This window comes from Bombina bombina, chromosome 5 (assembly GCF_027579735.1).
Source record: "Bombina bombina isolate aBomBom1 chromosome 5, aBomBom1.pri, whole genome shotgun sequence".
In the NCBI taxonomy this organism is placed as follows: domain Eukaryota; kingdom Metazoa; phylum Chordata; class Amphibia; order Anura; family Bombinatoridae; genus Bombina; species Bombina bombina.
In genome coordinates, this window is record NC_069503.1 from 313488610 (window position 1) to 313560698 (window position 72089).

Sequence of the window (72089 nt, forward strand, 5' to 3'; positions counted from 1 at the left end):
ATTTTACAGGTAAGTATTTATTTTTAAATCGGAATTATTTAGTTATTAATAGTAGGTTTTATTTAGATTTATTTTAATTAAATTTAAGTTAGGATGTGTTAGGGTTAGGGTTAGACTTAGATTTAGGGGTTAAAATATATAATATATTGGCGGCAACGTTGGGGTCGGCAGATTAGGGGTTAGTACATTTAGGTAGGTGGTGGCCATGTTAGGGACGGCAGATTATGGGTTAATCATATTTAACTAATGTTTGTGAGGCGTGAGTGAGGAGGTTTAGGTGGTTTAGTGGTGTTAGTGTACTTTTTAGCACTTTAGTTATGAGTTTTATGCTACAGCTTTGTAGTGTAAAACTCATAACTATTGACTTTAAAATGCAGTACGAATCTTGACGTGATAGGGTGTACCGCTCACTTTTTGGCCTCCCAGGACAAGCTCGTAATACCGGCGCTATGGAAGTCCCATTGAAAATAGACTATACGCAAATTGCGTAAGTTGATTTGCGGTAAGGCCAAAAAAGTGTGCGGTGCCCCTAAATCTGCAAGACTCGTAATACCAGCGGTAGTAAAAAAGCAGCGTTATAAGGCTTAACGCTGCTTTTTTACTCATAACGCAAGACTCGTAATCTAGCCGTATATTACTTATTAATTTTATACTTCGAATTGGTGAATGTAATTTGGCTATCAGGATATGAAGAATAGGGGTTCCATTCATTTTCTTAAAGGCTTACTGCTACTAAGTAGTTTCTTCATTACCTTTTCTGTGGCAGATATGGCAAATCCGTACAATAAAAAAAAATTATACGGCAGATATTTCATAACAGTGACTAGTATCCTAGGCCTAGATTTGGAGTTTGGCGGTAGATGGGCTGTTTGAGCTGAAAAAAAACCTAACACCTGCAAAAAAGCAGCGTTCAGCTCCTAACGCAGGCCCATTGTTTCCTATGGGGAAACACTTCCTATGTCTGCACCTAACACCCTAACATGTACCCCGAGTCTAAACACCCCTAGCCTTACACTTATTAACCCCTAATCTGCCGCCCCCGCTATCGCTGACCCCTGCATTATATTATTAACCCCTAATCTTCCGCTCCGTAAACCGCCGCCACCTACGTTATCCTTATGTACCCCTAATCTGCTGCCCCTAACACCGCCGACCCCTATATTATATTTATTAACCCCTAATCTGCCCCCCTCAACGTCGCCGACACCTGCCTACACTTATTAACCCCTAATCTACCAGGCAAAAGAGCTGATTTTCTTGGGGCATGCCCCGCAAAGGGCCCTGTTCAGGGCTGGTAAGGTAAAAGAGCTTTTAAATTTATTAATTTAGAATAGGGTAGGGCATTTTTTATTTTTGGGGGGGCTTTGTTATTTTATTAGGGGGCTTAGAGTAGGTGTAATTAGTTTAAAATTGTTGTAATATTTTTCTTATGTTTGTAAATATTTTTTTATTTTTTGTAACTTAGTTCTTTTTTATTTTTTGTACTTTAGTTAGTTTATGTAATTGTAGTTATTTGTAGAAATTGTATTTAATTTATTTATTGATAGTGTAGTGTTAGGTTTTATTGTAGGTAATTGTAGGTATTTTATTTAATTAATTTATTGATAGGGTAGTGTTAGGTTTAATTATAACTTAGGTTAGGATTTATTTTACAGGTAATTTTGTTATTATTTTAACTATTTTAGCTATTAAATAGTTCTTAACTATTTAATAGCTATTGTACCTGGTTAAAATAATTACAAAGTTGCCTGTAAAATAAATATTAATCCTAAAATAGCTACAATATAATTATTATTTATATTGTAGCTATATTAGGATTTATTTTACAGGTAAGTATTTATCTTTAAATAGGAATAATTTATTTAATAAGAGTTAATTAATTTCGTTAGATGTAAATTATATTTAAGTTATGGGGGTGTTAGTGTTAGGGTTAGACTTAGCTTTAGGGGTTAATCCATTTATTATAGTAGCGGTGAGCTCCGTTCGTCAGATTAGGGGTTAATGTTTGAAGTTAGGTGTCGGCGATGTTAGGGAGGGCAGATTAGGGGTTAATACTATTTATGATAGGGTTAGTGAGGCGGATTAGGGGTTAATAACTTTATTATAGTAGCGCTCAGGTCCGGTCGGCAGATTAGGGGTTAATAAGTGTAGGCAGGTGGAGGCGACGTTGAGGGGGGCAGATTAGGGGTTAATAAATATAATATAGGGGTCGGCGGTGTTAGGGGCAGCAGATTAGGGGTACATAAGGATAACGTAGGTGGCGGCGCTTTGCGGTCGGCAGATTAGGGGTTAATTATTGTAAGTAGCTGGCGGCGACGTTGAGGGGGGCAGGTTAGGGGTTAATAAATATAATACAGGGGTCGGCTGTGTTAGGGGCAGCAGATTAGGGGTACATAAGTATAACGTAGGTGGCGGTCTGCAGATTAGGGGTTAAAAAAGTTTAATCGAGTTGCGGCGATGTGGGGGGACCTCAGTTTAGGGGTACATAGGTAGTTTATGGGTGTTAGTGTACTTTAGGGTACAGTAGTTAAGAGCTTTATGAACCGGCGTTAGCCCAGAAAGCTCTTAACTCCTGCTTTTTTCCTGCGGCTGGAGTTTTGTCGTTAGATGTCTAACGCTCACTTCAGAAACGACTCTATATACCGGCGTTAGGAAGATCCCATTGAAAAGATAGGATACGCAATTGACGTAAGGGGATCTGCGGTATGGAAAAGTCGCGGCTGAAAAGTGAGCGTTAGACCCTTTAATCACTGACTCCAAATACCGGCGGTAGCCTAAAACCAGCGTTAGGAGCCTCTAACGCTGGTTTTCACGGCTAACGCCAAACTCCAAATCTAGGCCCTAGTGAGGTATTAGCAAGCATCAACAAACAATCAGTGTTAGAGTCCACCTATCATCTGATCTTTTTTTCAGTTTCCTGTAATTTGGCCCACATGTGAAAAATCTATTATGTTTTTTTTTTTTGTTTTTATTTATTGAGGTAAAATTGGAGTACATATATGCATGTAGAGAAGGATCCAGTCAGTCCCAATGGGTTAAGGGGGGGGGGGGGAGGCAGCTTAATTACAAGTACAAAATATGAATAAAGACAGAGAGTAATGAACATTGAACATCAAACAACTTTCTTAGTACATAAACAATAAAACATTCGTAAGGGGCATGTGCCTTAGATACCTCGTTTTACAGCTGAACTGTGTTCAAAGGGGTTTAACGTAATTAAAATGGTTCTGTGCTGCACGTCTATACCTAGCAAGTTTGCTTATAAATTTTGCATGAGCTATTTTAACCTGATATGTATTAGATACCTTGAAAGATATGGAGCATTACACAAGTTAGGGTCAGGTAGAAGAATAGGAAAAACCCAAATGGGTCTCACTGTGTCTAACTGCATACATGTAAATTACTGAGTTGCAAACAGGCAGGCGGAGAGTGAGGGAGGGGAAAACAAAAGAAGAAGAAAGGAGCAAGTGAAGAGAGTGATGTAAGGAAGAAGGGAAGGAAGAGTAGGCTCCTCCAGTTAAGCCATTCTGCTCTACAGGTGTGGGGCGGAAAAATCCCGTGGCCCAGATCTATATGGATCATCATCGATCTTATGCTAATTCTTGTCTATGGAGCCATAGATCCCAAATCCTCCAGTAGGAGTCTGGTTTGTTCAGGTGCCAGAAGAAACCTCGCTCCATAGAGGCAAATGTCTCCAGGGTTTTCTTAAAAGTAGTAATAGGTGGGGGTTCTGGCTGTCTCCAATAGCTAGCAATCGAGACCTTGGTTGCCGCAAATATGAAAATGGCTAGTTGTTTCAGTTTTTGTGGGAAAGATATGAAGGAGAGCAATTTTAGTTTTTTTCAGGAGTACTATTCCAGCAGATCTGCATAACTGGAACACCTCCTCCCATAGTCTATCGAGCCTCGGGCACGCCCACCAAATGTGGAGGTTGTTTCCCACCTGTCCGCAATTTCTCCAACACAAAGGAGAATGAGTCAAGGACATTTGTGCTAATCTTAAGGGAGTGTAGTGCCATCTAAGTGAGATTTTAACCTGCAGTTCTACTGAGTTAGCGCAAATTAAATGTATTCTTAGTAAGTGAGAGAGCACTTGCCCAGATCTTGTCAGAGATTGTACATTTTAGGTCTTGAGCCCAAGCCTTCAACTGCCAGACGTCTCCAGATACTACATCCTTCATGATCAGACTATAGTGTACAGAAAGGGGACAAATCTGCCATCTCCCTCCCAAATAGAGCGTTGCCTCAGGTTTGAGGTTGGGAAGCCCCGACTAATGAGGAACTTATGCAATCTGAGGTGTTCAAATTGAAACCAAGGTGGCAAGAGGTCGCGCCTATCCGGGAATGGATCTGCTAGCTGCAATGTATTCTGTAGGTATAGGTCAGAAAAGTGAGAAAGATCCCACTTCCTCCATTGTGTAGCATGAGAGTTCGGGAGACCACGCAACAAACCGAAAATTAGAAAAAAGAGTAGATTGGAGACGGGTGAGGAGCTATCTCAGTGTAGTGTCTGATAGACTTCCAAATGTCAAGGTTCTGTCTAATGATAGAATTTTGGATATTTAAGTTTTTGACTTGGTAGTCCAAAAGCCAGGGTAGGTCCTCCAGGGAAATCCCTGATGGAAGGGAGAACTGTTCCAGTTTTTTCCAACCTTGGGGGCTATAAAAAGAACCCCAATAAGAAATATGGGTGAGGCGAGCCGCCTCGTAGTAGATGGAAAGGTTAGGGAGGGACACACCTCCCAAATGGAAAGGTTTTTGTAGTGTTTTCTTAGAAACTCTAGGTTTCTTCCCCTGCCACACAAATCTCATGATTAGGGCATTGAGTCTCTCCAGGTAATCTTTGGGCAGGTTTGTCGGTAGGCATCTAAAGTAGTAAAGGATTTTTGGGAGAATTGTCATCTTAACTGATGCAATGCGTCCCAGCCAGGAGACCTCTCGGAAGGTCTAAGAATTCAGTAAACTTCTAATCTCCTGCAGGAGTTTATCATAGTTCCTCTCTCTTACTATGTCAGGTCCCAGTTGAACTCCCAGACGGGTAATGGTCTCAGACGCCCAATTAAATTGGTACGATTCTCGAAGGATTTCCCACTCGAATTGTGGAATATGAATGGGTAGGGCTTCTGTTTTGGAGAAGTTAATCTTGTAAAAGCTCAGAGAGCTGAATTGTGGAATAAGATCAAATAGTGCTGGGAGCGAACCCAAGGGATATGTTAAAAAGAGGGTAATATCGTCTGCGAATAATGCTATTTTTTCTCCCCCTTCCCTTCCAAGATCTCCAGCATGGCTCAATGGAACACCCCGTATTAGAAGCGACTGTCTAATGGCTTGGGCTAGAGGTTCAATTGCCAATGCAAATATTATGGTTGATAGTGGGCAGCCTTGTCTAGTCCCATTAGTGATGGGGAAAACCGAAGAGCAAAAACCTAGCCCCTTAACTTTAGCACACAGGGAGCTGTACAAGGCTTGGATGGCTTTAACAATTTTACTAGGGAACCCAAACTGTAGTAACACTTCCCACAGATATTCCCATCTGACCCTGTCAAATGCTTTCTCTGCATCAAGAGACCTCTAGTCTATTAGCCTCAGAGAAGATGTTTAGTATCCTCCCAGTATTTTCCGGGCCCTCTCTGCCCAATTTAAACCCCACCTGATCAAGGTTGATCAGGTCAGGAGTAAGGAGGCATAGCCTATTAGCCCAAATTTTGGAATAGAGTTTCACAAAAATATTTAAGAGTGAAATGGGACAGTAGCTGCCGCATTGAGATGGATCGTTGTTGGGTTTTAGTATGGTGAGTATCATGGCCTCTAATAACTCGCTTCTAAAAGTACCGCTGTCTCTAGCTTCTGAAAAGGCCCTGAGCAGGAGTGGTGTGAGAGCTTTCCAAAAAGTCTTGTAAAACATGGCCGGAAAACCATCTGGTCCTGGGGTTTTGCCATTTTTTATTTTTTTTTTATTCCCATCTTGATAAAAACTTTTTTATAATAACACTATGTAATAAAAAATATTACAAAAATGGGGGCGGAGCCTGACCAAGCAGGGAAATGGGTGCAAGTCATTGAAGCTCCAGGCTTAGATACCCTTCCTTTGTCCAAATATAGCTTTAAAAAGAGCCTATCAACCTACTAACAGACAGGTCACCCTTCGCAGACATACAGCACCTATCTGGGTGAGAATCCCACACCGGGCACGAGTAATAGACACGAAGGTCTAATATACATAGGAGGTGGCCCAAACATTAGTGAAAGAATCGATACAAGAACAGGCACAGCTCATCCTGAACGCCGGAACACCCGTAAAGCTCCAGGGTCATAAGAGGTGGCATCGACTCTGCATACGGAGAAGACTAATTGAGCAAGTCATGGCAGAAGTGCAATTTATCCTTTCCGGTCCCTCCCGATGCCATTACAGCCCACGTGGCTTGTGATGAGATGCGCCTCTGAGTGTGGAGCAAGGAAACAAGGTATTACTGCACTGATAATCAAAGGGGGATTGAAATATATAAACTGAAGGGCCTATACTTTGCAAAATAATAAAGAGCTGCTGGAATGCACTGCGTGGTTGCTGGAGGGGCTTAAGTGGGTAACCATTTCAGAATGATCTGCTGCTAGGCCTCAATAACGATAAATGAACAGAGCTTGCATGTAATACTGCTATAACTGCTGCATTATATAAGACCCTCACAGGGACACTAACAGAGATTAGACTTTACACCTCTGGCAGTATCTGGCTCACCCTCTCCTAATCTACCCACTTGAGTCATAGATACAGCAGCACAATACTACAATGGCTGAGAAGTCAAAATCAAAGGGAGAGAGAGCTACAACAAATCAGGCTCCATTAACAGCTTCTGTCAGCAGTTTCTTCCAGAGCTCAGCAGGTAATCACAAGAACTCTAACAGCCTAACCTTGCAGGCTAACAACTCTTCAATTTTGCCCACTAACATTACTGATATCTCTATGGATTATGCTTCACAGCTTCACATTGTAAACCTGCCCACAAAGGCAGATTTTGATGCTCTCAAAGATATTATTACGTCAAATCTAGCTAACATGAAGAGAGACATAAATGAAATAGGGCAGAGGATTGAATGTGTAGAAGAGTCACAAGATACAATTAGCACTCTGTTCGATAATATCACCACACAAACAAATGTTCAGTATACTCAGATAGAGTCCCTACAAGACAAAGTTGAAGAGTTAGACAACAGGGGGCGCCGTAATAACGTGAGGTTCAGAGGGGTCCCCGAGTCAGTGTCACAACCTGATATTTCAAGTTATCTACAGGGCCTTTTTAAATTCCTATTGAAAGATCAACAGACTCCAGATATGGAGATGGATAGAGCCCACAGGGCCTTAAGACCCCCCTCCACCAAATGCGCCTTCCAGAGATATAATTTTAAGATTTCTACGTTATACTGACAAGGATAAGGTATGGCAAGCAGCACGCTCAACAACCAACATCCAATACTTAGATCATAACCTACAGATTTACTTGGACTTTAGCCCTTCTACAGTTCAAAAGAGAAAGGAGGTCCGGTTAATTACTAAAGTCCTGCAAGACAAACACATCAGGTACAGATGAGGATTTCCGTTCAGCTTGAACGTGACACATGAAGGCCGATCTGTCACCTAACGGAATGAACAAGACACAAGACTAACCTTTATTATCTGAGACATTGAACCTTTCCTTTCAACAGCCTCATCCTTCAGACATCAGACCAGAGGGTCCAGAGTCATCAAAGCATCGCCAACACTTCAAAGGTTCTTCTCAGAATTGGACAAAAGTGTCCCCGAAAAGGGAGAAACATAAATCCATTATGGAATACTTCACTAACAATACAGCGACTCTCCCCGCAGTAGATAGTAGAACATTGTGGGATGCCCACAAGGTTGTTATCAGAGAAGAACTAATCATACACACATTCCAAACCAAACAGGCTAATAAATTATTAAATGACACCCTTAACATGCTAACTCTCCTCGAGGGCCAACTTGTTGTGCACCCCACACAGACAGATATTATTCAAAAAATTGCTGAGTGTAGAGCACAAGTTAACTTATTGATAGGCAAAGAATGCAAACAACGAGCATTCAAACTTAGTCAAAAATACTATGAAGGGGACAATAAAAGTGGCCCGATCTTGGCTAGGAAACTGAAAAGGAGGATAAATAGAAATTATATCTTAACACTTTATAATAAACAAAATAACGAGATGCACACCTCTGAACAGATAGCAGAATCCTTTAGGCTATATTATGAACAACTCTATAATTTAAAAAGTAAGGAAGTCCAGCTCTCAGACAAAGATAAAGACATTCGAGAATATTTAAAAGATATACCCCTCCCGCGATTATCCTTGAAACAAAATCAAACTCTTACCGCACCAATAAATGATAATGAGATTAAAAACTTAATACCTTAGCTTCCGGCAAATAAAGCCCCTGGTCCAGACGGCTTCACTAACCACTATTTCAAAAAATTTAGAGACATACTAATACCCCATATGCTCTCCCTTTTTAATGATATTTCAGAGGACTCACATCACAGTCCTGCCAAAACAAGGTAAACCTCCTGACAGAACTGAAAATTTCCTTCCTATTTCCCTGCTGAATGCGGACATAAAAATTTATGCGAAAGTACTTGCAAACAGATTCAAATTCATGTTTCCCCATATAATCTCCAATGACCAGGTGGGTTTTATTCACTCACGGGAAGCAAAGGATAATACAGTGAGGGCTTTCTGCTTAATTAACCACTTACAAACACATAAGATACCAGTGGTTGTGGTCTCAACCAACGTGGAGAAAGCTTTCGACCACGTCGGTTGGGCATTCTTACGCCAGACACTACAAAAATTTGGGATAGACGACTCCTTCATATATAAGATCTTCACTCTCTATACGGCCCCAGTGGCAAGGGTGAGAGTGAATGGTATTCTTTCAGATACATTTCATATTTCTAACGGGACCAGGCAGGGGTGCCCACCCACCTTTGCTATTTGCATGTGTGGTGGAGACCCTGGCTTCAAAGATAAGATCTAATACAGGCATTTCAGGTATCCAAATAAAGGACACAGAACACAAGATGCTGTTGTATGCAGATGACATTTTATTTTTTCTGAATAGTCCACTAGTTTCAGTCCCCCAGCTATTACAAGAACTAGATCATTTTCACTTAGTTTCTAACTTTTTAGTTAATAAGAATAAGTCTGAAATGTTAATCTTGCAAAGCAATGACAACCTTACAGCACACATACAGGAGATATGCTCTTTCAAGATACAAAAATCTAGCCTAAAATACTTGGGAGTCATGTTAGCCCCTTCTATATAGGAAATGTTTTCACTCAACTATAAATCCTTACAGAGGACCATTGTTACAGACATGTCCTCATGGAGATCCCAACACATTACCTGGTTAGGTAGAATAAATACGATAAAGATGAACATTTTGCCACGACTATTGTATCTCTTTCAGTCCCTGCCCATTCCCCTCCCCTTAAACTACTTGACGAATTTACAGAACACTATTTTTGACTACATATGGGACAAACGTAGGGCCAGAATTAACAAAAGGCTCATGTATTTACATATCAAGAATGGAGGATTAGGTGTCCCTAATCTTAAAAAATACAGACAGGCAGTATTTATGCAAAGGGTGGTACATTGGTTTACAAATTATGATAACAAAGCTTGGGTAAAATTAGAGCATGATGTTTCTGAACAGAAACACTTGGGGACTTTGTGCTGGCAGAGGCGTGCTATGTTATCGATTAGTATATCTCAAAATGCAATAATTCTGGAAACAATTAAGACATGGGACAAAATCATTATAGAATACCCTCATGTCTCCTCGAGGTTCTCTCCCCTGACCCCTCTTTCCGACAATGTGGATTTTATTCCGGGGCCAGAATTCTGAGAGATACCCAATCTATGAATAACCAGAGAATTGTAATGATGTTTCATCTGGGGAATGAACAGAGTTTGAAATCCTCCAGAGAATTAACAGATGAAGGGTTTACCATTTTTAGTGACTGGTTTCTATTAAGACAATGTCACTCATATATTTTTAAACACAAAGACAGAAGAAAGCTCTTACATCCTTTAACACCATTCAAAACTCTGTGCAAATCACCTACTCCGACTAGGAGAACTCTCTCGCTTACATACTCTATCTTACAACTGACGTCAATCACACTACACTACATAGACAGTTGGGAGAGGGAACCTAATATCACAAGGATAGGTTATGTATGTTTGCCTCTATAACTAAGTCTTCAGCATCCAGCAGAGGAGTAGAATTAAATCTTAAGATTATCCAAAGGTGGTACCTCATGCCCTCAAGAATTCATAAGATATTCCCTTCCAGCAACGAGAGATGCTGGAGGTGCGGGGACTCACTGGGAAACATGTCACACATATGGTGGGCATGTCCTCCCCTTCAAAAAATGTGGGAGAGGATAGCAAAAGAAACCTCAATCATGTTAGAGATAGATGTGCCAGTAGACCCGATAATCTGGTTATTTAATATTACTTATGGTAAATTTACTGGACATATAAAGAGTTTACTATACATAGCAAGCAACAGCTTTAAATCTTTAGTGGCGAGGAGTTGGAAGAATAGGGAAGTTCCTACAATAGTTCAGGGGCATCATAAGATGAGTTACATATTGGACTTGGAGGAATATGCCTTCATGAAAAGCAACAGATTAGATACATACATTCAGATTAAAGTAACATGGGAGACATATTACTAGCGCAACCCAGCACCATATCCTAGTCCCCTCAGCTCAGTAGAGTTCTGTGAACATGGTGAATTAAATTTAAATTAAATGACATAATTTAACTTATTAGTATGACTTTTTAGAGGAATACAATTGAAACATTCTGACTGGATTAGCTTTATCGTTTTGTATTATTTGATGTCTATATTTGCAAAATATAACAGCATGTTATTATATATGTACTTGGATTTCATTATGTAATGGATCGTTTCTTCTTTATTGTCATATTCAAGTTGTAATTGGATTTTTGACTAATAAAGCTGTTTTGAAAATTAAAAAAATTAAAAAATAAAAAAAAAATATTACAAAAATGCATAAAAAAGTTATAAGGGTTTAGAGATATGAGGTCTCAGGTGTTACAAAAAAAGGCATGAAAAGGGTTTTAATATAGAGATTCATACATATACATGTCTAAATATGTATATGTATTTATATATGTTTATATGTGTGTACATATGTGTTTATATGTGTATTTATGTATTTATTATAATATGCAGGTAACATTTTTATGAAACAAGTGGGTAGAGAGCCCTGCCGAGAGTTGTACTGTTGCAGCCAGCTTTCATGAAGGTGATCTAAAAAACAGCATGGCTTATAGAGAGAACAAGGGGCGCCTCATTCTAAATTCTGTTAAAAACCAAATCGCACACGAAAGGTAAGAAAACTACTCACAATGGTAGTGGCACTTGTGTGAACCAAAGTGCTACAATTGCAGGCTGGCACTCGCAGTGGTCAGCTCACTCGTCACCCCTGTGAAGATGAAAGGCTCCGTAGCAACTTCTCAGGCAGTCCCGGGTCTGTTACTGGAAGCAGTATTTAGAAGCTTGATATCCAGCCGCAAGCAGCATCGGACGATGTGCTGGATGGACTGGAACACTCAGCTGCTTGTCTCACTGAATGTGTCAGCAAATTATGGAGACTTAAGCCTTGGAAATGTTAAAAACAAGCAAACTTTAATGCAATGCATTTCTAGACCTAATTACTGGTCGTTTCTTCAGGCATACTGGTATCAACATACAATACAACTTTTAAAACCTAACATCAAATCCTATTGGTCAGTTGAAATTTCAAAGTGTCCAATCCTTGATGGGAACCTGCATCAATTAGTTTGTATCTCCGTCTAGTTTTATATTAAAAAAAACAATTTAAAAGAAAAGTTAAAAAACAAATGAATACAATAACAAAGATGATAGTTATTTGTTAAAAATTGCAATCATGTAAAAAAGTTACAATATTCTTTTGGACCGCGGGATAGTTTGTAAGACATATTAAACATAAATTATCATAGCAGACATAACATGTTGTTTCTTTTTGAAAGAACAGTCATATTTATATAATTGAGTGTGTTAAAAAACTACGTAAAAAAAATGATGAAAAAATGAATTACAATTCCCATTTTATTAAATATAAAAACGGGATACTGCCACGAGCGAGGCTTATTCGGAGCAGAATCCTCATAAAAATAATGATAATAATTTGTGCAAATTTTGTAACATTTGTAACTGAATGTACACAAATGTTATATTGTGGCACAGAAAATGAGCATAATGTGCTATGCAAATTCTGCAATCACCAACAAACTGGTTGGAATATTGAAAATATACAAAATATAAGAATGTTTCCAAAAGGAATAACTCATCTAAAGGAAAAAATGTTTTTTTTGGGGAATATGTTTTTTCTATATATTCAAAGGTGCCCAATATTTGAATAAGGTTCAAACACTAGATAGTGGGGTGGATATTGTTCACGCAATATGGACATTATTTACGAACACGCAATGATGAAAAAAGTATTTTACTGGTAAGTGTTGGAATTAATTTATGTGTATCTAATACATTTTGTTTGGGTTGGGGAATTTATGAAAGCGAGTCTGTATTGACCAAGCTTACTGGTTAAAAAAGATAAAATCTTATTTCATAGTGTGTAAATCAGTATAAAAACTGAGGATTGGTAAGACATATACGAATATACAAATATGTATCAAAATTGTCAATGGAGCATGGGTAAAAAAGGATTATCAAATAAAGGATTATCAAAAATAGGAACAATAATAGGGTTTTTTTTTATGTGACAATTCTCTAACGACTACAGCAAAATTAGGGGCTAAACATGTATATGATAACACAAGATATAAAATGTTTGTAAAAAAAAATTATGATAATAATTTGGAATGTGTCTTTAAATGAAAGCTACTAAATCCATATTAGCATTGAAACCTTGGGGAAATTTTTTTTTTTAATTTATAAATCTAAAAGGTCTCACGTTGTCTGAGTCTTACTAGTCTGTTATAATCATTGGATTTAGGAACATAATCTATTGGTAGGAATTTGTATATATTATATTTCCAGAATGTGTGAAAAAGCAATGATTGGGAATGCTATGTTTTATTTTCCCATTTTTTTCAATTTTTGCAGTTTCGAAAATGTTCTCCCAATCTTATGCGGGCCTTTCTGGAGATACAGCCCACATATTGGAGTCCACATAAACATTCGATGAGATAGACAATATAACTGGAGTCACAATTATAGAAGCCTAAGATCTCAATTTTTTTTCCTGTTGTATTTGACTTAAAGGATTTACTTCCATAATTGATGTATTTGCAGGCATTGCAACCTCGCTTATTACATTTATATATTCCCTTTATACCAAAAGGATTTTCTGATAACTGCTATTGTATTGGGTAATAAACATGGCATTAGAAAAAAAAATTATGTTCTCTTGTTGATTTCCACTTTTCTTGGTAAATAGGGACTCCCGGTCTAACTTCTAGATTTTTCTATGGCCTGTTCCAATAGTGGTGTAGGATATCCCTTATCTATGAATCTTTTATAAATTACTAGACTTTGTTCTTCAAAAGTCTCAGAATTGGAACAATTTTTTCTGAACCTTCTGAATTGACTAAAGGGAATGTTTGGAATCCAACTTTTGTGGTGGTTGCTAGAGAATTCTAGATAGCTGTTGCTATCTACAGTTTTGAAGAATGTTTTGGATTCTATCTCATTGTGGTTATTCCAGCCTAAAACAAGATCCAAAAATGTAAAGGTATTGTTTGAATGTTTGCTGTAAACTTAAGGCCTAAATCATTATCATTAAGATGTAAAACAAAATAATTTGCAGAATTTATATCCCCTTTCCATAGAAAAATTAGGTTGTCAATAGAGCAGCCATAGTAATCCAGGCTTGCCCGCCCTGTAGGTGTAAATATATTTCTCTTTGAAAAAGCCCATACAAATATTGGAAAAGCTGGGGACAAACCTGGTTCCCATGGCCGTACCCTTGACTTGTAAATAAAAAGAATCCTTAAGCAGAGAGTGCGGGTGCTTGCATGGTCTGCCTGCAGTCTTGATCTGTCTCTTTTCAAAAATACATTAAATTCACAAAGTAAAATCAAATAATATGTTAATAGTGTGTTTTCAGTATAGTACAGGGTGAATTGTATTTTTGAATAAATATTTTTGTTTGTTTTTAACACAAACACTTTATTAAATATGAATATTGCATACATGTTTTGTTTTATGTTTACAGCTAGTTAACTACAAAGGGCTCAATGCACATATATATATATATATATATATATATATATATATATATGGCCCTTTATGTATACATATGTGTTAATATATAAACATGTCTGTAAATACATATATACACATATAAACACATATATAAATATGTTTCTATATATATATCTGTATATATCTATACCTTAATATAGTCATATCCATATATATATATATATATATTTACGTGGCTTGACTGTTATCAGACGGACATTTGTCCGACTGACATTTGTGTGACAGATATATACTGTATATTCCGTCTGATAACAGTCCAGCCACGAGATAGATAGATAGATAGATAGATAAGGATAGATACAGATTGAAAGAAAGATTGATTAGATAGATAGATTAGATAGATTGATAGATAGATTAGATAGATAGAACCACAAGAAGGGACACAGTACTCACACATTCTGTACAAACGTTAAAAGCATGCCGTGGGGGTTGGGGCCCATGTTTAGGTTCCCAGAGGTGGTTGTGGCGCCCGAGGCTCTGATTAGAACAGGGTGCAATGACAAATATGGATGGTAGCTACCACCCAAGCAAAATGAGTATACATGTTTCCTGGTTGCAAACCTTGCCTGTTTTCACATTGACAAAGAGTCGAGTCTTATACAGTGAAATTAGTATAATAATAATAGCAATAATAATAATTTATTTTAATGTGTGTTGGACAAAGTTATACAATAACTTGGGTCACATTTAACTTTTGGTAATAATGCTTATCCTTGATGTCCTAACTTCCATCTTTAATGGTCATGTTTTATGATCCTACATAATGTATTATGCTTGTGAGCTGCTGGTGCAATGCTGAATACGGAGAGCGTATTGCTCTCCGCATTCAGCAAGGTCTTGCGGACCTGATCCGCACTGTTGGATCAGGTCCGCAAGACCTTTGATAAATTGGCCCCATTGGGTCCACATTAACAAAGATGGAGCTTCTTTGCTCCCCCATTTTCCTGGCTAGAAGATTTTTGGTGCTATTGGTCATTATATAAAACAAACTTTAGATCTGGTTTATATTTAATTTTTGGAGGTTTGTTTAGGAGCCATATCTAGGGATCCAATGAAAGGTGTATGTTTAATTTATTTTCTATTTCTCCAATAATTTCCCTCCAACAATTCTAATTACTGTTGCACCACCACCACCACCACATATTTGCCATGTTTCCATGCCCATGTCCACATCTCCAGCAATGGTTTGATCTGTTGTGAAAAATGCGGTGTAATTTGGTTGGGGTAAAGTACCATCTATGTAGTATTTTAAGATTCATTTCTTGTTTTGAAAGTGATACTGCATTTTGGAATAGAGTTTATGCTGGTTTGTGGTAAGATTATAATGCCAAGTTCTTCTTCCCATTTTTCTAGAAAAGAAGGTATATAGCCTGGTGGGTTAAAAGTCAATATTTTATAAAGTGTTGAAAGAGTATGTGAGTGTGGAGGTGGTGCAACACATAGGTTTTCAAAATTAGTCAGTGGTCTGGTCATGTCTCTGGACTGCTTATGGGAAGTGATAAAATGGTGGATGCGGTTATATGTAAGCCAATCATGAATCATGAATCATGTTGGAGTCGTAGAGCTTGACGTTTGTGTTCTTTGTTTATCTGAGTTGCTCACTTCTCTTTTTCTATCTGTAGGGAGGTTAGTAGGGTATGGTTTGAGGGGTTTTCTTTTGTTTGTTTTCTAGTTCTTCAATGTTTAAAAGTAGATTGGTTAGGTATGTGCGCCTTTGTTCAAGAATGGAATCTTTTATGGTAATTAGTTCCCCTCTTATCACACATTTATGGGCTTCCCATACAGTTGATGGGGGAGATTCTGGCATGTTATTGTGTAGGAAATATTCTGATATAGATTGTGAGATTTGTTGTGCTATTAGTGGGTCTGATTTGCTTGTCTAGTATACAGATGTAGTCATGTATAGGTTTAGAAGGCCAACTCATATTGCCAAGGACCGATGCATGGTCTGACCATGTTATGGGTGTGATTTGTGTTAAGTTAAATAATGAAAGACCTGTGACATCTGTGAAAATGTAGTCAATTCTTGAATATTGTTTATGAAGGTAGGAGTAAAATGTATAATCTTGTTCGGGTTGGAAACTATCCATACGTCATGGGCTGTCAGTTTTTCTTAAGCAATTGAGAGTTCGGCTTATTTGAGATGTGGGGGTTGAGGAGGTTAGTAGCTGAGCAATCTAGGTTAGGATTCAGTGGCCAATTGAGGTCTCCACTTATTATTAAAATCCATTTCTGGTGTTCTAGGAAGAGGTTTGTGACTGTTTTAATAAAGGCTGATTGTTTAGTGTTTGTTGTGTGTACAGTATATTGAGACTAATGTAATGTGTCTTCCATATAACAGACCAATCAGAATAATATATCTACCTGCCCTATGTCTTATTATTTTTATTTCTTTCAATGGAATGTTTTTTTTAATTAATATTTTCCCACCCATGTTTCTTGGATTTTGTGTTGGAGGCGTAGTAACAGTTGCCAAATTTGAGTGTGAAGGTGATTGGTTCTCTACCTTTAAGGAAGTAGGTTTCTTGAATAAATACCAAATCGGACTTATGTCTAGTAAAATCCCTCAATGCTAGGGATCTCTTTGATAGAATGTTTAAGCCTTTTGTGTTTATCGTTTGGATCCGTATTGAGTTTGAGGGTATTTGTTTTTATGAGGTGTTAGCAATGGGGGTATTTGTGAAGAGTTGTCATATTTATCTATGGGCTATGTCTAGCAGTATTTTTGTGTAGAGATAGATAAAGGTGAAGTGAGTCGACTTTTTGTCATAATTTGCAGAAAATTAACATTTAAAAAACAAAGAACTCCCCAGCGAATTTTAAACCAATATCCTTGTTGAACATGGATATCAAGCTTTTGGAAAAAATTCTAGCAAATCGCCTCAATAAGTTTATTCCCTCCCTTGTCTCGTCTGACCAGGTGGGCTTTATGCCCGGTAGAGAGGCAAGAGATAATACCAACAAAGTTTTCCAAATGATTAATTTTGCCCAAAATAAAAAAGTGCCCCTGGCCTTCTTCGCAACTGACGCGGAGAAGGCCTTGGACCGGGTAGATTGGCTTTTCCCTGCGCCGAGTCATGTCCGCAATGAACATTGGCCCAGCCTTTATCAACATGAAATTTGCATTGTACTCAGCCCCAAATGCCCGTGTTAGAGTGAATGGTATTTTATCGGACCGCTTTGACATCTCCAACGGGACCCGTCAGGGATGTTCCCTTTCCCCTCTGCTTTTTGCCCTCTCGTTAGAGGCGCTGGCACAAAGGGGTCAGAAATAATCCAAAGATCCAAGGTGTACACATCGGGAATGAAGAACACAAACAGGCCTTATATGCCGATGATGTTCTCTACACACTTACGAACATTGACACATCCATACCTGAACTCCTAAGGGAGATTAACGATTACGGTACGTTATCCAATTTCCACCTAAACTTAACTAAATCAGAGCTTCTCAATATAAACGCCCCGACGGAGCATATTGACCTCCTGTCAGATAGCTACCAAATGACAATAGCGCCCGCTAAATTGAAATATCTTGGTATATATCTCTCCGCTAATCCCTCTGACATTTTTAAAAACAATTATCTGACCCTGCGGAAAGAGATTATTAGTGACCTGTCATCTTGGAGCAATAAATCACTCTCCTGGTTGGGTAAGATAGGTCTTATCAAAATGAATATTTTGCCACGGATATTATATGTTATGCAGACAGTCCCTATTCACCTACCAAGGGACTTTCTGCCCCACCTTCAGAGTACCCTTGAACAGTTCATCTGGAAGGGCACAAAGCCAAGAATCCAGAGAAAGACATTATATCTTCCTAGAGACAGAGGTGGACTGGGCTTCCCGGACCTAGCCTCTTATAGACGGGCCATTTTTCTACAGAGATTGGTCGAATGGTCCAAAACACCATGGAAAAAAAATGGGGTTGGAATCGACGGGCAGATTCTGCAACTCAATAACGTTGGTTCATTGGCATGGACCCCTACTAATAAGCGTCCTAAAATCCTACAAAGCTATCACATATCACATAAAACACTGGTCGTATGGGATCGGCTGATGGCGACGTGCACACACCTATCGTCTCCAATTTCGCAATGCTTCCCATCATAGAAAATCCTGAGTTACCATACTACGAGCTCAGTAGACGCGCACGCTCTCCTTACAGGTTAAGAACAGGAATCTTGTATTACGCACAAGAGGGGGGCAGATTATACCCACAACAAAAAATACACGAACAGTGTGGCCCTGTCTTTTCCTCATGGTTGAGATACCATCAGTTGACTCACTTCCTACTTACTCACAAACAAAAAAGTAATTTCCTTAGAAGACTGACACCTTTCGAATCCCTTTGTACCGAAAACATTACACCCAAAAGACTGATCTCCAAAATATACAAAATATTGCTCATACCACCAGACATACAGTTGCCAACTTACACTAGGGCTTGGAACAAAGAACTTAGTAGTGAAACAGATGAGGATGACTGGCTCAAATCCTTTGACCTAACCAAACGGTCATCTGTATCAGCTAGAGTACAGGAGATACACCTCAAGCTAATGACCAGATGGTATTACACCCCCGTAAGGCTTCATCAGCTTTTCCCCGCAGTTAGCTATACATGTTGGAGGGGATGCAGTGATCAGGGTTCCATTGTACACATTTGGTGGTCCTGCCCCAGAATTTCTAATTTCTGGGAGGTGGTTGTGAGGGAAATGTCGGACAAACTCAATACAATTATACCTAACACCCCCGAGACTCTGTTATTCCTACACCTCCCTAGTATCAAAACTACACATAACCGCTCCCTCCTCCTACTCATGCTCACAGGTGCAAAGAAACTCATCCCCAGACTGTGGAAATCTAGAGAGGTATCCACAATAACAGACTGGCGCTCCTCTGTCGATGAGCTACTAACTCTAGAAAAATTGCATTACTTTAAGTGTAACCAAATGGTGACCTACGAACTAATGATGTCTGTCTGGTCCCCTGCCCCTGCGTGAGACCTAGTGGCATATATCTCTTCCCCTGAAATATACTCATCTATCCCAAAATCTTTACAGTTCAGGTTCCCCCTCCAAAAATATATATATATTTTTTTCTCTTCCTTCTTCCCCCTCTCTACTTCTCTATCTCCTTTCAAAGTGTCTTGGAAGACATTGAATGAATACCTTATACTCTTTTTCTATTTATAGTCTTGAACAATAAATAATTGATAAAACTCCAAGCTTCACCAATCTGTACTTAGATTTTTTGTAATGTGGTTGTGCGCGTAGCGCTCCCACAATTGTTATCCTTGTAATATTACCTAATGTACAATGATTTTGTTTATATCTCTGTCTTAATGATCAATAAAGCTTGTTTTAAAACAAAAAAAAAACAAAAAACAAAGAACATAACATAACAGTAGAAGTTATAACAGTAACATTAACAATAACATTGTCATCAAAATGACTGAGGTGAGGTAGCATTTCCATTCCAATGGCTCTTTAGGGTGTGTGAAGAAAACGTTAAATTATTTAAAGATACAGTTGATGTATAAGACACGAGTTGTGTACTCCATATAAGCAGTGTACATTATGAGTCATTCTATCTTAGTTTCTACAGAGGTGACACAAGAAATGAGTTCAGAGCATATATCCATTCTTTTTGGTCCGCCCCCCCTCCCAGGGAAGGTGATATTACTGTTACATAAGCAAGAAGTTGTTATGATATCTTTTTGTTACTTATCCCCATCTGGATTTTCAAGACCAAATTATAATAAGTATTTAAGGTGACAGTACTCTATTGGTCATTTAGTCCAAGAGGTAAGATTGTAGGTTAATTATTATTCTATGATGTTCATTGTAAATGTTGTTATTAACTGAAATAAGTGCTATATATAACATCCCAAACTTTGGTAACTTTAAATAAAGAGATAAACACAGTAAACATTTTAACAAATAACTGGAACTTCCAAGTTTCTAATGCAATTTTCTAGCGGGTTCCTAGGCATTGAAACATAAGCATATGATTTGTTTGATTGGGATAGGAGTCCGTTAATAGAGTTTTTTTTTCTCTCTTTATTTTCCTTCCCTATATTGAGTATTGTCCTTTCACTTGATTGGAGAGTATGTAGATCGTATTCTGGATACTTCAGTCCATTGAGATTGTTGATGCTTATGGAGGTCTTCTCGTGGATTGTTGCGATTTGTTGTTGTTGCTGTGAGAAGGTTATGTTGAGCCCTTTTGAAAGGTTATCAAGGTCCTCCAGATCTTTATATACAAATGTTCTGTTATCTTTGTGTACAAAGAGGCTGAAAGGGAAGCTCCATCTGTATTTTTTGGTTCTCTTGGATTTGAGTTGTGATTAATCTAAGGGTGTCTCTTTTCAATAGTTGCAGGGCAAAGATCTTGGTAGACTTGTAGAGAATGTCCTAGAAACCTTATAAATCTCTGGATTCTTGCTTGTTTCCATATTGCTTACTTTTGTTTGTAGTGAATGAATTTCATAATTATGTCTCGTGGAGGACTCAAAGGATTTGGTTTTGGTCACAGGGCTCTGTAAGCACGTTCCAGTGATGATTCAGAAAGTTCTAGTGTAGGATCTAGTTGTTTGAAAAGTTGTAGTAAGTTGGTAATATCAAAGCAGGCACCCTGTCCACACCCTTAGTGAGACACTTTAGGGACTTCCATCAAAAGAGACCGGATACACTTAGGTGGACTATAGTGGAACAGGTTTCAAGTTGGTAATAGAGGGGAGACAGGGACCAGACACTAGCAAGGCAGGAGATTTTTTGGGATCTTCAAGCTGAAAACTAGAACACCAAGTGGCCTAAACTCAGAATTTGATTTGATTAACTTCTGGGAATAATTGTATTGTAGTTTGGACCAGGATAGAGCCTCCCTCTGGAGGGAATGCATGTATATATAGATATATATATATATATATATATATATATATATATATATATATATATGTGTGTGTGTGTGTGTGTGTGTGGTGTGTGTGTGTGTGTATGTATCTATCTATCTATCTATATATATATATATGTATAAAAACTATTTCCCTTGTATGGTGGTTCAGCCTAACTGGGAGTAATTTGAAATAGTTTTGTAATTAGAGGGAGGCTCTAACTTAACTTGATGTTGGTTAAATATGTGTGTGTGTGTGTATGTATATATATATGAGTATATATGTGTATATGTGCATGTATGTATATGTGTATATATTTGTGGATGGTGTGAGAGGAATTCCCAGCTTATCCCCAACTACATTCACAATATATGTATATTTGACACATACATGTAACTTAGTTTAGCTTAGTTTCTAAGGCTTATGAGAGTATGAAGAATGCCTTAAGCACACTTGACCGATCTAGTCTAAATGAGGTTGAAGATAAAGGAGATGATAGAATCTTTGCAGTTTAGTTGTTGAGTATTATCGCTGACTAGGAGTTTAGAGTTTCCTGTTCCTCCTTCAGGAATTCAATCTTTGAGCTTATTTCATTTAGATCTTTTCTTTGAGATGAAGCCTCAGCTTTGATAGAGGTTTTCAGATCAGCTATATCATTTTTTGAAGGTATTGCAGCTATTGTCTGCTGAATTTGTGTAAGCTGATCAGTGGGTGATTGAGGTGGGTTTGTTGGTATTTGTGTAGTCATTTTGACCCATTGCGTAAATGTGTCTGGAGCAATAGTAGGCCATTGGTCTGCAGCTTGGAAAAATGAACTCACAGAAGGGTCTGTGTGTCAGTCAGTTTTTTATTAGTAGGGCTGTTAGACCTTCTTGTTGCCATGTGCTATTAATTATTGTCTACATATTGTCGATAATTATTGTATCAGTCTCTTATTTTAGGCACTGAGAATTTGCAATATGTCTACTGTGGATTTAACTCCGTAGTAGTTGTGGTGTTGTATGGTGCCTCAGATTGTGGATTCCCCACTCACAGCGGGATATGCATACTACTGCCAGATATCGCTCACAAATGTCTGCTTGTGTGTTCTCTAGGCATGAACCTGTCCTTACATATTCAATCTGCTATGTTTGGTGCTGTTTAAAGCTGATAGGAAAAGGAAAGGCTACTGAGCTTCTCTAGTTTACAGCCATGTTTTTACACGGCTATGCCTGCCTCCGAGAGCAAAGCAAATTTTATGATAAAGTAAATTGGAAATTTGCATGCCCTATCTGAATCATAAAAGTTTAAAGTTTACTAGACTGGCCCTTTAAAGACCGCAAATGGCTTTTGATCACTGGAAGCTAAATCAATACACAAAAAAATAAAATTGTTCTCCAGGCTGCCTAGTCTTTCTTAACAACTGATCAGACCACTCACCCTTATTCTGCTAGACCAGCATTCTCTCCTAACATAACATAGAAAAATTAAAGGGACACTTGAACTCAATTTTTTTCTTTTGTGATTAAAATAGAGCATGCAATTTTAAGCAACTTTCTATGTACTCCTATTATCAATTGTTCTTTGATCTCTTGCTATCTTCATTTGAAAAAGAAGGCATCTAAGTTTTTTTTTGTTTCAGAACTGTGGACAGCACTTTTTTATTGGTGGATGAATTTATCCATCAATCAGCAAGGACAACCCAGGTTGTTCACTAAAAATGGGCTAGCATCTTAACTTACATTCTTGCAGTTCAAATAAAGATACCAAGAGAATGAAGAAAATTTGATAATAGGAGTAATTTAGAAAGTTGCTTAAAATGGCATGCTCTATCTGGATAATGAAAGAAGAAATTTGGGTTCAGTGTCCCTTTAAAGAAAATAGTAGAGGAGGTAATATGGGAAGGAAATTATTATTGAGGGAAGCAGGACTAATATATGCTTAAGATACTAGTCCCTCAAGATTTAAACCATGTTATTTAATTAGAAAAAGTCATGCTAAATCTATATTTTTTATCTATTTTGTAATTTTGTATTGTGTAACTGATGTTTTTTTTAACGTGCTTTCTAAGAATGCTGTTTTTTCCATATAATACTTATAATGGTATCTTTGTCATTGTCTTCACCAATAAAGTTGATATTGTTACATTCTTGTTGATTTTTTTATTAATTTAGAGGCATTATTTATTTTTTATTTTTTTATATATGACCAAATCTGCTTAAACACCACCTGGAACCTTCATTGAGCTTTGTAAAAAAGAATGCAGACCAGACATACAATATTTATACTGTGCACTATTGAATATTAGGTATTTTGACAAAGGCTACTTGCTGAAACCCCGTTGATCACCAGATCCAACTTCTAATTAACCAGCAGAATGGACTGGAGATATGACTTTGTTTACTGGTGTAACCAATGGAGAGCTGGCGATTCGCAGTGCGGCACTATTTGGGGCTCAATAGAGAGGATAACTGCCACTATAAGAGCCTGTGAACTGTTTCTGAAAATGTGATATTGATCTACCAACTAACACATTCAGATTGAAGCTTCCAACCAAGTACAGAATACATTTACTGCAATCTGCCATTGGGATAAAGTGATTTAGTCAGGTACAGAGTAGGATCAAAGTCTTCAAACTGGTGAAACTACCACTCCTGTAATTTTATATCAGGATTAAGGCATCCAGCCCATCATAAATGCTGTCTTATTTGAGGCTTATAATACAATTGAGAGTGCCTTTAATTTGTAGCTGATAAAACAGCAATATAAAGTATCACAGATTTACGGATAAACTATATTGAAGGTGGATTCCTCTATATTGTTGTGCGCCATGTTTCTATTTTATATTAAAGGGCCACTAAACCCAAAATCTTTCTTTCATGATTCAGATAGAGAATATAAATTTAAACAACATTACAATTTACTTCCATTATTTATTTTGCTTCATTTTCTAGATATCGTTAGTTGAAGAAAAAGCAATGCACATGGTGAGCCAATCACACAAGGCTTCTATGTGCAGCAACCAATCAGCAGCTAGTGAGCATATCTAGATATGCTTTTCATCAAAGAATATCAAGAGAATAAAACAAATTAGATAATATAAGTAAATTAGAAGATGTTTAAAATTGCATTCTCTTTCTAAATCATAAAAGAAAAAATGTGGGTGGCATGTAACTTTAAGGACAAGATATTATATTAATCTGGTTGGTGGATTTTCATGAACTTTGTAGATATTGTATTATTCTGATTGAAGTATCCTTACACCACAGAGTTTGTTTTTTGATAATAGATTGGTCAGTCTAGTCATGTGACTATACAGCTTTACTGAAATGGACAGTTTCTCCATGGTGTTTGGAAGGGATTCATATTCACAGAGATCTCTGAGGAATGACAATATTGAGTATCAACCCTTTTGTACTTGTGCTTTTATGTTTCATAATAGTTTTATGTGTTTTTGATTCACTTTGTATTTGATTTTTTATTTTATGCTGACAGTAGTGTGTGTTATGCCTGGTTGTCAGGAGCAGCTGCAAGAAGCATCTCATTAGCCTAAACTGCTGCCATAATTTGCACTGTTTTATAAACATAAGGTACTGAGTATGTTGTGTTTCACAAATGGCACCCTTTGCTTTTTTAAAAATATATTTTACTAATGCCTCCTCAATTTTCTCTTTTTTTTTCAGTAAAGCAAGCCATAAATGTTATGCATAGCAACATGCCATGGTTTAAATGAGTTAACACCATTCAGAAACTGGTGCAAAACTTATTTTGCATTCTGTTTTCTTTGATACTTTTTTCTTCTTCTGTAAAACAAGATATTAATGTCTCCTGCATCTATCTTTAGAGGTGACCTCAGAGCGATAAATACAGAAAACACAACTTTTTGGGCACATGTAAAAAATAATTGAACTGCACATTTTGACTAGATGGGATGTGAATTTTAATCTAAACTTGTGAATGATTTTATATTAAAAATAATTTACATAGAAAAGAAACAAACATATTTGGTGACAAATGTTTAAATAAAATACAAACCATGTGCTCTATTCCTGGTATAATACATGTTGTGTTTTGTATGCTGTGTATACTTGAAGGAAGAGTAGAGTTGTACTAAATATAGCTATGAATGCAGGTTTTTTTTTGGTTTGTTAAATATCATATTCATTAGCTCCCACAACTAAGATTATTTCTAATTTGCCAATTTTAAGATGGAAAATAGTGTACACTGAGAATGTAATTTGTTATATTGTTTTAAAATGTTTTCACCAACAAACTAAATGCAAACAAAAATACAAATAATTTCATTAAACATATTCCCATCTCTTATCAACAACAATTCTTATTTCTCAAATGTTTTATGCTGAATTTATCTGGCAGAAATATTACTACTACTAATTAAGTGACAATTCTCTTTCTCCAATTAAATTTTTGCACTAAACTGCTTTATTGCCATAGATCAAATGATCTAATATGTTTTGTAAAATCAATTCCATAGTTTCACAAGATGCTTAACGATACCCCATATTACTGATGTAATTTTTACACTTTCATAAAAATATTGGATGATTTATAAATCATTAAAATAAAAAACATTTCTGGAAATATATCCATGGACTGAAGGAGTTGTAAAATTGTCTTGAGAGTAACATAGGAAAGATTCTTCTAAATAAATAGAAAGGTATCACAGAAGTGAACACTGCACATAGTCTATTCAGCTAGCAATACATTTTAAACCTGTAGCCTATCTGAAGTCCTCATCATAAAAGAGTACATCTTACAATATAGTTGTCATCATTTCAGGCAAATATTTAGAGGGATTGCATTTACAAATCTATTCATGTATTTTATAAAATCTTGGCACGAGGGCTAAAATACAATGGAAATAGATATATGTTGTCCTCAATAGTCTTAACTGTTAAAGAGCATTGGGGCAGTGGGTACAGACAGGTAGCCTAATTGGTCAGAAGATCCTTTTTGAAGGAGACCTAGTACATCACTAGCAATTAATGCAAGTGGTATTTTAGACAAGGGAGCTAATGAGCTTTAATATGCATGCAGGTGAGGGAGTGCTGAATCAGTAGAGCCATTAATGAACCTATGACAGCCTAATTAGCTACAATTTAAAATCTATGGAATCTAATCAGAGGAGCTGAACACTGCTGCAAATCTGTGTATGAATGAGTCTTTCAAAATGCTCCAATCTGTTGCCTAGTCACTGATTGATAGTAATTGCTTTTTTCCTCTATTGTGTATATGAAAATGCCCAATTTTACTGTGATAGAGGAGGACAGAGCATTGAAGTTAAATACATCTGATTTTTGGTTGCTTAGTTTAAATCAAATGATGTTTAAAAAAAATAAGTAAAATCTTCTTCCTTGAACATGTAAAAAAAGTGTTTTTAGTATTTATAACCTAGAGGTTATATAAAATGTAGATGCATCTTTATTTTGCTACTAACCAATTAAAAATAATAGGGGTGAACTCAAAATAGTGTGAAAGAACTGTGAAAATATAATTGATTAAAAATAAAAAAACATAAGTTTATGATGCAGAAAATTAGGGCTAGACCCTATGCTTGCATTTGGATTGTGACAGGTCTCTGCTTTATCTCATTCATACTCCTGAAACAATTAAAGGGACATTAAGCACTAAATACATTGTATTTGCATAGTATTCAGGTTATTTACCGCCTTCCTCTAGTCATGGGTGCCGCTATGTTAAAATTCTAACTTTTACTGCATTCCAGTGCTGATGTTTTTCAAATGTGATGAAACTCTCCTTCAGATACCTGCAGTGTAGCCTAGATTCCAAAATGGTGGTGCCCATAATTAGAGTGAGGTGTAGGGTTGCCACCCATCCCTTAAAATACAGAACACGTATAAGTTACACATGCTGCAGGTGTGCAGGGAGGAATATGAATAGTGCTGTCCAGAAACACAGTGCATGTTGCTCCCTGCACACCCTGCAGCATGTGTAACCCATAAGTGTCCAGGAAAACATGGCCGAAGTGGCAACCCTAGTTAGGTGCTCTGAATATATTTAGTGTTAAATGTCCTTTTAAGTTGTCAAGTGTACTGCAACAACCTTTAAGTAATAATGATAACCATTGCTTTTATAGGAGTAGTAAAATAATAATAGTAATTGTTCCCAATGCCTGTCAATATAATTTGCTATCTTTTGCAATGTCCACTTAAGCCCCTTGATGTACTCACACAAGCCACACTGCCGTTTTAAGGTCTAGATTACGAGTGGAGACCTAATTTAACATGCACCCATAAACTGGCAAATTTGCCCGTTTATGGGGCACACGTTAAATAACCAACCATTGCGAGTGGCTGGTTAATGCTACCCGCAAGCTTGTGATAGCACTTTGTGCTCAGGGAAATTAACCAGAGGTCAGACCTCTGGTTAATTACAAAAATGTCCCCCCAATTGCCCCCTAAAATAAACAGTATTTTTGTTAAATATAACTGCCACAAAGCATTTATAAGGGGTTAAAGTGAGGTGTGGGGTGTTAGAAAATAAATGGCACTTAAAAGTGCCTTTACATTGGGGGTCTATGGGGAGAGTGTTAAAACTTGTAATAGATATGTATATGATTATATATATGTATATGATTATATATATATATATATATATATATATATATGTATATATGTGTGTGTGTGTTTGATATGTGTATAAACACATAAATATATGTGTATATATTCATATTCATATAAATTTTACTTGCTGCCCAATGCTGTGCAACTTAACCTCTTAACTGCTCTAGGTTCTGTGCCATGCCTATCAGGATCAGAAATAAGGCTCCCATTGGAGCCTATGGAAGCACACTCTCCGTGAGTCGTTCTCGCACTGAGCTCAACTTCTAATACCAGCACATATTTTTTGATAAAGTGCAATTTTGTGCTCCCTTTGTAATATTAATTAGAAAATGGTTTAATTCTAGTTCCCCCATTACAATAAAGTCAAACTACATATCCACACACAATTAACCATAAGTGACCAATACCCATTGCCTCTCACAAGACCTTTGGAACACAATTAAACCTAACTATGGCCCTCAATGCATTGACCTCCAACAGCCATGGAACCATGGCCCATTACCACTACTAATCTCCCCTAACACCCAAGGGTCAACCTACAAACCCCTAAATGTCCACATGCATGTACTGTCACCTCAATATGCCATTAGGTTATGTACACTTGCTGTATAAACAGGCTGGAACAAAGGCACATTGGAAGCAGCTTTCCGGAAAGGGTCTATCTAAAAGGATAAAAAAAAATGAACTAGAATTTCAAGAAATTCCCGTTTTCAAGCTTTCATAGACTTGTTGTATCTGTATAGACACCTGACATGTGGAGAGGCAATAAGTAAGATTTTTAATTAGAGCAGAAGAACATATGGGAGTAGGAGCCCTGATACTCATCAGTGCCAAAACAACTTCATAGAACTTCAGAAAATGCAAAAAAGGATTAGACTGTGGATTGGTAGGGAATGTAGCTCACCTTTAGTTGAAACCTTTTGCATTGCTTTCAAATTCAGGGAATATAATTAAATAGAAACAACATCTATTAAAAGATGAAAAGGGGTGCCTAACATTTATAAGTCTCATGTTGTATAGAATCTGAGTCCCTATTGCTGTTTTTCTGCACTTGAGGACCTTTATTAAGTTTTGATATTGAAACTCTCTTACATGTAATATTTATAATAAGCACAAATATTTGCTGCTTAAATTGAGTGTATTACAATAACGGGGGAGATTGAAATTCTCTCCTGAAGGTGACGGTACTAATAATTAAACGCCTATTGTTGTAAAGAGGTTAGTTTCCTCTTCTTGTCTCGTTGCAGCAAAGATCTCCTACCAAGCTTTGTTATTGAAAATTGCCCACAAATATTATAAATACTTTGCACCTATTTCATTGTGTTATAATAACCGGTGTTACTGAAATTCTTTCTGACATTGATAGAACAGCAATGGGTATAACGAAGGTAGAATCTCCCCTTACACAATCCACACACTATATCCCACACTTGAACACATAGCACGTTATTCCTCCTATTGAGGAACTTATTCTCAACTTTCACTTTTTTTTTTCTCTCTTTCTCTTCTTTGCATGATACTACTGCACGATATCCAATAAATTCACAAGACACTGTTCACAATTAGTTTTGCACATCACACCCTTTGTCTCTTTTTCACTTTATATGGAGAAATTTGTTTATACAGCTAAAAACAAAATCGCCCACAAATGCCACCCAGGAAAGATAAACAAAAAGCTAAAATTCACACTTCTCTTTCACAAGACAGATATAATTGAAGAGAATTCTATACTCAGACAAATCTAGATGTTCAACAGCTGGTGAGCAATTTCATCCTCAATGTTACCCCATCTTGAGTTAATTAGAAAAGATGTTGCAGCTCTGTCGCCTGGAAGTAAGGCCGTTTTAACAACAGGTTAGATGAAGCTGAGGCTAGAATTTCAGAAATCGAAGATAGAAATGAATTTACGAGAACAAGACTCTAAATATTATGATACTTCTTTAAGAGACAACAAGGATAGGTTGGTTGATCTTGAAGATCGTGCTAGAAGAAACAACCTAAGAATACTAGGTGTCCCAGAGACCCAAGAAGTCTGTGATCTTAATAAGTTCATAGATGAAACATTGCCAACTCTTCTAGACCTTCCCAATGGGGTGGAGCTAAAATAATGATTGAGAGAATACATAGGATAGGACCTGAGAAAACAGACCTGACGGCTCAATTGTGAAGTAGACCTATAATTGTTAAATTTCACACTTTCAAGACAATGATAACTATTCTAAGTTAATACAAGAAAAAAGAAAGGTATAGTCCTTTTAAAAGACAAAAAAATACTAATATTATTCAAGATTGCTCATTGGAGACGTCTACTCGCAGAAAAGAATGGCCCCCTATGGTCAAAATTAATAGAGAAAGGCTTTAATGCTTTTTCTGTTTATATCCAGCTAAATTAAAGTATTAAAGGCGGGAGTTTGGCATGTATTGAACAATAAAATTGAAGCCAATCATTTTCTAGATAATATCTCAGATTGGTCATAAGTATATGGCTAGGAATAGTCGATACTCTCACCTAATAAAGATTAAAGATGCAGGAAACACTGATCATAAAGGTTTTAATATATTTCCCTTTTTTTTTCCTTTCTCCCCCCCCGTCCCGTGCTTCTCACTCCCCTACACTAGTAGCACAGTCGAGATATTTTCTTCCTTATTCCTAAAACATGAAGGTTATTAATCTGGGAACCGTCCGCGGTATAACAACACCTATTAAGCATAAAGCTATATAGATTTTAACGTATGCAATGCCCAAATCGCCTTTATCCAGGGAACCTACCTATTAGCTAACAAAGCCCACAAACTAAAACAGGTTGGGGTTGAGAAGTGGTGGCCACTTCACCAACTAAAAGGGAAAAAGGGTGTAGCAATATTATTTCACAGAAATTTAGAGTAACAAAATAACGCATAAGTATATTGACGAGGAAGGCAGATTTATTGTTGTACAGGTAGTAATAGCTAACCTATAAATATACTCTTGTAATATTTATGCCCCAAACAATGGAGATAAAGAGTTCTGGAATAATTTAACTAGAAAACTATCAAACTATCTAGATGATGGACTTGATTATTGCGGGTTGATTTAAATTTAATTATGCAATATCCCTTGGAGACGTCTACATAGAGTAAAAGAAGAAGAACAAAAAAAGAAGCTATTTGGAGATTCAGAATCCCGAAATTTAAAATTGGCTAAATGAAAAATGGAAAGAATTTATCTTCGAACAATAAAAACTCTGTTCAGAATCTCAGATTGTGTGGGAAGCATCCAAAGCTGTTCTTGAGGGAGAAATAAAAGCATATTTGTGCCATCTTAAAAAGAAAAGAATAACGAGTGCAGCACCCAACTCTTCTAACCAATTACTCAATGCATACAATGCCTATCTAAGAGAGCTGTCGAGTGAGAGTGGAGTGCATACCTACAAGCAAAGAGGGAAAGGGAAATATTTTTTGCAGCGGAATGCAGCTAGAGAATTACTAAAATCAAATGCAAAACTATTATAGACATGGAGGGTAATTTTCTAATTTGGTCAAAATAACCAAGGGTGCTAGGGCAATTCTGGCGATAAGAACTTGATAAGAAAAGACTAACCCAAATTAATGACATTAGTGCTGAATTTTTAATGCATTATAAACAAATATTTTCTTCTTCAGCAAGCAATGAAAACAATCAGAAACCTTTCTGGGAATCTTGTAAACTCCCATATCTTTTAGTGGAAGACCTACAGGGAGTGCAGAATTATTAGGCAAGTTGTATTTTTGAGGATTAATTTTATTATTGAACAACAACCATGTTCTCAATGAACCCAAAAAACTCATTAATATCAAAGCTGAATAGTTTTGGAAGTAGTTTTTAGTTTGTTTTTAGTATAGCTATTTTAGGGGGATATCTGTGTGTGCAGGTGACTATTACTGTGCATAATTATTAGGCAACTTAACAAAAAACAAATATATACCCATTTCAATTATTTATTTTTACCAGTGAAACCAATATAACATCTCAACATTCACAAATATACATTTCTGACATTCAAAAACAAAACAAAAACAAATCAGTGACCAATATAGCCACCTTTCTATGCAAGGACACTCAAAAGCCTGCCATCCATGGATTCTGTCAGTGTTTTGATCTGTTCACCATCAACATTGTGTGAAGCAGCAACCACAGCCTCCCAGACACTGTTCAGAGAGGTGTACTGTTTTCCCTCCTTGTAAATCTCACATTTGATGATGGACCACAGGTTCTCAATGGGGTTCAGATCAGGTGAACAAGGAGGCCATGTCATTAGATTTTCTTCTTTTATACCCTTTCTTGCCAGCCACGCTGTGGAGTACTTGGACGCGTGTGATGGAGCATTGTCCTGCATGAAAATCATGTTTTTCTTGAAGGATGCAGACTTCTTCCTGTACCACTGCTTGAAGAAGGTGTCTTCCAGAAACTGGCAGTAGGACTGGGAGTTGAGCTTGACTCCATCCTCAACCCGAAAAGGCCCCACAAGCTCATCTTTGATGATACCAGCCCAAACCAGTACTCCATCTCCACCTTGCTGGCATCTGAGTCAGACTGGAGCTCTCTGCCCTTTACCAATCCAGCCACGGGCCCATCCATCTGGCCCATCAAGACTCACTCTCATTTCATCAGTCCATAAAACCTTAGAAAAATCAGTCTTGAGATATTTCTTGGCCCAGTCTTGACGTTTCAGCTTGTGTGTCTTGTTTAGTGGTGGTCGTCTTTCAGCCTTTCTTACCTTGGCCATGTCTCTGAGTATTGCACACCTTGTGCTTTTGGGCACTCTAGTGATGTTGCAGCTCTCAAATATGGCCAAACTGGTGGCAAGTGGCATCTTGGCAGCTGCACGCTTGACTTTTCTCAGTTCATGGGCAGTTATTTTGCGCCTTGGTTTTTCCACACGCTTCTTGCGACCCTGTTGACTATTTTGAATGAAACGCTTGATTGTTCGATGATCACGCTTCAGAAGCTTTGCAATTTTAAGAGTGCTGCATCCCTCTGCAAGATATCTCACTATTTTTGATTTTTCTGAGCCTGTCAAGTCCTTCTTTTGACCCATTTTGCCAAAGGAAAGGAAGTTGTCTAATAATTATGCACACCTGATATAGGGTGTTGATGTCATTAGACCACACCCCTTCTCATTTCAGAGATGCACATCACCTAATATGCTTAATTGGTAGTAGGCTTTCGAGCCTATACAGCTTGGAGTAAGACAACATGCATAAAGAGGATGATGTGGTCAAAATACTCATTTGCCTAATAATTCTGCACTCCCTGTATTAGACCTGAACAGACCAATAGCGCAGGAAGAAGTTGAGAAAGCAAATAAGCAGTTAGCTTGCAATAAAGCTGCGGGGCCAGATGCGCTACCAAATGAATACTATAAAATTTTGCAGAACAATGTTGTAAAAAGTCTTGTTGAGCTATTTAACCATTTTTATACCGTGTGAGCGAGCTTCTCAAAGAATTTACTAAGTCAACAATTATCTTAATTCCAAAAAAAGGTAAAGTCCCTGAATCCTTGGACGCATATCGTCCAATATCTTTGCTCAATTCAGTTTATAAAATCCTAACATCAATAATTGCATCGAGATTACAGAAGCTGCTACCAAACTTGATCCATACTGATCAAACAGGGTTCATGAAAGGTCGATCATCCTTTACCAATTTAAGGAAACTGCTTTTAACAGTAGACTACTAAAATGCTCAGGGAGCAGAGATTACGCAATCAGGCAGTGATGAGGCAGTGATCGCTATTGATGCCGAAAAAGCTTTTGATGCAATTGAGTGGCAGCATCTCTTTGACTCCCTAGAACATTTTGGCTTAAAGGGCAATTTTTTGAAATTCATCTACAAATTATATGATAACCCTTCTCGGCTCTGGTAGTAAATGGTCTACTCTCAGAGAGTTTCCAATTGAATAAAGGGACTAGGCAAGGGTGCCCGCTGTCATCACTGCTTTTCAATTTAAGTATAGAACCTTTAGCAACCGTTTTGAGGAGCAATATGTAAGGTATTAAAGTAGGCCCTAAAGAGTTTAAAATATAACTTTATGCGGATGACCTATTGGTGTTTGTCAGTAATGCAAGTGAAAATATGCCAAAACTTTTGAAAATTCTTGACTGTTTTAGTACTTTTTCAGGGTATAAGTTGAACTCACAAAATTCTGAAATATTATGGTTGGATACAAAAGTTTTGAAAATATAGAGAGAATGCCCTTTTAAGGAAGTTAAAAGTCTAACGGCTAGATTTAGAGTTTTGTTGATAAAGACCCGCGTAGCTAACGCAGCTTTTTTTCCTACCGCTGCTTCCAAATAACGCTGGTATTTAGAGTTGTCTGAAGGGCTGCATTAGGCTCCAAAAAGGGAGCATTGAGCCGAATTTACCGCCACTTCAACCCTCAATACCAGCGTTTTTTACGGTAGCGGTAAGCTGGCAAAACATGCTTGTGCACGATTCCCCCATAGGAAACAATGGGGCAGTTTGGGCTGAAAAAAAACCTAACACCTGCAAAAAAGCAGCTTTAAGCTAAGTCTGCACCTAACACCCTAACATGAACCCCGAGTCTAAACACCCCTAACCTTACACTTATTAACCCCTAATCTGCCGACCCCGCTATCGCTAACACCTGCATTACACAATTAACCCCTAATCTGCCGCTCCGGACACCGCTGCCACCTACATTATCCCTATGAACCCCTAATCTGCTGCCCCCAACATCCCTGACACCTACATAATATTTATTAAGCCCTACTCTCCCCCCACCCCAACGTCGCCGCTGCCTAACTTCAAGTATTAACCACTAATCTGCCGACCGGACCTCGCCGCTATTTAATAAATGTATTAACCCCTAAATCTAAGTCTAACCCTAACACCCCCTAAATTAAATATAATAACAAAATAAATTAAATCTTATTAACTAAAGTATTCCTATTTAAAACTAAATACTTACCTGTAAAATAAACACTAATATAGCTACAATATAACGAATAATTATATTGTAGCTATTTTAGGATTTATATTTATTTTACAGGCAACTTTGTATTTATTTTAACTAGGTACAATAGCTATTAAATAATTATTAACTATTTAATATCTACCTAGTTAAAATAATTATAAAATTAATTGTAAAATAAATCCTAACCTAAGTTACAATTAAACCTAACACTACACTATCGTTAAATTAATTAAATAAATTAGCTACCAATACAATTAAATACAATTAAATAAACTAAACTAAGTTACAAAAAAAGGGCTTTTTGCGGGGCATGCCCCAAAGTAATCGGCTCTTTTGCCTGTAAAAAAAAAACAACCCCCCCAACATTAAAACCCACCACCCACATACCCCTACTCTAACCCACCCTAACCGCCCTTAAATAAGCCTAACACTACCCCCTGAAGATCTCCCTACCTTGAGTCGTCTTCACCCAGCCGGGCCAAAGTCTTCATCCGATGGGGCAGAAGAGGATATCCAGACCGGCAGAAGTCTTCATCCTATCCTGGCAGAAGAGGACATCCAGATGAAAGATGATCTGGCAACGAATAAGTGATATAGTTAGTGCTCAGGGTCCTGGAAAAAAGACATTGAACAGATTAAAAAACGTTATAATGACATCAAACATTTTGCCAAAGCCAAATTGGCCAATGAAAAAAATTCTGCACTTGCTACCGGATGTGGACCACGATATGTTGCAGACTTAAATGACTACGCACAGAAGCTTGTTCAGCGGCTAGGGCCTGAGATCCTTACCGGCATAACGGATGACTGTGACAGCAGATTGAGAGGTAAATGTATAACTTACAAATTGACGAAAAATGAATATAAAAATTGATGGTTGAATGTATCAAATATTTGTAACATCTCACATAGGCCTCATGTACTTTTATGCATATATTAAATCACACAATATTGATAATTTTGCATAGTGATTGATTTCTTAAATATATATAAATTAAAGCGACTTTTAAGTTCACTATTATTCTATAATAAGATCATATATTTATCCCTTGTATAACAGTATGACGCGAATATCTGCAATAAGTTTTAACTATATTATCTACTGTATTGTTCCTGCATACAGTAGTATATTATGTTTTACATTATTGTCACTTTTACTGTTTTGATTTACTATCACATTTTATATATATGTTTAAATATATAGATAATACCCTTGGTAGCCATCCCTCAGTTGTTCCTAACAAACGGCTAGATTATGAGTTTTGCATTATGAGCGGCTCGGTGCTAACTTGCAAGTTATTTCCACCACTCACCTCCTTATAGTGCTGTTATTACAGGTTTGCAAAAACCCAGCATTAGCAGGCAATATGGCAGCGTAAAGCTTCGTAACGCAGTCCCATTGATTCCTATGGTGAACCAATTAGGTTATTAGGGTATTAGGTTTACACCTAACACCCTAACATTAACCCCAAGTCTAAACACCCCTAATCTGCTGCCCCTGACATCACGACACCTACATTACACTTATTAACCCCTAATCTGCCGCACCAACATCACCGCCATCTACCTACACTTATTAACCCCTATTCTGCTGCCCCCAATGTTGTCGCTACCTACCAACACTGATTAACCCCTAATCTGTTGACCCCAATGTCGCCGCCACTATATTAAAATGATTAACCCCTAAACCTAACCCTAAATCTATCCCTAAAACCCACCAACTTTAACATAATTAAAATAAATCTAGATACAAAACACAATTAATAGCTAAATAATTCCTATTTAAAACTAAATACTTACCTGTAAAATAAACCCTAAGCTAGCTACAATATAACTAATAGTTACATTGTAGCTATCTTAGGTTTTATTTTATTTCACAGCTAAGTTTGTATTTATTTTAACTAGGTAGTTAGTAAATAGTTAATATCCATTTAGTAACTACCTAGTTAAAATAAATACAAACTTACCTGTAAAATAAAACCTAACCTGTCTTACACTAACACCTAACATTACACTACAATAAAATCAATTACATTAATTAAATACAATTAACTAAATTACAAAAAATAATAAACACTAAATTACACAAAATAAAAAAGAAACTATCAAATATTTAAACTAATTACACCTAATCTAATAGCCCTATCAAAATAAAAAGGCCCCCAAAATAAAAAAAACTAGCCTAAACTAAACTGCCAATAGCCCTTAAAAGGACCTTTTGCGGGCATTGCCCCAAATAAATCAGCTCTTTTACCTGTAAAAAAAATACAAACAACCCCCAACAGTAAAACCCACCACCCACGCAACCAAACCCCCAAATAAAATCCTCTAAGCTCCCCATTGCCCTGAAAAGGGCATTTGGATGGGCATTGCCCTTAAAAGGGTATTTAGCTCTTTTCCATTACCCAAAGTCCCTAATCTAAAACTAAAACCCACCCAATAAACCCTTAAAAAAACCTAACACTAACCCCCGAAGATCAACTTACAGTTTTTGAAGACCGACATCCATCCTCATCAAGCCGGAGAAGTCTTCATCCAAGCGGGCAGAAGTCCTCAACAAAGCCGGGAGAAGTCTTCATCCAAGCTGCAAGAAGTGGTCCTCCATGCGGGCAGAATTCTTCATATAGACGGCATCTTCTATCTTCATCCTTCCGTCGCGGAGCAGCTCCATCTTCAAGACATCCCACGGAGCATCCTCTTCTTTCAAAGGCTACTGAAGAATGAAGGTTCCTTTAGGGAACCTCATCCAAGATGGCATCCCTTGAATTAGCTGTTAGAATTCTATCGAAATTAAAGTTGAAAAAATCCTATTGGCTGATGCAATCACTAATAGAATGCAAGCTCAATCCTATTGGCTGATTGGATCAGCCAATAGGATTGAAGATCAATCAGAATTCTATCAGCCAATCAGAATTCAAGGACGCCATCTTGGATGACGTCCCTTAAAGGAACCTTCATTCTTCAGTAGCCCTCGAAAGAAGTGGATGCTCTGCACCGGATGTCTTGAAGATGGAGCCACTCCACGTTGGAAGGATGAAGATAGAAGATACATCTGCATGAAGACTTCTGCCTGTCTGGAGGACAACTTCTTTCCGCTTGGATGAAGACTTTTCCCTGGCTTCGTTGAGGATGGATGTCCGGTCTTCAAAAACTGTAAGTTGATCTTCGGGGGTTAGTATTAGATTTTTTTAAGGGTTTATTGGGTGGGTTTTATTTTTAGCTTAGGGTTTGGGCTGAAAAAGAGCTAAATGCCTTTTAAAGAAATTCCCATCCAAATGTCCTTTTCAGGGCAATGTGGAGCTTATTTTTTTTAGATAGGATTTTATTTGGGGGGTTTGGTTGTGTGGTGGTGGATTTTACTGTTGGGGGGTTGTTTGTATTTTTTTTACAGTAAAAGAGCTGATTTCTTTGGGGCAATGCCCCGCAAAAGGCCCTTTTAAGGGCTATTGTCAGTTTAGTTTAGGCTAGGGTTTTTTTATTTGGGGGGGGGGCTTTTTATTTTGATAGGGCTATTAGATTAGGTGTAATTAGTTTAAAAATGTGATCTTTTTTTGGTGTAAATTAGTGTTTATTTTTTGTTTGTAATTTAGTTAATTGTATTAATTAATGTAATTGATTTAATTGTAGTGTAAGGTTAGGTGTTAGTGTAGGACAGGTTAGGTTTTATTTTACAGGTAAATTTGTATTTATTTTAACTAGGTAGTTAGTAAATAGTTAATAACTATTTACTAACTAGTCTACCTAGTTAAAAATAAATACAAACTTACCTATGAAATAAAAATAAAACCTAAGATAAATACAATGTAACTTTTAGTTATATTGTAGCTAGCTCAGGTTTTATTTTATAGGTAAGTATTTAGTTTTAAATAGGAATTATTTAGGTATTAATTGTAATTTTTATTTAGATTTATTTTAATTATGTTAAAGTTTGTGGGTGTTAGGGTTATGGTTACGTTAGGGTTAGGGTTAGACTTAGGGTTAAGTTTAGGGGTTAATAACAGTAATGTAGATTGCGTGATTTTAGGGACAGCAGATAAGGGTTAATAATGTTTAACTAGTGTTTGTGATGTGGGAGTACGGCGGTTAAGGAGTTAATATGTTTATTAAGTGGCGGCGATGTCCGGAGAGGCAGATTAGGGGTTAATATGTAGTTTATGGGTGTTAGTGTACTTTTTAGCACTTTAGTTATGAGTTTTGAGTACGGCTTTGTAACATAAAACCTATAACTACTGACTCTCGTTTACGGTACAGATCTTGGAGTTATAGGCTGTACCACTCACTTTTTTGCCGGACAGGCAAACTCGTAATAATGGTGCTATGGAAGTCCCATTGAAAAAGGACTTTTTGAAAGCTGCGGTAGTTACGGCTAAAAAAGTGTGCTGTACAGATATACCTGCAAGACTCGTAATAACAGCGGTAGAGAAAAAGCATCGTTAACGCAAAACTCTAGCCGAAACACTGTTATATTAAAATATTTTCTGATCTAATTTTATTAACTTGTATCTACCCATTTTTTAAAAAAAAAAATAATAATTAAATTAACTATTGTTTTGCATTTTATAATTTTTTGTCCAGCATTAGAAATAAATACTCTTGCGTTATCACTATGTTATCTATATTATACAAAAGAACTTGCTCTTTGTGAAAATATAAAAAAATAAAAAAAAATAAAAAGAGTTTTTCTTGAATGGACACTGGACAGTCAAGTCCAAAGAAAAATGTAATCTTTTAAATAAGGCATGAAATTTGAGTAAGCTTTCAAATTTACTTTAATAAACATTTTTGCTTTGTTCTCTTAGTATTGCTATTTTAAAGCTAAACCAATTAAGTCTCATATGATAATTTATAAGCCATTGAAAGCTGCATGTCATCACTTTCTTTTTGATTTGATTTGCAATATTGGGGAGACCTAGTTAATGCGAGCCATATAGATAACATTGTTATCACGCCATGGCTTTTGTCAACATTGCACTAATTTGCTCAAATGAAAGTCAATAGATAAATAAAATTTCATGTGATCATGGTGCTTTCAGAAGATGCTTAGATACAAGGTAGATCAAGAAGAACGGAAGATCCGCTGAGTTGCGTAAAACTTAACTTTATTCAACATCCATTAAACAGGAAAGGTAGACAACACTAATGAACAAACTGAGGTGGTGTGGCATTAGATACAAGGTAATCACAGAGTTAAAAGCTATATAAATATAACAGTGTTGGTTATTCAAAGCTATGGAATGGTAAATAAAGGTATTATCTATCTTTTTAAAATAAAAAAAATCTGTTGTTGACAGTCACTTTAAGTGGATTACTAACAAGACAATTTTTAATATTATTTTTACAGGTGCAGTCCACCACAGCCCGGAGGAGTACTGATGAAACACCAACATCCATTACATCACGGTCATCAACAGCTGTTTCTAGACCTTCAACAAATACTGCTCATGGATAATTTTTAAAGTCAACTTCAACTGTCACACACAGTTCATCCTCTGCAGATACACCCCCTGATATAAGAACCAGCACTCCAGATACAGGTGTTGAAAGAGGAAGTGGTAAGTCACCCTGTGATGAGCAGGATGTGATGTCACTAGTTGGGGATGGGGCTTAGGTCCGGTAGTCTGTGTCGCAGTTAGTTAGTGAAATCAACCTGACCAGATGTATGTTCCTGTGCTCTGTAATAAAATAGAGTTGTACCATCATTGCTGTGTCCTGCATATGTCCTGCATCTCATGACATGGTGTCAGAAGTTCTGGCCTCTACTTCTGTTCCTGATCGATTGCAATGTCAAAGTTTACCCCACCTGAGCCTTTTGACTTCTCTCAGCCTGCAGCTTGGCCACATGGCGTCAGCGGTTTCAGCGCTTCAGGATTGCTTCCAAAGTGAACAAGGAGAGTGGTGAAGTACAAGTTAATTCTCTTTTATACTCTATGGGGAAGGATGTGGAGCCAGTGTTCAATGCTTTTATTTTCCAAGAAGGGGAAGAATTTAACTTTGATATAGTTATGGATAAACTCAGTGCCCACTTTGTGCCCAAAAAAATGTGATTCATGAGAGAGTTTGTTTTCACAAACGTAATCAGCGTGTGAGGAGAATCTGTGGAGTCATTTATGCGCAGCCTGTATGAACTAGCTGAATTCTGTGAGTTTGGTGTTGCTAAAGAAGAGCAAATCAGAGACAGAATAGTTATTGGAATTGCAGATGCTGAAGTCTCACTGAAGCTGCAATTAGAGCCTGATTTAAATTAGATGGGGCTATTAGGATCAGTGACGTGCAGTCAGTGGAGGCAGGTGAGGCAGTGCTTCACCTGTCATCATGGGCAAAACTAATTTTTGTAAATTAAAAAAGATATATATATATTTTGTATATATAATATATAATTCTATGGAGAGAGGCCGTGAGAAGTTCGTCTTTTCTCTATAGTGGAAAAAGCAACATGTGCGGCTAGGAGCCGCGAGCACGCCCCCTGCTGGTAATTGAAGCCTATTTTGTATATAATTCTATGGAGAGAAGCTGTGGGGAGTTCGGCCTCTCTCTATTGGGTAAAAAGCAGCATTGTGTGGCTAGGAGCTGCAAGCGCCAGCGCCGCCCGCTGGTAATTGTAGCCTCAACCTGCTCCATTAACTCTCAATTGAGGCAGCCCTCATAGCTGCATCTTGAGGGATGGAGGCCACTCGGTCACACATGACCGCAGAAGAGGCGGAGCAGGTGAGAGCGGGCGGCTGGCTGGTCGCGATCACACAAAAACACTAGTGCTGAGAAGAGGCGGCAACTGACTAAACATTTTGAAGAAGACAGTCGGAGGATTAACACAGTAAGGTAGCATCTCACATTGTTCCCAGTGCAAGGGCCTAATACAATTTGCAGCTGTGGGCAGGGTTGCAAATGTCCGGGTTTGGAAAGAATGCAGCGCAAAGATGCAATACAGTACTCACTGCGTACTGTACTACTAGCCCATCTTTGGGCTGCATTCTCAGGTCTCACTGAGTTAATTTCTCATCATGATCCTACAAGCTGCATCGGGCAATAGCCGGTGATATCATGCACTATACAATGCATATGTTATTATTTGTAAGCAGCATGCTTCAGCTATACACTGCCAAACAACATCTAGGGACAGTTAGTCACTTCACCACTTCTCTCCATGACATTCTGACCGATTATGATTTTCAGGTTCTCCATGCTGCAGAGAGGCTGTCCTAGTAGTGAAAATCAGTCAGTGATAATTGGTTGGGATGTCGTGGAGAGAAGTGGTGAGTTGTAACTAGCAGTCACTGTTGTTTGGCAGTTGATAGTTGAAGCATGCTGCTTACAAAAAATAAATAAATACTGTGGACTGTGGTGAGGGGCTGGAGTAACTGTAAAAGTCTGGCTAAGTCAGGACTAAGGAGGGTTTGTTTGCACTTTCTTTTAAAATCTTGTGCAGTCACTGTGATCTCAATAGTGTGTTTGATGCTGATAAAAGAAGATTGGAGCAACCCCTTCCTGACTGAAATGTCATACGAATTTGTCTTCAACATATTTTGACCCTTTATTTATAATAAAATGTGGCATACAGTCTTTTAACTGTTCTTAAGAGTTTGTTCTCCCTAGATGCCAGTTTCTAACTCTTTCACTGCTGAAATTTGCCCACAGTTTAAAATTGAGTGTGTGTATGATAGCATGAGTGTACTACAGTTAGATGGATGTGAGAGCATGTATGTTAGAGTGTTTGTGAGAGTGTGTGACAGTGTGTGTGAGTGTTAGAGCTAGTGTATTAATGAGGGTGTATATGAAAGTGCTAAATTGAGTTTGAGAGAGTGTGTTAGAGTGAAAGTGTATTAGAGTTAGAGAGTGTGAGTGTGTGTGATAAGAGTATGTATGTATGTCTGTGAGAGTATTAAAGTGCAAAATTGTGTGTAAGAGTGTTAAAGTTGCATGCAAGAGTGCGTGTAAGAGAGAGAGTGAGTGTGCATGTAGGAGAGAGAGTGAGAGAGTTTTGCAGGGTCATGGGATGTCCTGAAATTGTGTCACTTGCTATAGGGTCATGTGACATTACTAACTCTTTGTTTTAGTTGCTAAACACTTGTTGGTGCCAGTAATTTAGTGATATCTATGTATTTTTATATATATATATATATATATTTCTTGGGTGTATCATAGCCAGCCTCACCAGCTTCTTACCTCACTACTCGTCACTAATTAGGATGGCTCGCCAGAGTGAACTGGTGAAAAAGCAGAGTACTGATCTGAGGTCTGAGAGTATTGTGGATGAAGTGCAACAGTCCAGGAAAACTGCTAGTGAAAGGCACAGTGTGAGCGGTAGATCTAAAATAATGGAAAGGCCTAGAAGTGGTTGGGCGCAACATGCCCGATGCACACAGTGTTACCGTGCCCATGATCAGAGTGTTATATGTCCGGCCAGAGATAAAAGATGCAGAAAATGTAACAGAATGGGCCATTTTGAAGTGGTGTGTAAAACTGAATACATTAAGGAGATGCAGGTGGACAGTGACCAGGAGGGTCAGGAAGTGTCTTTTGTGGGGTCCATTTGGAATGGCCAAGCTCAGAGGAAGATTGGAAAGTTACTTTTACTGTAATGGGAGCCAAAGTTGATTTTAAGATTGACACAGGAGCAGATATCACTGTAATGTCTTTTGCTGAATTTATGAAACTGCCTTGACAGCCCCAGCTGGCAAAGGTTACTACAAATGTCCATAGTCCTGGTGGCCGCATTGATTGTGTGGGGAAATTTCTTGCCAGCTGTGAGTACAAGCAAAGAAAGTTCACCATGTGGGTGCATGTGATTCGAGGTCAGTGTGTTAACAATTTATTGAGCAGAAAAGCAGCCTGTGACTTGGGCCTCGTGGCCAGAGTGAATGAAATTTCCGTAGATATGTAGCGAGTTGTGCCTACTGAATTGCAAACCAGTCCATATAGCACTTAAAAGTGACCCAGTCCCATACAGAATTTCTACTCCCCGTAGAATTCCGTTCCCGCTCATGCCCCAAGTGGAGAAAGAACTTATGCGCATGAAGTCTATGGGGTTATTGAAGAGGTTGTTGAAGCGACTGATTGGTGTGCCCCCATTGTTCCAGTTGCAAAGAAAAACGGAAAGGTGCGCATCTGTGTGGACCTGAAAAGGTTGAATGAGGCAGTGAAGAGAGAGAGATTTGTGCTGCCGACATTAGAAGATATAGCTCCAAAGTTGGCTGGGGCGAAGTTCTTTTCCACATTAGACGCTTCTAGCGGCTTTTGGCAGATCCCCCTGGATCCAAAGTGCTGCAAACTGACTGCCTTTATCACACCGGTAGGTCGGTTCTGCTTCTGCAGACTCCCCTTTGGGATATCCTCCGCTCCTGAAATCTTTCAAAGGGAAATGAGTTCTCTCCTGAGTGACCACGTGGGCACAGCGGTCATCATGGACAACATTCTAGTGTATGGGTCTACAGTGGAGGAGCATGATCAGCGTTTAAGTTGTGTGCTACAGGCTATCAAAGAGTCTGGGTTGAAGCTGAATAAAGAAAAATGCATTTTAGGAAAACTGAATTATGTTACTTTGGGCATATCATCAACGGGGATGGCATCAAGCCAGACCCCGAGAAAATTTGAGAGCTGAGACAGATATTGGGCCTTGTAAATTACGTGGGCAAGTTTCTTCCAGATTTATCAACAGTTTTACACCCTATCACAGAGTTGCTTAAGAAAGATGCTGCCTGGGTCTGGGGACCTTCACAAGAAAAGGCTTTTCTGCAGGCCAAGTCCCTGCTGGGGTCTGCCCCAGTGCTTGGGTTCTACGACCCTTCAAAAAGACTGTGGTTAGTGCCGATGCAAGCAGTTATGGGTTGGGGGCTGCACTCCTGCAGTTAAATGAAAACAAACTACAGCCCATCGCCTACTGTTCCCGCACACTGATGGCTGCGGAGTCAAAATACGCTCAAATTGAGAAAGAGTGCCTGGCTGAAGTTCGGGCCTGTGAGCGCTTTCAGCGTTATCTAGTGGGTTTTGAGAAATTTAGTCTGGAAACTGACGACAAACCGCTAGTCCCTCTAATCAACTCTTATGACATTGACAAAACACCCTTGAGATGCCAGAGACTTTTAATGAGACTGCTCAGGTTCAATGTTCAGGCAGTGCATGTGCCCGGGAAACAACTGGTTGTGGCGGATACACTATCCAGGCTCCCGCTGGCTGCTGCTGAAGAATCCTCCACGGAATCTGATGTGAAAGTGTATGTTGATTCAGTTTTGACCTCTAAGTCCATTTCTTCAAGGAAACTGGAGGAAATAAAGAGAGAGACATATTTGGACACAGATCTGCAAGAGGTTATAAAGTACATAATAGAAGGCTGGCCCGAGAGCCGGGCAGCCCGGATGTATTTAAGTGCTTACCAGCCAGAGAGGTCGCAGCTCACGGAGCTGTTGCTGTTCCAAAACCGTATTGTAATTCCTGTCAGCATCAGGAAGGAGATGCTAAACAGGATTCACGATGGCCACTTAGGCATTACAAAGTGCAGAGAGAGGGCAGCTACAGCTGTGTGGTGGGCTGGGATCAGCTCCGACATTGCAAATCACGTGTCTAAATGTGCCTTTTGCGGGAATGCCGGCCTACTCAAAGAAGGAAGCCCTTGATTTCTACTCCTCTGCCTGCGGGGCCGTGGCAGAAAATAGCTGCTGATTTGTGTGAACTGCATGGGAAAAAGTTCCTTGTTGTGATCGACTACTATTCCAGGTATTTGGAAATTGCACCCCTAATGATATTACAAGTCAGGCCATTATCATTCGCCTGAAGAGCTTGTTCGCCCGGTGGGGCATTCCAATGGAGCTGGTGAGTGATAATGGTATGCAGTTCACTTCTACAGAGTTCAGTGCTTTCAGCAGGGAATATGACTTTGTACATTTCACTCAAAAAATATACAAGATGTCAGTTGCTGCAGTTAAGATAAAAAGTCTCTTTATTTAGAAATAATTAAAATATAGAGGGTACATACCCTACTAGAGAAAGAAAATAGACTAACATGTTTCGGCTTGCGCCGTACTCATAGTCCTAAAACATCATACAAACATTGTATCAATCAATTAGGGTTTTAAAGGTACAGTACATAATACTCTTTTTTGACAATGAAATAGATTATATAATATACATCAATTCATACAATTTAAAGTATACACTTATACAATACCCTAAGTTCACATATATTTAACATTATCTATAATCCTCAATGTTATATTTCATTTATTTGAAAAGCAGCACCCCCATAGTCAATCATTTTGTTAACACACACAACAAAGATTGTGCAAGCCTCAGATGGATGATAATTGAAAAGTTCAGGCCCGGGGGAGGGGTAGAGATTAATTCCAAATTTTATCCAGGCAGGAGATGTACTGGATATTCAGACTTCAGACCAAAGTTCCTTTTGGTCTGAACTCTGAGTATGACTTTATCAACCATTGGAATTGATTTTGTCATCCTCCCTCCTCTAGGTCCCTTTGAAGGCTTTTTGAAGTTTTCAAAGGCTTTTGAAACACAGGTATTGATAAATCATTGTCCCTTGCATGTTTTAACAACATATTGGTCAATAGCGCTTATGTGTGTACAGGACTGGTAAAATATATATTTTTACCTATACTTGGTAATGAAAACTCCATACTTAGATGTATACAAAAGTATATATGGTATATGTTATATGCTATATTTGTTTCCAACTTACTTATTTAATACATTACAAGGTTTAATACACTATAAGGTTTATATGTTTTCCATCATAAGAATTAAGTAAAGCACTCCAGCCCCTTTAGAGATTAAATTTACATGAAACTGTAAACTTTTCCTCTCTTATGTTCATTTCATATTTTTATATCTACTGTGATGTACCTACTGTTTTGTATATCTATTTCAACTCCATTTTTCCATTTAACTCTCATTTTATTAGTACAATCCATCTCAAATAAATGAAATATAACATTGAGGATTATAGATAATGTTAAATATATGTGAATTTAGGGTATTGTATAAGTGTATACTTTAAATTGTATGAATTGATGTATATATATAATCTATTTCATTGTCAAAAAAGAGTATTATGTACTGTACCTTTAAAACCCTAATTGATGATTAAGATTTCTACCAATCAAACCCCAGTGCAGGGTTTTTAAGCTAGAGTGTTTGTATGATGTTTTAGGACTATGAGTACGGCGCAAGCCGAAACATGTTAGTCTATTTTCTTTCTCTAGTAGGGTATGTACCCTCTATATTTTAATTATTTCTAAATAAAGAGACTTTTTATCTTAACTGCAGCAACTGACATCTTGTATATTTTTTGAGCTTTATTTTTTGCCCAAGTCAGTTGCTGCTTTTCTACTAGCTACACTGCAGTCCGGACCTGCCCATAGCCCTCTCTCTGGATGACATCTCCTTCACTTTGTTCCCTGAGAATACAACATACGATATCTGAAGAAAATTTTGGAAGTACCTACTATCTTTGGTGATATCGATCTACACAGGATTCTTGTGGCAGAGAAATTCAAATTAGCCCGGGGATTGGCTAAAGCTCTATCAGACTCCAAGCCCAGCATGCCCAGGGTGTACCGCAAGCTGACGGAATCCAGGAAGTGACGTCACGCCACACGTGTGGCGATACGGAAGACGCTGAATCCTCATGGTGTGGACGGACGAGGGTCCGGAACAGTGCACAGCAAGCAAGTAAGACCAAGGAGGATTCAGCTCAGAGGTACCGGGGCACAGAAGGGAGCGGAGGTATATGTATACATCTGTATCTATCTGCATGAGAAATAGACATTTGTCTGCTGACCGGGACTTTTTCTAATCTGCCTAAATCCTTTTTACTACCTTCACAAAGGTTACCAGCTATATATTGACATTTGGGAACAAGTTATATAAGGTCATATAAACAGCGCAATATATATATAAAAAGTTGAAATTTTGATGGAGGTGCTTGTTTGATTTGATTGCTTTATGTCTACAGAGAGAGAGGGGGGCATAGCATATCATACTATGCTTGTTATCACTGCCACTATTTGAATTAATAAGGGATTTATAGCTCACAGCTTGTTCGGACATCACTTCATAGCAGTTACTTTGTTTTGTTGCAGTAAACCATTTCCTTTTTGTTATTTGTACATTTCACGTCAAGTCCACATTATCCGCAGGCCAACGGAATGGCTGAAAGGGCAGTTCAAACAACAAAATTCATTCTAAAGCAATCTGAGCCGTACCTAGCCCTCTTGTGATACAGGGCGACGCCCATTCAAGCTACCGGGTTTAGCCCGGCACAGCTGATGCTAGGACACCAGATTTGCACCACTTTACCCTCAGTGGTGTCTTCAAGCCGCCTGGCCCTGTTCCTCAGGACGAAGTCCTTAGGAGGGATGAAGAGGCCAAAAAGGGTTATCGTTTCTTCTACGACAGGAGACATTCTGTCAGGCCCTTACAGGAACTGAAAGCGGGCCAAAGTGTCAGAATTAAACTGGATGATGAGAAGAAATGGAAGACGCCTGCTACGGTAGTTGGCCGCTCTCCAGAACCAAGGTCTTATACAGTCCTTACTGAGGGAGGGACGGTTACACGCCGTAACCGAAGACATCTTTAGCCTGTACCTGAGAGTCTGGAACTGGATGCCTCAGTACCACCGCCGGTGGGATCCCCTGTTCTAAGAGAGGTGCCTTCCCCTCAGCAAGACCACAATGGGGATATATCTTTGCCTCCAGCGGACTCTTGTTCACCATCTTCTGTATCAGAGGACAGTTCATGCAAAGTTACATCAAGCGGCAGAGTGGTGAGACTTCCGGCCCGATATAGGTACTGACTTTAGCTAGAACAGTGACTGGAAGTATGGGCAGAATAATCCCATGGTCACTGTGGACTAGGGTAGTATACCCCAATGTCCAAGTCAGGATGTAATTTATGTGTTAATATTTCCTGAACCTATTTGTTTATATATTGTTCAAAAAATTGTTGTTGTATACTATGTTCGTATACCTTGTTATTTGTTATATTCAAATGTATGCTTCGCCTTTGAAAAAGGGAAAGATGTGATGAGAGCAGGATGTGATGTCACTAGTTGGGGGCGGGGCTTAGGTCCGGTAGTCTGTGTCGCAGTTAGTTAGTGAAATCAACCTGACCAGATGTATGTTCCTGTGCTCTGTAATAAAATAGAGTTGTACCATCATTGCTGTGTCCTGCATATGTCCTGCATCTCATGACACACCCTATATTAATACAAAATATAATATTCTTTGACTAGCATTAGTTTATTTTATTGATAGCAAAAAATATCATCTTTGCAGAATATACAAAAATGTTTTAAATGTTTTATTTTTCTTTACTTTTTGAACTTACATTAAAGTGATAGTAAACATATTTTTTTTCTTTAGTGATTTGGATAGAGAATTCTATTTTAAGTAAATCAAGAAATTAGACTGATTGTGAGCAGAGACAGTGAGTAGCGCTTACGCTGGAGCTGCTCGGAGGAACCCCTTATCTGGTTTTGTTTGCTGGCTGACCCCCGGTCTTGTGGTGAGGGGATATCATATAACATAGAAAAGAAAGAAGGCGCCACAATAGTGTGGGGTCAATAATATCAGAAATTCCCCACTCAGATAGCTCGTACTTACAAGCTCCAAAGCACTGAACAAGTGCTATATGTGCATTCTGGGATCTTACAGTCGACCCAGTAAACTGCTCAACGATCAGCTGCTCCTCCACAAAGCCTCAAAGCTCTAGCAGTTTCTCTCTCTTCCCCTCTCTCTTTCTTCTCTCCCTTCTTCCCCTCTTCATTTCTCCCCATCTATATGTTCTCCCTGACGGTTACTGTAAATGACGCTTAAACTGACATCCTGGAATGTGGGGGTATGAACTCCCCGGTGAAGAGGAGATTGATCCTGTACCACTTGCGAAAACTAGACTCTGACATTGCGTATCTTCAAGAAACCCACCTAACAGACCCTGAACATGACAAACTGCAACAGACTTGGGTGGGATCGATCTCCTATCTTTCATATACTAGTTCTAGTAGAGGTTTGTCAAGCGCCTATCAATAGAAATCCTACACACACATAAAGATAGGGAGGGTAGGTTACTGATACTGAAAATCAAACTCCAACATACCATTTATACTCTTTGTAACATATATGCCCCTAATTCTAAGACATTAGCTTTCTGGGATGCACTGATACAGGCATTGACCCCCTTTATGGGGAACCCGCTTATAATTGGAGGGGATTTTAATTTCACTCCAAACCCTCAGTTAGATAGATCCTGGCTCGGCTCCACAGGCCAGTACCAGGCTCCCAAGACACAAGGGGAAATTTGAATCTAAAATTTTGCTAAACTACAACTTGACCTGGCGGTGTGAAACATATGGAGAAGGAGGACACCCTCTGGATAGGGGTTACATGTGCTTATCTAAGGCAGTGGGCTCGTTGTCTAGAATAGACATGTTCTGGATATCGGAATGTCTGATACCCAGAGTGGACCGGGAAAAAATATATCCAATTTTGCTCTCAGATCATGCCCCAGTGGGCTTGATGCTGAGACTCGCTAAACCTAGACCAAATAAAAATACACTAAGATTCCCATCATATTTGATGACCTCAGAAGCTTTTCAAAAACATCTTATACATTGTTGGAATGATTACTATCACGGACAACCAACAACACTTGAATAGGCCACAGCTGTTCTGGGACACCGCCAAAGCAGTCCTTACAGGACACATCATCTCTTATGTAGCCAACTTGAAACAGAGTGCAGCAAAGATATAATGAATTGCAGAAAACACTCTTACCAAAAATACACTGCAATTAATTCCAGGGAGATGCACAACGCATTCGTACTGGCAAAGGAGGAGCTAGACACCTTCTTAAAGCAGAGAGCGGCATCAGACCTGCTGAAATCGCGACCAGATTCCATAGATATGGCAACAGATCAGGAAGGCTGCTTGCCAACTTAGTGAACAAGAGGGAAGTTGGGCGGGAGGTCGCAGCCATACAGCTACAGGACAAAATGTATAAAACTCCAACAGAGATTGCGGAGGGCTTCACCCTATATTATAAACAATTATATGCTAGACAACCTGAACCCCAGCAGAGGTGCTGGAGAGCTTTTGGAGTTCAGTATCGCTTCCAAGTTTAACTGATGATCAGTTGAACTCCCTTAATTTCCCTATCTCCCTGGGAGAAGTACAAGCTACAATCAAATCACTAGCTTTGGGTAATGCGGCGGGCCCTGATGGACTCCCAATAGAGCTATATCGTATGCTTATGCCACAGATATCCCCTATGCTCAACAAAGTGTATGATGACCTTTTCGAGGGAGATAGTCCTCCTTCGACTACTTTTTCCTCCACCCACATAACCTTAATTCCAAAATCAGGCAGAAACCCCTTGGAACCGGGATCTTACCGCCCCATCTCGCTCCTAAATTCGGACTACAAGATATTTACCAAACTTCTTGCAAACCGTCTAAAAACTATATTACCCACCCTACTTAATCATGACAAAACCGGCTTTGTGTATCGGAGGACCCCGGTGACCAACCTGAGACGTGTGCTCCACGTCATCAATTATTACTGGGAGAGGGAACAGGCCCACCCAGGGAGAGGAAACTCGGAGGCCTTTCTGCTATCCTTGGATGCGGAAAAGGCCTTCGACCGTGTCGAGTGGCCCTACCTCCTTGATACCCTGGGCCATTTTAATTTTAGAGGCCCCTACTTGGAAGCATTGAAAAAACTCTACTCAAGCCCTGATGCCCAAATCCTGATGTTTCTCTTCGGGTTTTACCCTGGAGAGAGGCACTAGACAGGGGTGCCCTCTCTCCCCCCTGATCTTTGATCTGGCCTTGGAGCCTTTGGCACTGAGGCTACGACAGGTCTTTCCAGGAGTCCGATAGGCAATGTGACACTGCATCTGGCATTGCATGTTGTTTGTGGACTCTCCCGCAAAATTCATCCCTACTGTTTTGGATATGCTGGAATCGTTTGGACGATTCTCAGGGTACAAAATAAATGCATCTAAGTGTGAGATATTATGGCTGCACAGACATTCTTCAAAACCTACTGTGTTCCCTTTTGTGGAAGTAACAGATTTCCTTACATACCTAGGTATTAACCTACACGAAACCCACACCAATATATGAACTCAATATTACCAGCCAGTGTGATCGGATTTGCTCTTGATTGAATGGCTTGCAAAATCTCCCTCTAAGTCTTACAGGGCGCGTAAATTTATTTAAAATGTCTCTATTGCCTAAGATTTTGTACCCCTTATCAATGTTGCCTTTCATGATGTCTAAGGGTGACATTGTGAGACTGGACAGAGCAATGAGACGCTTCATATGGAAGGGGAAAAAACCCAGAATTGCAACCATAAATTGCACGCCTCCTTTTTGAAAGGCGGCCTTGGCTTGCCGCATATCCAATATTATAATTGGGCATCTCTTATACGACTAGTACTGGACTGGCAACTGGACACAGAGCACTTCTCTGATAAACCGTTGGAAGAAACTGTAATTGGAATATGCAGTCTGACATATCTGCCCTACTGTCCTTTGGGAGACTTTCCACAACATATACGTAATAATCTTTTTATAGGGACCCTCTTAAGGCTGGTTTCAGGCACATAAAACGCTGGGACATCCGTACCCCACACCTAAATATATACCTATTAAAGGCAATATCAGTTTCCCAGGCTGAAGTGAACAGGCCCTTCAATGTATATAGAAAATAGTATTGGCGCTTACAGCTAGGTTAGGTGATCAATGTGTATGAGGAATTCTCAGTTAATATTTAAGGTGGATTACAAAAATACCGGTGAGTACCAAAGAGCAATAAAGGAAATATTTATTTAAAACAGACAGGGGTCAAATTCTTTTTAAAAAAAATAATATAAATTTAATCACACTATTTATTTTCATACAAAATAAATAGGGAACATAATAATCATGTTAGGAACTATCCCCAATATGAGAGAGTTTTTAAAGTCAATATAATAGCCATCCCACACATGAATGGAGAAATGACAGGACTTTAGAGAGACCATTCTTAGAAAGACAAAATAACACAAAACAGAAAAATGAAAAAAAAAAAAACTGGCGGAAACCTCTGAGAAATAGATTTCAACCACTCTCCCGTAAACCAGAAAATGAACAAAAGACAGATAGAAATGACATGACTCAAGGAACAAATTTTTTAGGGGACAACCCAAGAGCAGAGAAGGCAAGGGGGACAATCGTAGAAAAGGTCCAATTAGCACCTTTAATGAGTCAAAGAAAAAGAACATTAGAGGAAAGAGAGGAGGAAGGAGGAAAAATAACAAAGAGACCCAGAGAGAGAAGGGAGATATGGTAGAACCTACTAACCAAGGACATTTTTTAACATCAGTAAAATAGAGCTGAGTAAGGAAGAAAAGAAAGTATTAGGATGTGGTTTAACATTTGCCCCTACTTCACAACTAAATAAGTTTGAGACACTTATTAATGTGACACAATTTGTAAGGAAATTAACTTTAAAAAGACATTTTCTTAAACACCCATTAGAATTTAACTCTAAACAACCAACAATAAGTGCGGCTAAATATATACACACAGAATTAAAACCAAAATCCAGATTTTACACGTACAAGATAAAGGTAAAAATGTAGAAATCTTTGAAAAATTGGTCCAGAAAGACCTTGAAAAATGAAATACAAATAAAAAACTCCGCACAATTTGACAAAGTCAGAAAATGCTACTCTCCAAAGGTTAAAAAAAACAAAGATATCATCATTAAACCAGCGGACAAAGTGGGTGGGATTGTAATTATGGATAGAGATTACTATGTACAAGAAGCAGAAAGATTGCTAAAGGATACTTCAACATACAGGGAGTTAAAGAGAGACCCCCAAGAGCAGACCAAATTTTTGAAGATGCATTTAGATACAGCTAAGACAAAGGGCATTTTAAACACAAAAGAATACAACTTTCTATTTCCAGAATTTCCCAAAATATCAATATTATATTTCTTGCCCAAAATACACAAAAATCTAGAAAATCCCCCAGGCCGCCCCATTATTTCAGGCATACAGTCACTGACAGCAAGCTTATCACAGTATATCGATAAATTCCTTCAAAAATATGTAAGACAATTACCATCGTTTTTAAGAGATTCAACCCAAGTTTTACAGCTATTAGATAACCTGAAAGTAGAGGGAGAGATAACAATGGCGACATGTGATGTGACGTCTCTTTATATTAATATTGAACATGAATTAGGTATTAAAGCGGTTTCCAATTTTTTTATCAAAAATGACACAATAGATAAAGAGCAAAGAGAATTTATCATTGACAGCATTAGGTTTATACTAGAGAATAACACCTTTTACTTTAAGATGTACGTTCAAATAAAAGGGACAGCTATGGGCACTTTTATGGGAGATTGGGAAACCGAATTCCTAGGTTCAAGTAGCTTGGCACAAAACCTGGTGTCATACAAGAGGTACATAGATGATATTTTGATAATTTGGAAGGGGAACAACACCTCATTAACCAAATTTTTTACAGCAATGAATACCAACGATAGAGGCCTAATATTTAAAAAGTAGATTCGAATAACTTTATACATGCAGACAGTTGTCATCTGCCGAAATGGAAAAATAATATCCCAAGAGCACAGTTCCTACAAATAAGAAAAAATTGTTCAAACATAATAGACTATGAAGAACAAGCAAAACTCTTGAGTTTAAAGTTTGGGGAAAAGGGCTATGAAGATAAACTAATAATAGATAATTTTGAGGAAATTAAACACATAGATAGACAACAGTTACTAAAATACAAGATAGAACTGCCACAGAAATAAAAGAAACCAATGAGATAACAGTAGCCTTCATTACAAATTACAATGGAGAACATAAGAGAATAGAAAAAATAATCAGAAAACACTGGCACCACATTAGAGAGGATCCTATCATAGGAGATAAAATCTCAAAAAATCCCAAATTCATCTATAAAAAAGCAAGAAATCTGAAAACAATATTAGCACCCAGTGAATTCAGAACGAGACCTCTCTTAAAAGAATAGGACCTATCGGGTAATATACGGACAGGGTTTTTTCCATGCCACTGCTGTAGATCATGTAATTATAGTAGCAAAATTAAAGAATACACATCAACACAAACCGGAGAGACATTCCCCATTAGGGACACAATACGATGCACCAATAAAGGGATCATTTATTTACTACAGTGTAGCTGTAAAAAACAGTATTTAAGAGATTTCAAGAACGTTAAGAGAAAGAATAAGAGAACATTTATGTATAATCGAAAATGGAAAGATGGACACACACCTGTATAAACACTTTAGAGATGTACATAACAACAGACTCAAAGATCTATCCTTTTGGGGTATAATGAAAGTGAAACTTGATTGGAGAGGGGGGAACTTTGAAACCAAGCTGCTCAAAAAAGAGGCAGAACTAAATATAACATGAAAACCTTACATCCTTCAGGCCTTAATTCTGAACTAGACATTACCCCATTTATGTTTGATTGATAGGGCCTAAACTACGAGCATTTCTGGATTATTAACCCTGGGATAACCACTTTGCTCACTATCAAGAAATATAGTGCTCTGACATACAACACAGTTACAATTATTTCAAATTTTGGTGTAAACCATGAGAATAGTCACCTCTAAACCAAACAAATAATAAGCATATAAACTAATATATATATATATATATATATATATATATATATATATATATATATATATGTGTACATACATTTCTGCTACTTATATTTTGTTTTATGTTTATTGTCTATTGTTTCAATTTTTTATTTTTTATTTTTTTTATTATTGTTTATCTAAACCCTTATTTGGGAACCCTATTAGAACTACATTCCATATAGATGGCTTTAATAAATCAAACAAGTCTGTTAACTGTACCAATATAAATATCCTTTTGCCAATTTCTCTATATCCATTGTAAAATATTTTAAGAGAAATCAGGAGTCATCATTATTCTGTATAAAGATTAATACTTTGAATGCTGGATTTAGCGGAAAAAATAACCACTCTAAAGGGAGCTGATGCATTCATACATACTCCTTTGCATGGAATCATGTTAGTAATGTGACATTTGCTGAATATTAAAGTTTCTTCTGTGAATGTTCTACATCCAAAGCTTCTATATCCAATGCATAATACCCCTTAAGAGATCATAAACTATCTTTTTTTGAAAAGACTTATTCAACTCAATTATAACAAGCTGTATTAACAGTTACCACCTTAAGAAGTAAATGTGGACTTGCACACACCCTCCATTACGATTAACCAATGATACACCAGAGGAGGGGTATTTAACATGACCCAGACTAACTGACTATACTTCTTGAAAAAGCCCAGAGGAAGGGGGGAAACACGTTGAAGTTAGTTATCTAAAAATCCACTCTCAAGTATTCTAAGAGAGTACTGAACTGTTACAACTCAGACGTGAATTTTAAATACTTCTGGCAAGCTTTTTACTGAAAGCGGAAGACTTGGATATATTCCAAATTGGAGCCCAGCTGTAACGTCCCTACGTAAGCTGAAAGCACGTAGGCTGAGACATCATCTGTCAAGCAGACATCAAAACCGGAGCAGAGCCCGCTACGTGAGCCGCGCTTGAAGGCTAAGAATATAGCGGCAGAGTAAGTTTGATGAATACATCTTGCAGCCTGTCAGTACTTAGAGAATATCATCCAGGACAAAGGAAATAACCCGACAGTGCTCGGAGTACAGACAGGAGTAAACATCTCCTGTTAGCTACAGCTCTACACGAAAATCGGCTGGTGTCTTAAAGGTACCCCTCTCATATGGTTTGTGTGAGCCAATACTCGTAAGAGCAATCATATATGAGAGTGTAACGTTCTCAATTGCAAACTACCACCATAGAAATATTTCTAAGATAAAATTGGACATTATCCATTGTAATATCTATATATCACTGGTTCATTTGTATATTAGATATTGTATTATCCCCCCCGCCCCACTTTTTTAACTGTGTTTTGCTATAAACTGTGTTCTGTTATAAACTGGACGTCCAGATAGATAGCTTCTCTTGTGTTTTACATTTACCGCATTTTTTATTCCTATTTTTATTGTTATCTGTATTATTATAGGTATTGTTCTTTGTTATACTACTCTTGGAGAGAGTCCATACACAATTTTAACAGCCAAAGAGTAGATATAGAGTCTATGGCCCCTAGTTATCAAGCCGTCAACCTCAAATACGCTGGAATTCCGCAGCGTATTTGTGGCGAGGCTGATTCGCTTTAGTTATCAAGTCCTAGATACCGGCAAAAGTAGAATTGGCTGTTCTGATCAGCCAATAGAATGCAAGCTCAATCTGATTGGCTGATTGGATCAGAATTTTCCTACCTTAATTCCAATTGGCTGATAGAATCCTATCAGCCAATCGGAATTCGAGGGACGCCATCTTGGATGACGTCCCTTAAAGGAACCGTTATTCGTCGGGAAGTCATCGGTGAAGAAGGATGTTCCGCGTAGGCGGGATGAAGATGGATCCGGAAGAAAGAAGATTGAAGATGCCGTTTGATAGAAGACTTCAGTCGGATCATGGACTTCTTCAGCTCCCGCTTGGATGAAAACTTCAGCCGGATCATGGACCTCTTCAGCTCCCGCTTGGATGAAGCCTTCAGCCGGATCGTGGACCTCTTCAGCCCCCGCTTGGGCCAAGACTTCAGCCGGATCATAGACCTCTTCAGCCCCCGCTTGGGCTTGGATGAAGACTTCGGAGAATCCTCTGGACCGATCGGTGATACCCGGCATGGTGAAGATAAGGTAGGATGATCTTCAGGGGCTTAGTGTTAGGTTTATTTAAGGGGGGTTTGGGTTAGATTAGGGGTATGTGGGTGGTGGGTTGTAAAGTTGGGGGGGGTATTGTATGTTATTTTTTACAGGCAAAAGAGCTGTTTTCATTGGGCCATGCCCCGCAAAAGGCCCTTTTAAGGGCTGGTAAGGTAAAAGAGCTTTTCTATTTTAATTTTAGAATAGGGTAGGGCATTTTTTTATTTTGGGGGGCTTTGTTATTTTATTAGGGGGCTTAGAGTAGGTGTAATTAGCTTAAAATTGTTGTAATCTTTTTCTAATGTTTGTAAATTATTTTTTTATTTTTTGTAACTTAGTTCTTTTTTTATTTTTTGTACTTTAGTTAGTTTATTTAATTGTATTTATTTGTAGGTATTTTATGTAATTAATTTATTGATAGTGTAGTGTTAGGTTTAATTGTAAATTAGGTTAGGATTTATTTTACAGGTAATTTTGTAATTATTTTAACTAGGTAGCTATTAAATAGTTATTAACTATTTAATAGCTATTGTACCTGGTTAAAATAATTACAAAGTTGCCTGTAAAATAAATATTAATCCTAAAATAGCTACAATATAATTATAATTTATATTGTAGCTATATTAGGGTTTATTTTACAGGTAAGTATTTAGCTTTAATTAGGATTAATTTATTTAATAAGAGTTAATTTATTTTGTTAGATTTAAATTATATTTAAGTTAGGGGGGTATTAGGGTTAGACTTAGCTTTAGGGGTTAATAAATTTATTAGAGTAGCGGTGAGGTCCGGTCGGCAGATTAGGGGCTAATACTTGAAGTTAGGTGTCAGCGATGTTAGGGAGGGCAGATTAGGGGTTAATACTATTTATTATACGGTTATTGAGGTGGGAGTGAGGCGGATTAGGGGTTAATACATTTATTATAGTAGCGGTGAGGTCCGGTCGGCAGATTAGGGGTTAATTATTGTAGGTAGCTGGCGGCGACGTTGGGGGCGGCAGATTAGGGGTTAATAAATATAATATAGGGGTCGGCGGTGTTAGGGGCAGCAGATTAGGGGTACATAGGTATAATGTAGGTTGCGGCGGTGTACGGAGCGGCAGATTAGGGGTTAAAAAAATATGCAGGTGTCAGCGATAGCGGCGGCGGCAGATTAGGGGTTAATAAGTGTAAGGTTAGGGGTGTTTAGACTCGGGGCACATGTTAGGGTGTTAGGTGCAGACATAGAAAGTGTTTCCCCATAGGAAACAATGGGGCTGCGTTAGGAGACGAACGCAGCTTTTTTGCAGATGTTAGGTTTTTTTCCAGCTCAAACTGCCCCATTGTTTCCTATGGGGGAATCGTGCACAAGCACGTTTTTGAAGCTGGCCGCTACCGTAAGCACCGCTGGTATTGAGAGTTGCAGTGGCGGTAAATATGCCTGTACGCTCCCTTTTTGGAGCCTAACGCAGCCCTTCAGAGAACTCTAAATACCAGCGGTATTTAAAAGGTGCGGGGGAAAAAAAGCCAGCGTTAGCTACGCGGGTCGTTACCGACAAAACTCTAAATCTAGCCGAAAATTTCATATGATGCAATAAAATAAAACTTCAAATCAGGGGCCTTTAACAAATGTACCATCTTTTGGTTTACACGATGTGAAAAAATAAAAAGTGAAACCAGATAGAACAAATGATTCTCTTAGTTGGAATTAAATACACTAGAGGTACCACATACATCCAATAATAGACACTACAATTTTCTGTGTCAGCTAAACTGTTGGATAGTCTCATCTTGAGTATCAAGTAATATTTAAAGTGGTCTGCATTACATTGACTTCCATCTCATACCGCTAAACTTAGGTAGCATATGATAAGAATACATTATTTATATCATCCCTACTATATACAGAATTATAATCAAAATAAAAAAAGGAACTTAAACCTGTAAACATAAAATTAAAAAACAGAAATAAAAATAAATATAAAAACAAAAGTTCTGTAAATCCTTAGGCCTAGATTTAGAGTTGGGCAGTAGCCGTCAAAACCAGCGTTAGAGGCTCCTAACGCTGGTTTTGGGCTACCGCCGGTATTTAGAGTCAGTCATTAAAGGGTCTAACGCTCACTTTCCAGCCGTGACTTTTCCATACCGCAGATCCCCTTACATTATTTGCTTATCCTATCTTTTCAATGGGATCTTTCTAACGCCGGGATTTAGAGTCGTGGCTGAAGTGAGCGTTAGAAATCTGACGACAAAACTCCTGCAGCAGAAAAAAGTCAGTAGTTAAGAGCTTTCTGGGCTAACGCCGGTTTAAAAAGCTCTTAACTACTGTGCTCTAAAGTACACTAACACCCATAAACTACCTATGTACCCCTAAACCGAGGTCCCCCCACATCGCCGCCACTCGATTCAATTTTTTCAACCCCTATTCTGCCGACCGCCACCTACGTTATACTTATGTACCCCTAATCTGCTGCCCCTAACACCGCCGACCCCTATATTATATTTATTAACCCCTAACCTGCCCCCCACAATGTCGCAGCCAGCTACCTACAATAATTAACCCCTAATCTGCCGACCGCAAAGCGCCGCCAACTACGTTATCCTTATGTACCCCTAATCTGCTGCCCCTAACACCGCTGACCCCTATATTATATTTATTAACCACTAATCTGCCCCCCTCAACGTCGCCTCCACATGCCTACACTTATTAACCCCTAATCTGCCAAGCGGACCGCACCGCTACTATAATAAAGTTATTAACCCCTAATCCGCCTCACTCCCGCCTCAATAACCCTATAATAAATAGTATTAACCCCTAATCTGCCCTCCCTAACATCGCCGACACCTAACTTCAAGTATTAACCCCTAATCTGCCGACCGAATCTCGCCACTACTGTAATAAATGGATTAACCCCTAAAGCTAAGTCTAACCCTAACACTAACACCCCCTAAATTAAATATAATTTAAATCTAACGAAATAAATTAACTCTTATTAAATAAATATTTATTTATTATATTTATTTTACAGGTAACTTTGTATTTATTTTAACCAGGTACAATAGCTATTAAATAGTTAAGAACTATTTAATAGCTAAAATAGTTAAAATAATTACAAAATTACCTGTAAAATAAATCCTAACCTAAGTTACAATTAAACCTAACACTACCCTATCAATAAATTAATTAAATAAAATACCTACAATTATCTACAATTAAACCTAACACTACACTATCAATAAATTAATTAAATACAATACCTACAAATAAATACAATGAAATAAACTAACTAAAGTACAAAAAATAAAAAAGAACTAAGTTACAAAAAATAAAAAAATATTTACAAACATTAGAAAAATATTACAACAATTTTAAACTAATTACACCTACTCTAAGCCCCCTAATAAAAAAATGCCCTACCTTATTCTAAATTAAAAAAGTTCAAAGCTCTTTTACCTTACCAGCCCTGAACAGGGCCCTTTGCGGGGCATGCCCCAAAGAATTCAGCTCTTTTGCCTGTAAAAAAAACACATACAATACCCCCCCAACATTACAACCCACCACCCACATACCCCTAATCTAACCCAAACCCCCCTTAAATAAACCTAACCCTAAGCCCCTGAAGATCTTCCTACCTTATCTTCACCATACCAGGTTCACCGATCCGTCCTCGGAAGTCTTGATCCAAGCCTCGGAAGTGTTGATCCAAGCCCAAGCGGGGGGCTGAAGAGTGACGTCCATCCTCAGGCTGAAGTCGGAAGTCCATCATGGGGATGAAGTCTTCTATCAAGCCTCATCTTCAATCTTCTTTCTTCTGGAGCAGAGCCATCTTCTTTCCAACCGACGCGGATCCAACCTTTTCAACCGACGCCTACTCGCCGAATGACGGTTCCTTTAAATGACGTCATCCAAGATGGCGTCCCTCGACTTCCGATTGGCTGATAGGATTCTATCAGCCAATCGGAATTAAGGTAGGAATATTCTGATTGGCTGATCAGAATCAAGTTCAATCCGATTGGCTGATCCAATCAGTCAATCAGATTGAGCTCGCATTCTATTGGCTGTTCCGATCAGCCAATAGAATGCGAGCTCAATCAGATTGGCTGATTGGATCAGCCAATCGGATTGAACTTGAATCTGATTGGCTGATTCCATCAGCCAATCAGAATATTCCTACCTTAATTCCGATTGGCTGATAGAATCCTATCAGCCAATCGGAATTCGAGGGACGCCATCTTGGATGACGTCATTTAAAGGAACCATCATTCGGCTAGTAGGCGTCGGTTGAAGAGGATGTTCCGCGTCGGCTTGGAAGAAGATGGCTCCGCTCCGCTCCGGAAGAAAGAAGATTGAAGATGCGGCTTGATAGAAGACTTCATCCCGATGATGGACCTCCGACTTCAGCCCGATGATGGAGTTCTTCAGCCGCCGCTTGGATCCAGACTTCAGCCCGAGGATGGACGTCATTCTTCAGCCCCCCGCTTGGGCTTGGATCAACACTTCGGACACTCTTCTGGACAGATCGGGACCCGGTGAGGTGAAGACAAGTTAGGAAGATCTTCAGGGGCTTAGTGTTAGGTTTATTTAAGGGGGGTTTGGGTTAGATTAGGGGTATGGTGGTGGTGGGTTGTAATGTTGGGGGGGGTATTGTATGGTTTTTTTTTACAGGCAAAAGAGCTGAATTCTTTGGGGCATGCCCCGCAAAGGGCCCTTTTCAGGGCTGGTAAGGTAAAAGAGCTTTGAACTTTTTTATTTTAGAATAGGGTAGGGCATTTTTTTATTTTGGGGTCTTTGTTATTTTATTAGGGGGCTTAGAGTAGGTGTAATTAGTTTAAAATTGTTGTAATATTTTTCTAATGTTTGTAAATATTTTTTTATTTTTTTGTAACAGTTCTTTTTTATTTTTTGTACTTTAGTTAGTTTATTTCATTGTATTTATTTGTAGGTATTGTATTTAATTAATTTATTGATAGTGTAGTGTTAGGTTTAATTGTAGATAATTGTAGGTATTTTATTTAATTAATTTATTAATAGTGTAGTGTTAGGTTTAATTGTAACTTAGGTTAGGATTTATTTTACAGGTAATTTTGTAATTATTTTAACTAGGTAGCTATTAAATAGTTCTTAACTATTTAATAGCTATTGTACCTGGTTAAAATAAATACAAAGTTGTCTGTAAAATAAATACAGGTAAGTATTTAGATTTAAATTTAGGTTAGATTTAGATTTAGGTTATCTGTATTATTATAGGAATTGTTCTTTTTTATACTACTCTTGGAGAGAGTCCATACACAATTTTAACAGCCAAAGAGTAGATATAGAGTCTATGGCCCCTAGTTATCAAGCCGTCAACCTCAAATACGCTGGAATTCCGCAGCGTATTTGTGGCGAGGCTGATTCGCTTTAGTTATCAAGTCCTAGATACCGGCAAAAGTAGAATTGGCTGTTCTGATCAGCCAATAGAATGCAAGCTCAATCTAATTGGCTGATTGGATCAACCAATCAGATTGAACTTGAATCTGATTGGCTGATTCCATCAGCCAATCAGAATTTTCCTACCTTAATTCCGATTGGCTGATAGAATCCTATCAGCCAATCGGAATTTGAGGGACGCCATCTTGGATGACGTCCCTTAAAGGAACCGTCATTCGTCGGGAAGTCATCGGTGAAGAAGGATGTTCCGCGTAGGCGGGATGAAGATGGATCCGGAAGAAAGAAGATTGAAGATGCCGCTTGATAGAAGACTTCAGCCGGATCATGGACCTCTTCAGCTCCAGCTTGGATGAAAACTTCAGCCGGATCGTGGACCTCTTCAGCCCCCGCTTGGGCCAAGACTTCAGCCAGATCATAGACCTCTTCAGCCCCCGCTTGGGCTTGGATGAAGACTTCGGAGAATCCTCTGGACCGATCGGTGATACCCGGCGTGGTGAAGATAAGGTAGGATGATCTTCAGGGGCTTAGTGTTAGGTTTATTTAAGGGGGGTTTGGGTTAGATTAGGGGTATGTGGGTGGTGGGTTGTAATGTTGGGGGGGGTATTGTATGTTATTTTTTACAGGCAAAAGAGCTGTTTTCTTTGGGCCATGCCCCGCAAAAGGCCCTTTTAAGGGCTGGTAAGGTAAAATAGCTTTTCTATTTTAATTTTAGAATAGGGTAGGGCATTTTTTTTATTTTGGGGGGCTTTTTTATTTTATTAGGGGGCTTAGCGTAGGTGTAATTAGCTTAAAATTGTTGTAATCTTTTTCTAATGTTTGTAAAAAAAAATTTTATTTTTTATAACTTAGTTCTTTTTTTATTTTTTGTACTTTAGTTAGTTTATTTAATTGTATTTATTTGTAGGTATTTTATGTAATTAATTTATTGATAGTGTAGTGTTAGGTTTAATTGTAACTTAGGTTAGGATTTATTTTACAGGTAATTTTGTAATTATTTTAACTAGGTAGCTATTAAATAGTTATTAACTATTTAATAGCTATTGTACCTGGTTAAAATAATTACAAAGTTGCCTGTAAAATAAATATTAATCCTAAAATAGCTACAATATAATTATAATTTATATTGTAGCTATATTAGGGTTAATTTTACAGGTAAGTATTTAGCTTTAATTAGGATTAATTTATTTAATAAGAGTTAATTTATTTTGTTAGATTTAAATTATATTTAAGTTAGGGGGGTGTTAGGGTTAGACTTAGCTTTAGGGGTTAATAAATTTATTAGAGTAGCGGTGAGGTCCGGTCGGCAGATTAGGGGCTAATACTTGAAGTTAGGTGTCAGCGATGTTAGGGAGGGCAGATTAGGGGTTAATACTATTTATTATACGGTTATTGAGGTGGGAGTGAGGCGGATTAGGGGTTAATACATTTATTATAGTAGCGGTGAGGTCCGGTTGGCAGATTAGGGGTTAATTATTGTAGGTAGCTGGTGGCGACGTTGGGGGCGGCAGATTAGGGGTTAATAAATATAATATAGGGGTCGGCGGTGTTAGGGGCAGCAGATTAGGGGTACATAGGTATAATGTAGGTTGCGGCGGTGTACGGAGCGGCAGATTAGGGGTTAAAAAAATATGCAGGTGTCAGCGATAGCGGCTGCGGCAGATTAGGGGTTAATAAGTGTAAGGTTAGGGGTGTTTAGACTCGGGGTACATGTTAGGGTGTTAGGTGCAGACATAGAAAGTGTTTCCCCATAGGAAACAATGGGGCTGCGTTAGGAGACGAACGCAGCTTTTTTGCAGATGTTAGGTTTTTTTCCAGCTCAAACTGCCCCATTGTTTCCTATGGGGGAATCGTGCACAAGCACGTTTTTTAAGCTTGCCGCTACCGTAAGCACCGCTGGTATTGAGAGTTGCAGTGGTGGTAAATATGCCTGTACGCTCCCTTTTTGGAGCCTAACGCAGCCCTTCAGAGAACTCTAAATACCAGCGGTATTTAAAAGGTGCGGGGGAAAAAAAGCCAGCGTTAGCTACGCGGGTCGTTACCGACAAAACTCTAAATCTAGCCGAAAATTTCATATGATGCAATAAAATAAAACTTCAAATCAGGGGCCTTTAACAAATGTACCATCTTTAGGTTTACACAATGTGAAAAAATAAAAAGTGAAAACAGATAGAACAAATGATTCTCTTAGTTGGATATAAATACACTAGAGGTACCACATCCAACCAATAATAGACACTACAATTTTATGTGTCAGCTAAACTGTTGGATAGTCTCATCTTGAATATCAAGTAATATTTAAAGTGGTCTGCATTACATTGACTTCCATCTCATACCGCTAAACTTAGGTAGCATATGATAAGAATACATTATTTATATCATCCCTACTATATACAGAATTATAATCAAAATAAAAAAAGAAACTTAAACCTGTAAACATAAAATTAAAAAACAGAAATAAAAATAAATATAAAAACAAAAGTTCTGTAAATCCTTAGGCCTAGATTTAGAGTTGGGCAGTAGCCATCAAAACCAGCGTTAGAGGCTCCTAACGCTGGTTTTGGGCTACCGCCGGTATTTAGAGTCATTAAAGGGTCTAACGCTCACATTCCAGCCGCGACTTTTCCATACCGCAGATCCCCTTACGTCATTTGCGTATCCTATCTTTTCAATGGGATCTTTCTAACGCCGGGATTTAGAGTCGTGGCTGAAGTGAGCGTTAGAAATCTGACGACAAAACTCCTGCAGCAGAAAAAAGTCAGTAGTTAAGAGCTTTCTGGGCTAACGCCGGTTTATAAAGCTCTTAACTACTGTGCTCTAAAGTACACTAACACCCATAAACTACCTATGTACCCCTAAACCGAGGTCCCCCCACATCGCCGCCACTCGATTCAATTTTTTCAACCCCTAATCTGCCGACCGCCACCTACGTTATACTTATGTACCCCTAATCTGCTGCCCCTAACACCGCCGACCCCTATATTATATTTATTAACCCCTAACCTGCCCCCCACAACGTCGCCGCCAGCTACCTACAATAATTAACCCCTAATCTGCCGACCGCAAAACGCCGCCAACTACATTATCCTTATGTACCCCTAATCTGCTGCCCATAACACCGCCCTACCCCTATATTATATTTATTAACCCCTAATCTGCCCCCCTCAATGTCGCCTCCACATGCCTACACTTATTAACCCCTTATCTGCCAAGCGGACCGCACCGCTACTATAATAAAGTTATTAACCCCTAATCCGCCTCACTCCCGCCTCAATAACCCTATAATAAATAGTATTAATCCCTAATCTGCCCTTCCTAACATCGCCGACACCTAACTTCAAGTATTAACCCCTAATCTGCCGACCGAATCTCGCCACTACTGTAATAAATGGATTAACCCCTAAAGCTAAGTCTAACCCTAACACTAACACCCCCCTAAATTAAATATAATTTAAATCTAACGAAATAAATTAACTCTTATTAAATAAATATTTATTTATTATATTTATTTTACAGGTAACTTTGTATTTATTTTAACCAGGTACAATAGCTATTAAATAGTTAAGAACTATTTAATAGCTAAAATAGTTAAAATAATTACAAAATTACCTGTAAAATAAATCCTAACCTAAGTTACAATTAAACCTAACACTACCCTATCAATAAATTAATTAAATAAAATACCTACAATTATCTACAATTAAACCTAACACTACACTATCAATAAATTAATTAAATACAATACCTACAAATAAATACAATGAAATAAACTAACTAAAGTACAAAAAATAAAAAAGAACTAAGTTACAAAAAATAAAAAAATATTTACAAACATTAGAAAAATATTACAACCATTTTAAACTAATTACACCTACTCTAAGCCCCCTAATAAAATAACAAAGACCCTTAAAATAAAAAAATGCCCTACCCTATTCTAAATTAAAAAAGTTCAAAGCTCTTTTACCTTACCAGCCCTGAACAGGGCCCTTTGCGGGGCATGCCCCAAAGAATTCAGCTCTTTTGCCTGTAAAAAAAAACACATACAATACCCCCCCAACATTACAACCCACCACCCACATACCCCTAATCTAACCCAAACCCCCCCTTAAATAAACCTAACCCTAAGCCCCTGAAGATCTTCCTACCTTATCTTCACCATACCAGGTTCACCGATCCATCCTCGGAAGTCTTGATCCAAGCCTCGGAAGTGTTGATCCAATTCCAAGCGGGGGGCTGAAGAGTGACGTCCATCCTCGGGCTGAAGTCTGGATCCAAGCAGTGGCTGAAGAACTCCATCATCGGGCTGAAGTCGGAAGTCCATCATGGGGATGAAGTCTTCTATCAAGCCGCATCTTCAATCTTCTTTCTTCTGGAGCAGAGCCATCTTTTTTCCAACCGACGCGGATCCAACCTCTTCAACCGACGCCTACTCGCCGAATGACGGTTCCTTTAAATGACGTCATCCAAGATGGCGTCCCTCGAATTCCGATTGGCTGATAGGATTCTATCAGCCAATCGGAATTAAGGTAGGAATATTCTGATTGGCTGATCAGAATCAAGTTTAATCCGATTGGCTGATTCAATCAGCCAATCAGATTGAGCTCGCATTCTATTGGCTGTTCCGATCAGCCAATAGAATGCAAGCTCAATCGGATTGGCTGATTGGATCAGCCAATCGGATTGAACTTGAATCTGATTGGCTGATTCCATCAGCCAATCAGAATATTCCTACCTTAATTCCGATTGGCTGATAGAATCCTATCAGCCAATCGGATTTCGAGGGACACCATCTTGGATGATGTCATTTAAAGGAACCATCATTCGGCTAGTAGGCGTCGGTTGAAGAGGATGTGCCGCGTCGGCTTGGAAGAAGATGGCTCCGCGCCGCTCCGGAAGAAAGAAGATTGAAGATGCGGCTTGATAGAAGACTTCATCCCGATGATGGACCTCCGACTTCAGCCCGATGATGGAGTTCTTCAGCCGCTGCTTGGATCCAGACTTCAGCCCGAGGATGGACTTCACTCTTCAGCCCCCCGCTTGGGCTTGGATCAACACTTCGGACCCTCTTCTGGACAGATCGGGACCCGGTGAGGTGAAGACAAGGTAGGAAGATCTTCAGGGGCTTAGTGTTAGGTTTATTTAAGGGGGGTTTGGGTTAGATTAGGGGTATGTTGGTGGTGGGTTGTAATGTTGGGGGGGGTATTGTATGGTTTTTTTTACAGGCAAAAGAGCTGAATTCTTTGGGGCATGCCCCGCAAAGGGCCCTTTTCAGGGCTGGTAAGGTAAAAGAGCTTTGAACTTTTTTATTTTAGAATAGGGTAGGGCATTTTTTTATTTTGGGGGTCTTTGTTATTTTATTAGGGGGTTTGAGTAGGTGTAATTAGTTTAAAATTGTTGTAATATTTTTCTAATGTTTGTAAATATTTTTTTATTTTTTGTAACTTAGTTCTTTTTTATTTTTTGTACTTTAGTTAGTTTATTTAATTGTAGTTATTTGTAGGTATTATATTTAATTAATTTATTGATAGTGTAGTGTTAGGTTTAATTGTAGATAATTGTAGGTATATAATTTAATTAATTTATTGATAGTGTAGTGTTAGGTTTAATTGTAACTTAGGTTAGGATTTATTTTACAGGTAATTTTGTAATTATTTTAACTAGGTAGCTATTAAACTGTTCTTAACTATTTAATAGCTATTGTACCTGGTTAAAATAAATACAAAGTTGTCTGTAAAATAAATATTAATCCTAAAATAGCTACAATATAATTATAATTTATATTGTAGCTATATTAGGGTTTATTTTACACGTAAGTATTTAGATTTAAATAGGAATAATTTATTTAATAAGAGTTAATTTATTTAGTTAGATTTAAATTATATTTAATTTAGGGGGGTTGTCAGTGTTATGGTTAGACTTAGCTTTAGGGGTTAAAAAATTTATTAGAGTAGCGGTGAGCTCCGATCGGCAGATTAGGGGTTAATACTTGAAGTTAGGTGTCGGAGATGTTAGGGAGGGCAGATTAGGGGTTAATACTATTTATTATAGGGTTAGTGAGGCGGATTAGGGGTTAATAACTTTATTATAGTAGCGGTGCGGTCCGCTCGGCAGATTAGGTGGAGGCGACGTTGTGGGGGGCAGATTAGGGGTTAATAAATATAATATAGGGGTCGGCGGTGTTAGGGGCAGCAGATTAGGGGTACACAGGTATAATGTAGGTAGCGGCGGTTTACGGAGCGGCAGATTAGGGGTTAAAAAAATTATGCAGGGGTCAGCGATAGCGGGGGCAGCAGATTAGGGGTTAATAAGTGTAAGGTTAGGGGTGTTTAGACTCGGGGTACATGTTAGAGTGTTAGGTGCAGACGTAGGAAGTGTTTCCCCATAGGAAATATTGGGGCTGCGTTAAGAGCTGAACGCGGCTTTTTTGCAGGTGTTAGGTTTTTTTTCAGCTCAAACAGCCCCATTGTTTCCTATGGGGGAATCGTGCACAAGCACGTTTTTGAAGCTGGCCGCGTCCGTAAGCACTGCTGGTATCTAGAGTTGCAGTGGCGTTAAATTATGCTCTACGCTCCCTTTTTGGAGCCTAACGCACTGAAAACCCTGCCATTCTGTGAACTCTAAATACCAGCGGTATTTAAAAGGTGCGGGGAAAAAAAAGCATGCGTTAGCTACGCGGTTCGTTACCAAAAAACTCTAAATCTAGGCCTTAGAAATCCTGCGGAAGCCTGAAATTCCCTTTCATTGTCAGAGTTCAAAACCGGCAGATTTGTGCAAAGAAAAAGAAAAAGAACCATCCACAAGGAATTCATGGCAAATCATGACACATTTCTCTACAACATTTGCAATATGCTTTTAGTTGACATATTGTTTTATGTTACTTAAATGGGTAACCATGACAACCTAGATAATTTGCGCATTTTAGCGTTTCTATTCTTATTGAATTTCTTTATATTGCACATTGAGCGATCAGTAAATTCCTCACCTAGGTAATCTATTGTGCACATGTGAGAACTCTCATTCCCACTTTACTGATATATACATAGGCATCAGTATAGGTAATCCACTAACAATGCAGATTTAATGAATATGTTTAATATTTTCTTGTAAATAATAAACAGGAAGTCACTCTATTTCCGGTTTCGTGGTACGCATGGCGTGCGTTCCACCATTGAATGAAGGAACTTTTCTGAAACACACAGGTGATTTGTATGGGCTTGTTATGATATGTGTAACACTATTTAAGTTTATAATAGGACACTGTTTGCTTTATTCTGATGAAGGGGTCTGTGTGAACCCCGAAACATCTATAAATTTGGATTGTTGACCCACTATTAAGAAGATCTGCGAGTGAATTTGTTTGCTTATATCTATCTATCTATCTATCTATCTATCTATATATATATATATATATATATATATGTCAATCCAAAGGCACAGGCACTCGATGGTCTTTTAAAAAATTAATTTATTGGGTCAAGTTAAAAAAAGAGATATAACGTTTGGGCACATTGCTGTGCCTTTGTCAAATGTCAAACAGGTAACCTAAAACCAATGACAAACAGATATATACACACTCCTTATATACTTATCAAATTACTACTGCAACCTCGAGTGTACCGCCATCAGACACATGTGTATGACGTCATCAAGATGTGCCGACCTACGCAGCATCATGACGTAGGTGCCAACGTTGTCATAGCAACATGTGCAGACGAACAGTGACACTAGCGATTATAAGTAAGAAGAAAAGGAGGATTTACATTGATTTCACAGTAAGGCTGATACAAGTACTCTGGGCATAAAAAAAACGATGCACAACCAAATAAGGTGTAAGCAAGTTCCATAAAGGATAACTATGACATCGCAAACAAACTTCCACTTGAAGCAACATATACCTAGCGATCAAAATGCAAAAAGCGTTTAAAATATGAACAATGCAAATTTCAATACCATATGGCTTTTGTAAAGTATTTGTAATAGTACTAAATACAAATTGATAAATAGCACTAGACATTGCACAACCAGTGTTAAAATAGGTCCTAAACCTATATATCTTACATGTGAGAAGACATAAAAATACTAAAATACTTCATGCCCCTATGGCCCATGTTAGAAACTTTGATGAACTGTGAGAACCCATTAGATGATGCTTTAAATGATAAAGGAGTCTCATCATTGAACAAAGTGGAGAAAGTATGACTCCAGTCTCGTGTCATTTGATTCAGTAGAAAGGACTGAAATCCAGGGAGGTGTTAAGGCCCCTTGGGGCTAAAATGTCCTGCCGATAAATCCACCTGCTTTCAAGTTGTAACAATTTCTTTGCTCAGTTACCACCCCTTAGCATGGGGGGTACATGGTAAATCAACATAGATCTTAAGCTTGAAACAGCATGCTTGGATTTAGAAAAGTGGCATGCCACAGGCTGATCGGATTCACCATTAGTGAGTGCCTCATGTATGGCACAACGATGATTGGCCATGCGTTCCCGAAAGGTTGTCACAGTTTTACCAATGTGGACCCTTGAACATGGGCAAATTAACATGTATATTACAAAGGTACTTGTACATGATAGCCAATGGTTTATCTTGAATCTGTAGTTGTTATGCGGATGTTGAAATGTATTGCCCCTAAGCATACCATTACATGTAATGCAACTTCCACATGGAAAGCAGCCAATCTTGGCCGATTTCAGTCTCCTTCATGTAATGTTTAACAGGGTCAGACTTGACCAACAGGTCTCTCAGATTGTTTGCCCTGCGGTACACTATCCTGGGGACAGGAGTCCTCTGAAATGGAAGTGTGGAATCTGTCTCCACCACCGGCAAATGTCGACGCACAGCCTTTGTCAGATGTTCACATCTAGGTGAATATGTGGTGACCATGTTCAGTTGTCCAGGGTTAATCATTACCTTAGTATCCGTATTCACGGCGACATCCGTATTCAATATTTTCTCCTGGATTCCTTCTATTTCCTCCCTGGCATAGCCTCTTCCCACAAGTCTGTCTCCCATTCTCCTTTAATTGGGTTTGCATCATGGGTATCTCACTATTATTCCTAATAACCCGGGTGAGTTGAGGG